Here is a 66,586-nt window from a genome sequence, read left to right on the forward strand (position 1 = left end):
GCTCATTTGTTTGGCTCAACTTCACCTATCTTCCATTTTTTTCATCAAAAGAACATGAAACAACAACCATTTCCTTCATTTTAATTCATGACTAAATGCTCACAACACAACGAAAAACCAAAATACGCTTCAAGAGTTAAGGTAGAATCAAGAAGAACTCATGAACATCAAGATAGAAGCCAACTACCATGAACTTACCTTCAATTTTCTTCCCCAAGTGACCGAACACTCAAGAGCTTTCTCCTCTCCTTTCTCTTCTCTAACTTTCAGCTATGATGAACAAAGATGGACAAAACTTTGTTCTTTTCACCCCTTTTTCTTTTAATAAAACTTTATATTTCATCCATTTAATTCTTTAATACAAAAGACATGAAATTCTTATCATGAAACATTTACCTAACCCATTATCATGAAACATTTACCTAACCCATTATCATGGAACATTTACCTAACCTATTATCATGGAACATTTACCTAACCTATTATCAATTTGTATCAATTTGTACTACAAATTATGGATATCAAGTGCACATTTTGTCTACAACAACATGATGGCTGGCCACTTCATGTAAAATGGGAGGTTTGTCATGCAAATCCTCCTATTTTGCACTCCTATTTGTTTGGCCACTTCAATTTAGCCTATAGCATTTTCAAATATTTTCACATAGGTCCTATTTCATAATTTCACTCACAAATGACAAAATCAAAGCATGAAATTTTGCCAACATTCACAGGATTCCCGAAAATTGGGGCGTTACACTTGGACCACACGAGCGTGTGAGCCCTTTAACTTAGAAATTTTTTTAATTTATCAAAAAATCCTTAGAGTTTCCAATTAAGTCCCGATACAATTCTAAAGCTCATATTGGGCCTCGATGGTCCATTTAAGGGACGTTATGAATAAATCTTAAGAAATAAATAGTAATTGTTATGAATTATTTGAAAATGTTCTGAACGTTCTGATAATACTCTGTAACTCTTGTTCAGCAACGAATATGGGTTAGGGGTGTTACACCCATCAAATGAGAACTTCATTCCAAACCATCTAAAAGGCCACTAAAGCATTCATTTTTAACTTTCTTGCTTGTTTCTTTTGTCCTTTGATTCTTTTTTGCAATGGCAAGTTCAAGCAAGAAAATTAGGGGAAAATAAAAAATTGAGATTAAGATAATTGAAAATGAGGATGATAGGCTCATCTCATTTTCAAAACTATGTTTTGAAATTTGTAAGAAAATCTTTGAGCTCTCCACATTATGTGGCCGTGAGATTCTCTTTATTATTTTCTCACCAAAAGGTAAGCCTTATTCGTTTGCTCATCATTCTATTGAATCTGTCACTAAACGCTGTCTAAACCCAAACCAACCTCTTCATGAAACCATCGACGCTCCTGTTGAGGCTTACTATAAGGTAAGAATCAAGTTGCTAGTCCAAGATTACAATGAGGTCCACGACCAACTAGATGCATCGAAAGAAAAACAAAAGGCGTTTTCTTTAGTCCAACAATCATGTGAAAGCAAATCTCATCATTGGTGGAAAACTCCCATTGATCAGCTTAACCCGAGGGAGCTCCATGAACGAGACAAACGTTTCGCAGAGTTCATCAACTTGTTCTCTGTCGCAAGGAACAAGAAGATTGCATCCATTTGCTCAATGCATGCTGCAATGGATGAAGATGTCCCTTTTGTCGTTCCTCCTAGATATGGCCTTAGTTTGCAGTAGCTTTTTACCTCAAAGTCCACAATGTCAAATGTTGTTTTTATTGTTTTATTTTTTATGTTAGTTAGGCTTGTCGATCTTGGGAGTCCTCAAGGCATACATGAACATGATCATTTAGCCAACTAACATGTGGTCTATGATATCTATGCGGATGAGACAATATAAATGAAATTGAAAAGTTTGAAATGTGATGAAATGGATTTGATATCCAAATTGAAAAGTCATTGAATGGATTGATTTGTAAGTGTGATAATACTCTAGAACGACATATTTTATGTGCTAATTACATGTTTATTTTGAGTATGTTCCTACTAATTTGGGCTATTTATGGTTTTTTGTCTTGTAGGGACTAAATTAAAAGCAAAAGGAAATTTGTGGGCAAAAAGCGGGAAATTAAAGATGAATTGGGCCAACATGCAAAGTAGGAGAGAAGTGGTGCCGAAAATGCAAAGTATGGAAGACTTTTGGGGAAAAATACAAAAGAAGAGATTTTACAGCACAAGACTCTATTTTAATTCCAATTATATTAGGATAATTATTAAGGATTATTATTTAGATTTAATTTTAGGATTTGTTTTCATTTATCTTTTATTATCTTTAATTATCTTTATTTATTTGTATTTATCTTTTAGAATTTAATTAGGAATAGACTGAGTTTCTTAGTACTATAAATAGGGGATGAAGTGACACAAATTTTGTCCATCTTTAAATTTAGTATTTTTGTTTTTTCCATATTTTCTTTCAATAAAAATTCCCTTTCCATTATTTTTGTTTTTTCCCAAAAATCATGAGCAACTAAATCTAATCTAGCCGAAGGTTGTCAAAATTCCCCAAAAAGGTTCATGAGGCTTAGAATCCACGCTTAGTGTAATGATCCAAAATTTACGGGCACTAGAAAAGTGAGTTATAGGGCCTCCGCCTTAGTGAAATAAGTTCGAAAATAATTATTAAAAATATTTATGAGCCTAGTGGTGTGTCTAATTAGGATTTAATTAGGTGAAATTATCTTAATTTAGAATAATTAGCAAAAAGAACTAAATTGAAAAAGGGGTAAAAGTTTAATTCTAAAGTAATAGAAAATAAAAAGGATCAAAATGGCAATTAAGTCATTTACATAAATTGAGGCGGCAAATGGAAGAAAGATCAAGATTTTTCTTGAATGTATGTATTATATATATTAAAATTATTATTATGGTTTTATAATTATTATGATTATTTAATGAATATTATATTTTAAATAAATTAAATAGTTGATAAATACATGGTAGTAAAATATACATGTGTAAAAAAAATTATATTGGTACATTTGTAATTTAAATACTAAATTACTTATAATTTAAGTAAAAAGATATTTATTAATTAAATAATTAATTTATTAATTTATGAAATTTTTGTTTGACAAGCAAATTGAATAATGACAATTGTAATAAAAATATTGGTACATTTGTAATAAATAGATACATGTACACTTGTAATAAAATAATTAAGTTACTTAATATTAAAGTAAAAGATATTTGTTAATTAAATTATTAAATTATTAAATAATTGTGTGAAAAAATAAATAAATAAATAAAATAAAATAAATGGTGACAAATGTATGGTATTGATGGTGTACACTTGTGTGTATATAATTAAATGCTTAATAGATATTTAAAATAAATATATTATAATATATGTTAATTAAAAAAATAAAGTAAATAAAAGAATAAAAGAATGAAATAAAAAGAAACAAAAAGAATAAGAAACAAAGAGCATTCGAAAAACAGGGGAAGAAAACGGAAAGAAAAGAAAAGGGGAAAATTTGGAGTTTGAAGCTTCAAACTTGTTTGGTAAGCTAAATTTAGTTCTTTTCTTTTAAATTTGATGTTTTAGAAGTCTTAAAACAAGGTTTTGATGAAATTAATTTGATAGTTTGAAAGTTTAAAAGCTTTTAAACAAAGTTCATGTTGAAGAAAAAGAAGAATTAGGGATTTAATTGAATGAATTTTAAGTTAGAAATTGAAAAAGGGATTAAATTGTAAAAGAAGCTATAAGTTTTGTGTTTTAGGAAATTAAATTGAAATAAAATTTAAATTGGGGTTTTATAATGAACATTAGATTGTTAGGGTGAACATGGAAGGAAATTGAGCCTTGTTAATAGGGTAAATAATTGAAATGAAATTTTGAAAATAAGATTATTTGTTTTGGCACTATTGAAAAGTATGAGAAAAAATGTATGAACTAAAATATGAATTGAGTAGGTATGAGAAAAATGATTTATGAATTTAAGATTTATGAAGTAAAATAATTATATATAAATTAGTTTAAATAATTATAAAATTTATGGTTGATGTTTGTAATTTATTAATGTTAAATAGTCTTGATTTATAGTAATACCAATGAGTATGAAGTACTCAGCGTACGGTTGTTTCCGTGTGCAGGTTATTAGAGTTTCGGATCCGGTCTAGCATCCAAAACAAACCCGACTCCAACAAAAAGATTTTGGTGATGTATTTCTTCCTTTGGTTAAGTGGCATGTACTAGGTAGTTACATATAAATTATATGTATACATTAAGTTAAAAAAATCATGTTAATGATATAAATATTAGTTATATGAATGTGAAACATTGGTGTTGGTTGTTTTGGTTTGAATTTGCAGGGGGTTTTAGGTAAAAATAAGCAGAAATGCTGCCGAAATTTTTATAAAAAAAAATTCCCGGAACACTCGAACAAGTCCCGTTTTACTTTTAATACGTGTTTGAACTTCGAGAGTCCAATATAGGGACTTAATTATTATATTATACTATGAAAGTTATATTAATTGTAAATTATTCGTAAGTTGTCTGATATGTCCGGTAATGCCTCATAACCTCGTTCCGGCGACGGTTTGGGGTTAGGGGGTGTTACAGTTGTTGGTATCAGAGCTATCAGGTTTAGCCGATTCTCGGGCTAAATTGGGGTCGGAAGTGAGTTTAGAAGTACATGCCACTGTCGAGTCGAAATTGAGTTGAGATTTTTGGATGCTAATATATTTATTTGATTTTGTTTTATAGATAAAATGTCAGATGAAAGAATGGATAATGTTGAACAGGAAATGTATACTGGAAGTCGGGAATTAGAAGAAACTGAATCTGCTACACCTAGTGTGAATCTGTTAGATAATCAATCTCCTAACGTAGGGAGAGAAAGAAATGCCTCACAACTGTTAAGAGATATAGCTGATGCATTACAGCATATAGTAAGAACTATACCTACTACTACATCTGTACCTACTGTCAGACAGGCCTCGATTAAAGAGTTACGAAACTATGGTGCCACGGAATTTCAGGGATTAAAAGGAGATGATCCGTCCGCTGCTGAAAATTGGATGAAAATAACAAAAAGAGTTTTGCAACAATTAGACTGCACCCCCCGAGAGAGTCTGATATGTGCTGTATCACTGTTACAAGGAGAAGCGTATCTCTGGTGGGAATCTGTGGTTAGACATTTGCCGGATGATCAGGTAACTTGGGACTTGTTTCAAAAAGAATTTCAAAAGAAGTATATTGGGGAATTGTACATCGAAGAGAAAAAACAAGAGTTTTTAGTGTTGAAACAGGGGAATATGTCAGTACTGGATTATGAGCGAGAGTTCTCTAGATTGAGCAGATATGCTTTAGAATATATTCCAACCGAGGCTGATAGTTGTAAACGATTTCTACGGGGACTGCGAGATGAAATCAAGATTCAATTGGTAAGTCTCAGAACTACTGAACTTGTTGATCTGGTTGAACGAGCAAAAATGATAGAACAAGTACTGAGCCTGGATAAAAAATCAGAAATTGGTAAATCAGCTGGGAAACGTATGGGAACTGCTAGTTCTAATCCATTACCGAAGAGATTCAAAGAATCAAAAAGTGACTGGAGATCCAGTTTTAATTCAGACAGAGGTGGTAGAAGCAGAGGTAAACAGATGACAATATCTACTGGTAGTGTGAGAGGTCCATCCCGAAGTATAGAAATTCTAGACTGTGAGCACTGCAGAAAGAAACATTTAGGTGAATGTTGGAGGATAACTCGACGATGTTTTCGATGTAGGTCCACAGATCATTTCATCCGAGATTGTCCGAAAGGTGAAAGTGCCACACCTGCAGCATCTCAAAGATCAGTACCTACTGTTCGTGGCAGAGGATCTAGTAGGGGTGGTTCGAGTTCTGTGTCTAGAGGTGGAGGTGTCAGAAGAAACAGTGATATAGTTATACAACAGTCAGAGGCCAGAGCGCCGGCCAGAGCGTACGTAGTCTAGACCCGTGAGGAGGGCGATGCACATGATGTTGTTACAGGTATATTTCTATTGTATTCTGAGCCTATTTATGCTTTAATTGATCCAGGTTCGTCACACTCATATATAAATTCAAAACTAGTTGAATCGGGGAAGTTAGAATCTGAAATGTCTAGAGTTTCTATAGAAGTATCTAGCCCTTTGGGACAAACGGTGTCAGTAGATAGAGTATGTCGGAGGTGCCCGTTAATAATACATGATAAAATGTTTCTTGTGGACTTGTTAATCATGCCTTTTGGTGATTTTGATATCATTTTGGGTATGGACTGGCTATATGAACATGGGGTAGTTTTGGATTGCTATAAAAAGAGGTTTAGTATTCAGACAGAGAATGGGGATAGAATTAAAGTGAATGGCATCCGTACCAGTGGTTCGACACGTATTATTTCAACAATGAAGGCTAATAAATTACTGCAGCAGGGTTGTCCAGCATACTTGGCATACGTTATTAATTCTGATTCAGTTGGGAGTCAGTGCAGTCAGATTAGGACTGTATGCGAGTTTCTAGATGTATTCCCAAAAGAATTACCGGGCTTACCACCTGACAGAGAGGTTGAATTTGCTATTGAGGTGTATCCAGGTACAACACTAATTTCTATACCTCCGTACCGAATGTCGCCCACTGAGTTGAAAGAATTGAAGGTGCAGTTACAAGATTTACTAGATCGTGGATTTATTAGACCAAGCATTTCACCCTGGGGAGCTCCAGTGTTGCTTGTTAAAAAGAAAGATGGTTCTATGCGGTTATGCATTGATTACCGACAGTTGAACAAGGTGACAATTAAAAATAAGTACCCGTTGCCTCGCATTGATGATTTATTTGATCAGTTGGGAGGAGCTTCTGTGTTTTTGAAGATTGACTTAAGGTCGGGTTACTATCAGTTGAAGGTAAAAGAAAGTGATGTACCGAAAATAGCTTTTCGTACGAGATATGACCATTATGAGTTCTTGGTAATGCCATTTGGGTTAACAAATGCCCCAGCTGTTTTTATGGATCTCATGAATCGTATCTTTCAGCGGTATTTAGATCAGTTTGTGGTGGTTTTTATTGATGATATATTGGTTTATTCAAAGTCAGAGCCAGAACATGATCGGCATCTGAGGATTGTGCTACAGACTTTACGAGAGAAACATCTATATGGAAAGCTCAGTAAATGCGAGTTCTGGTTATCAGAAGTGGTATTTCTAGGACATGTAGTATCTGCAGATGGAATCCGAGTTGATCCGAAAAAGATTGAAGCAATTATTCAATGGAATGCATCGAGGAATGTATCTGAGGTACGTAGTTTTCTTGGTTTAGCTGGGTATTACAGAAGATTGGTAAATGGATTTTCGAAGATAGCTTTGCCGATGACCAAGTTGCTGCAGAAGAATGTTCCTTTTATTTGGGATGATCAGGTCAGAAAAGTTTTGAAACATTGAAGCAAATGTTAACCGATGTGCCAGTTCTGACATTGCCAAAATCGGGTAAAGATTTTGTAGTGTATAGTGATGCTTCTTTGAGTGGTTTGGGTTGTGTATTGATGCAGGATGGGAAGGTAATAACCTATGCATCTCGTCAATTGAAACCACATGAAAGGAATTATCCGACTCATGATCTTGAGTTAGCAGCTGTGATTTTCGCATTGAAGATTTGGAGACATTATCTTTATGGTGAAAAATGCTACATCTATACTGATCATAAGAATTTGAAGTATCTTCTTTCTTAGAAAAAATTAAATTTGAGACAAAGGCGTTGGATCGAGCTTCTGAAAGATTATTATTGTGTTATAGACTATCATCCAGGAAGAGCTAATGTTGTAGCTGATGCATTAAATAGAAAAGCTGTAAGTGAATTAAGAGCAATGTTTGTACGGCTTAGTATCAGTGATGATGGGAGTCTTTTGGCTGAATTGAGAGTAAAACCGGTAATGTTTGATCAGATTAGATCAGCTCAGTTGGAAGATGACAAATTATTGAAGAAAAGAGAAATGGTACAGAATAGCACAGCAGAAAATTTTAGTATTGATAATTGTGGATGCTTGAGGTTTCAAAATCGAATTTGTATTCCAAATACTTCTGAGTTTAAAAAGTTGATTCTACGGGAAGCTCATGATAGTTAATTTGCTATGCATCCTGGAGGCACGAAAATGTATCGAGATTTAAGAGAATTATACTGGTGGCCAGGGATGAAAAGAGACATAGTAGAATTTGTAAGTAAATGTTTGACTTGTCAGCGGGTAAAGGCAGAACATCAGGTTCCTATTGGATTGCTTCAGCCTATTAATATTCCTGAATGGAAATGGGATCTCATCACGATGGATTTTATTACAGGATTACCATTGTCAGCAAGCAAAAAGAATGCTATTTGGGTGATAGTTGATAGACTTACCAAGTCAGCACATTTTATAGCAGTCAGGACTGATTGGTCATTGCAGAAGCTTGCAGACGTGTATATTCGAGAAATTGTTAGATTACATGGCATTCCGATATCAATAATTTCAGATCGAGATCCTAGGTTCAATCGAGATTTTGGAGACAGTTACATGAGTTGTTGGGTACTAGACTTAGTTTCAGTACAGCTTTTCATCCCTAAACTGACGGATAGTCCGAACGGGTAATTCAGGTACTAGAAGATATGCTTCAAGCTTGTATTATTGATTTTGAAGCAGGTTGGGAGCGATATTTGCCACTAGCTGAGTTTGTCTATAATAATAGTTTCCAATCTAGTATTCAGATGGCTCCGTATGAAGCGTTATATGGTCGAAAATGTAGATCACCAGTATGTTGGACGGAGTTGAATGAAAGAAAAGTAATTGGGCCGGAATTAATTCAAGAAACAGAAGAAACAGTCAAAAAGATCAAAGATAGATTAAAGGTAGCTTTTGACAGACAAAAGTCTTATGCCGACTTGAAACGTCGAGACATTGAGTATTCAGTTGGAGACAAAGTATTTCTTAAGGTTTCTCCTTGGAAAAAAGTTTTGAGATTTGGTCGAAAAGGTAAATTGACCCCACATTTTATTGGGCCGTATGAAATAGTGTAAAGAATTGGACCAGTTACATATCGATTGACTTTACCTTCTGAATTACAAAGGATTTATGATGTTTTTCATGTTTCAATGCTATGGAAATATAGATCAGATCCTTCTCATATAATTTCTACAGAAGATATTGAAGTTCGACATGATCTATCATATGAAGAAGAGCCGGTTCAAATTTTAGCATGGGAAGTGAAAGAATTAAGAAATAAAAAGGTTCTTTTAATGAAAGTCCTATGGAGAAATCATAATGTTGAAGAAGCGACTTGGGAACCGGAGGAAACTATGAGAGTACAATATCCTCATCTCTTCTCAGGTAAATTTCGAGGACGAAATTTATTAAGGAGGGAGAAATGTAATGACCCAAAATTCATGGGCACCGGAAAAGTGAGTTATAGGGCATCCGTCTTAGTGAAATAAGTTCGAAAATAATTATTAAAAATATTTATGAGCCTAGTGGTGTGTCTAATTAGGATTTAATTAGGTGAATTTATCTTAATTTAGAATAATTAGCAAAAAGAACTAAATTAAAAAAGGGGTAAAAGTTTAATTCTAAAGTAATAGAAAATAAAAAGGATCAAAATGGCAATTAATCCATTTACAGAAATTGAGGCGGCAAATGGTCTTGAATGTATGTATTATATATATTAAAATTATTATTATGGTTTTATAATTATTATGATTATTTAATGAATATTATATTTTAAATAAATTAAATAGTTGATAAATATATGGTAGTAAAATATACATGTGTAAAAGAAATTATATTGGTACATTTGTAATTTAAATACTAAATTACTTATAATTTAAGTAAAAAGATATTTGTTAATTAAATAATTAATTTGTTAATTTATGAAATTTTTGTTTGACAAACAAATTGAATAATGACAATTGTAATAAAAATATTGGTACATTTGTAATAAATAGATACATGTACACTTGTAATAAAATAATTAAGTTACTTAATATTAAAGTAAAAGATATTTGTTAATTAAATTATTAAATTATTAAATAATTGTGTGAAAAAAATAAATAAATAAAATAAAATAAATGGTGACAAATGTATGGTATTGATGGTGTACACTTGTGTGTATATAATTAAATGCTTAATAGATATTTAAAATAAATATATTATAATATATGTTAATTAAAAAAATAAAGTAAATAAAAGAATAAAAGAATGAAATAAAAAGAAACAAAAAGAATAAGAAACAGAGAGCATTCGAAAAACAGGGGAAGAAAAGTGGAAAGAAAAGAAAAGGGGAAAATTGGAGTTTGGAGCTTCAAACTTGTTTGGTAAGCTAAATTTAGTCCTTTTTTCTTAAATTTGATGTTTTAGAAGTCTTAAAACAAGGTTTTGATGAAATTAATTTGATAGTTTGAACGTTTAAAAGCTTTTAAACAAAGTTCATGTTGAAGAAAAAGAAGAATTAGGGATTTAATTGAATGAATTTTAAGTTAGAAATTGAAAAAGGGATTAAATTGTAAAAGAAGCTATAAGTTTTGTGTTTTAGGAAATTAAATTGAAATAAAATTTAAATTGGGGTTTTATAATGAACATTAGATTGTTAGGGTGAACATGGAAGGAAATTGAGTAGAAATGAAGTATAAATTAAGTTAAACAAATAAAAGAGTTAATTAGGATTAAATGAGAATTAGGGAATAAATTGAATAAAAATTCAATTAATTATTAAATTAATGCTGTAATTAATAATGTAAATTGTTATTATTATTTTTTTCGTAGCTAACAAGGAAAACAAGGCATCGTCATCCAAAGGAAAAGAAAAGATCGTTGAGGAGTAAACTCGTGTTTCGGGTTTGTATTACTATAACTCAAACTATTTATTAAATGTATATTGAATTTATAGTTATGGAATAATTAAGATAAATTAAGTATTATATTTAAATTTAAATATAAGTATGTGTGAAAATTAATTTGTATACGAATTAAGATAATAGATTTTTGAATTGATTGAGTATTGAAAATTTTTGTGTAAATGAAATTGAAATTAGAAAAAGTAAAATAATACCCTATTAACTTGTCGGACTAGATTTGATACAAATGGCATGCCATTGGATTTGTGATGTGATGAGGAGATTGTAGTTCGGCCGAGAAGATGTTTCTGTTATTATATACTTCGGTTTATCCGAAGAGGCACTTAATGCCTTACTGGTGTGTTATGGAGGATTTATAATATTCTGAGTGTGTTTGGGTTGGACATTCTGGTGTGTTTGGGTGGAATCCGCGTATCTGTCAGAGTCCGAGCCTTTTTAATAGGGTAAATAATTGAAATGAAATTTTGAAAATAAGATTATTTGTTTTGGCACTATTGAAAAGTATGAGAAAGAATGTATGAACTAAAATATGAATTGAGTTGGTATGAGAAAAATGAATTATGAATTTAAGATTTATGAAGTAAAATAATTATATATAAATTAGTTTAAATAATTATAAAATTTATGGTTGATGTTTGTAATTTATTAATGTTAAATAGTCTTGATTTATAGTAATACCACTGAGTATGAAATACTCAGCGTACGGTTGTTTCCGTGCGCAGGTTATTAGAGTTTCGGATCCGGTCTAGCATCCAAAACAAACCCGACTCCAACAAAAAGATTTTGGTGATGTATTTCTTCCTTTGGTTAAGTGGCATGTACTAGGTAGTTACATATAAATTTTATGTATACATTAAGTTAAAAAAATCATGTTAATGATATAAATATTAGTTATATGAATGTGAAACATTGGTGTTGGTTGTTTTGGTTTGAATTTGCAGGGGGTTTTAGGTAAAAATAAGCAGAAATGCTGCCGAAATTTTTATAAAAAAAATTTTCGGAACACTCGAACAAGTCCCGTTTTACTTTTAATACCTGTTTGAACTTCGAGAGTCCAATATAGGGACTTAATTATTATATTATACTATGAAAGTTATATTAATTGTAAATTATTTGTAAGTTGTCTGATATGTCCGGTAATGCCTTATAACCTCGTTCCGGCGACGGTTTGGGGTTAGGGGGTGTTACACTTAGCCTTCTCAACAGGGTATTCATCGCTTCTCCACATTACGGGGCTGACGCTTCCGTCCATGTCGCTTAATAGCTGATCTTTTCAACTTCTGCAAAGAACAGCTGCATTATACGTTTTGGGAAGGTTGCACAGTCAGTTCGTTGGCTTTCTGAGTCAGAGGTTGGCGAGTCCAAAAGACAAAACGGCGTGGTATTCGCCATTGGGAAGTGATGATCTAGCAGAAGATAGTCCCACAAAAGCATTTATTGGCTAGGGTCAGGTTCCGCCAAATCTTAAGTCTAAATTCTTGGAGCTGGTGGTCGTAGGTGTCCTCTTCCACTATAACTGATTTACTCTGCTTGAGAAGGATCACTTAAAAGCCAAGGGTTGAACCCAAGGCGAATCAAGATAATCGGAGGCTGGAAATCCACCATAAGAAATCTTTTTCTCATCTTTATTTTTACTTTTAATTTCTGAAATTTCAATTCGACTATTAGTTTTGTTTTTATTTAATTTCACTCCCAGATCAAAAACTTTTAAATTTTGTTTTTTATTTTTTTCAGGAACGCAAGTTTTCTTGGGCATGATTCTGCCCAGGATTTCGAGAAACAAGCATTCGTGCAATCCGGTCCCTGAGGATTCGACCCTACTTCCCCTTTACTGTTCTTTTTCATTATTTTGTAGGAATATGATATTTTTTGTGCTCTCAAAGACCGCATCAAAGTGATATATCTTTATGATTGTTGATAACAAAGGTGATTGAATTGAATTATGTATACTTGTTATAATATTATGATTTGTTGATTGATATACCATGTTGATAAGTTATATGGAAGTAACATGAGTTGGTATGTTAAGTTACTTGTAACATCGATTATGTAACACCCCTAACCCGTATCCGCTGCCAGAGCAGGGTTTCGGAGCAATACTACCATTTGCAGATCACTTAAAAAAATTAAAATACTTACCGATTCAATGCATCATATAAAATAAATATATTACCATTTAATCAATAGTTTGACACTTGTATAAGCATCAAACAACAACATTGTTAGTATACTTGCACATATCTCATATAAATTCAACATTGATATATCTATTTTCTCGACATGTCGCACTTGAGTTTAATAATAGTCTCAATTACATAATTTCCTTGTATCAACATATCAAATATAATCATATATTTACATGTCATGAAACATATCATGCTCTTACCGTTTCTTCACAAGCATATATCATTCATTTCATTATATCAATATTTTATGCTTCATCATTTCCATATATTTTATGTATATTTATTCTGGTAATAGCTTATATCAAACTTAACATAAATTATATTCCATGTACTTATACTTATTTTGTTTATCCATTTTCATAATTATTTCATACAACGCTTTTGTACATATATTTCCATATGACCAGTTCTTGTAAACATTTCACACAACCATTTCATATAACCATTCGTCATCTGATATATTTTACCTGAATATCAATTGTTCAACAGATGTTATAGCGTCTCCCATCCACGGTCTTATTTATCTTTGACGTGATGCCATAGTGTCTTTCAACTATGGTCTTACTCATTTTCTGTCATGTTGCCATGGTATCTTTCAACCATGGTCTTATTCTTTTCATGTCACGTTGCCATGGTATCTTTCAACCATGGTCTTACACATCTCATATCAGGTTGCCATGGTATCTTTCAACCATGGTCTTACACATAGGTTGCTATGGTATCTTTCAACCATGGTCTTACACATTTCATATCAGGTTGCCATGGTATCTTTCAACCATGGTCTTACACATTTCATATCAGAGAGCACACTCCCGCGAACCTCATCCTTACAGTGGGATTACCAGTCAGGCTAAATCCCTTGTAATATAAACTCATAGAGTATTGTCGGGATTACCAGTTCAGGCTAAATCCCCTGCAACGACAATTACTCTAATGAGCTTGGATCTGAATTACCAGTCCAGGCTAAATTCAGACCCTAATTCGGATTACCCGTCCGGGCTAAATCCATTTTACACATATTCTTCGGGAGGGCTATATCAGGATAGGATCACCCGTCCGGGCTAGATCCTTTTTACCGTCAATTCCTTTTCAGAGATCTATCGAATTTTCCTTTCATTCAACCGGGATTTCTTCTCCTTTTATCAAATTTATCAATGTTTCATAAATTTTCATACAATGAACATTCAAATCATATTCACATAAAAAACATACAATCTCAAGCATTTAAGAATATAATTCAAGTTACACGAACTTACCTCATTGCTTGTTTGTGTTTATAATTTCATTAATCTGATATATTTTCTTTTCCACGATCAAGTCTCATATTTGAGTTGTCCGGATCTTTATAAATAAATTTGATCATCATTTTCATTCATTTCATATTCTAATGTATTTAATTAATGCTCTAGGAAAAATTACCATTTTGCCCCTAAACTTTTAATTAATGACGACTTCATCCTTAGGGTTAGGAAAATAAAATTCTTGCAATTCAATCCTTATTTCCAGCTATTATTCTCATATATATTGATAACAATCCGTGAATTCTATAAAATATCAGAATTTTTCATAATTTCAACACTTTTCAATTTAATCCCTAAAACATGTTTTCCCCCGATCTTGAACTAAATTAATAATTTCATTCAATTTTGTAATTTAAATAATAAAATAATCCATTTCATGCAATTTGGTCATTTCTGACATGTTTACAAAATTGCCCATAAAGTTTTACTTTTATTCAATTTAGTCCCTGAGCCTAAAATATGCAAATTAGCCATGCTAGATGAATATTCATACATATTTTTCCTCCTCCTCTCCATTCCACATCCTTAATGTAGATAACACACTTGTAAGTAACATTATCCATAATTTTTATTATTTACTTTTATGAATATTCAAGCTGTCTATCTGCATCATAGTCACTAAATTATTTATATATAGATCTATAGAACTTAAAATTAATATCTGATAATTTTCCCTGAATCTAGACTCATATATATTCTTACCATAAAAATTTCAGAATTTTTGGTTTAGCCAATAAGTACATTTTATTCTTTAAAGTTACCCCTGTTCTACTGTCTGACAGTTCTGACCCCTCTTCACCAAAAATTAATTATATCCTCATACAGGATTCAAATGATGTTATTGTTTGCTTCTATTAAAAATAGACTCATTCAGGATTTTAGAAATATAAATTTAAGCCCATAATTATTTTTATTCAATTTTTTATGATTTTTCAAAGTCAGAATAGGGGAACCCGAATTCATTCTAACCTTGTCTCACAAAATTCATTATATCTCAAAATTTAAAAATCCATTGCTTACACTATTTCTTCTATGAGAAACTGTACTAAATAATCTTTAATTTCATATCTTTTTCATCTTCTAATTCGATTTCTACAATTTATGGTGATTTTTCAAAGTTAGTCTACTGCTGCTGTCCAAACTGTTTTTGTGCAAGCTATTAATTAGCATGTTATAACACCCTTATTTTCTTTTTCTACACCATTTCTCATCACTTTCTCTTATTTTCTCTTCACTAACATATCAAAAACATAGGACCTTATGTAAGAAAACTCTACTATAACATTATTTCCATGCTTTGTCAATAATAACAAACTTAAAAACATATTAAAATCTTGATATACTTACCTTGTTCTATTGATACTAATCTTTAACTTGATTTTCTCTCTCCTCCAGCTTCTATTTCTTGAATCCAACTTGATATTCTAGCTCCCCATGCTCTCCTTAACAATTTTGTCTCTTGGTAGCTATGGAAATTCATTTGATTTTTGGGTGAAAATGGTGAATTTTTGGTAAAAGGACCAAATTGTAAAGAAAGCAAAACTTTCTTTCTTCCTCTCTTTCTCTCACGTTAGTGCATGGGAAAATATGGATGAGAATTTCCCATCTTTCTTTCTTTATATACTAATAAAATAATAATAAAATATCTTATTAAAATATTAATAAAATAATATTTATCTAATTAAATAACTATAAAATATCAAAATATCTCTAGTATCATTATTACTTTCTAGATTTCTCTCTCTTCCAATTGACCATTTTGTCCTTCATTATCTTTTAAAATTCCATCATTGAGTCATCATTTAATTTGGTAAAATTATAATTTAGTCCCTCATAGTTCTTCATCTATTCAATTTGGTCCTAATTCATCCATTTTCCTTAGTTTCTAGATCATTCCACTCTTAAATTATTTACACTATTGGTCCTTCAACTTTTTCATATTTACTCTTGTGCAACAAAACTTTTCTCACTTTTACAATTTAGTCCTTTCTTGAATTAATATATCATAATATACTTCTCAATATTGACATAACTCAAAATTTCCCTTTTTGTCACTTTATTTCCTTATTTTACTATATCAAGGATAATATCTTATTGTAAAAATTTTCAGGGTATTACAGACTATAGTTATAGATATATGCTCATTTTACACGATTGGTTCTCCAACATGAGTGATACAATTAACTAATGAATTTAAAAAATGGATGTAGGTGATTTCTTCAATTAAGCCCACCACCAACTTCATTTTTTATTTTAGGTTTTATTTCAGGGATAAATCAAAAATGATTCAAGGTTTGTTATTACTCACCCAATCCAAATTTGATCAAACATTGGTTTTGATAATGAATCCAACCCAAATCAACATTATTTTTATCATTGATACGAGCCGGAATACATAAGAAGGAACAATATTTTCATTTTTTTTGTAACAACCCGATTTTGGGCCTAGTCGGAACAGTGGTTAAGAACCACTATTTCGAGGTCGGAGAAAATTATTTTGATATTATTTTATGTTATAGAGCATGTTTATAAAGGTGCATTAAAATTTTGGTATATTAATTTTAGCGATTTCTAGTCCAATTTCGAAAAAGGACTAAATCGCGTATTAAAATTGGGGGCCTTTAAAGTGAAATTAGACCCATTTAAGTGTAGTGGCTGGCCATGAGACAAGATTTTTCAAAGACGTTTCAATCTGTTGACTTCGCTCCGCTTATGCTTCCTTCAAACATACTTTTTTCGATTTATAAAAGACATATAATAGAGTGATGTCATATTAGGTGATAAAATGGTACCTTAAGGACTTAGCTTCATCTTTTTCATTTTCTTCCTTTCTATTTGACCGAAAATACCAGCAATGAAAGGGCTTTGAGAGCTTTAAACTTTTAGCCACTTAGTCTCTCTTCTAGTAAGTGATTTTAATGCTTTTTCTTGAAGATTTTTACATTTTTGGAACCCCTAAAGCATGAGCTTTCATAAGAAGGGACTATTTTGCAAAATGATTAAGAGTCTAGGGTTTTTCCATGAAATTATTTGTGTTGTTTTCTGAGTTTTTATGGAAGAAAATGAGACTTGGTAGTGTTATAAACAACTTTTGTGAAAGAAGTTTGCATGAAAACTCCATAAACGGATATTTTGCAAAGTAGTATAACAAGTTGTAAATGTGTGAAATAGTTGATATTATGAGTTGCTATAGTTATGAAAATGGTTCATCTAGGCTTAAGGAGTAAGAAAATGTGATAAAAATCATTTTACGAGCCTAGGGGTATTTTGGTAATTTTGGAAAAAATATAGGAGCAAAATTGTAAAAATTTCCCAAGTGTGTCAATAGACTAATTTGATTTGTGCATTGTTTTAATAAATTGAATATGATGTTATAGATGATGAAAATCGAGATTTGGACTTAGAACGGAAAGAAATCAATTAAGGGACGATTAGGTCTTTTCCACCTTTGTGGTATCGAGGTAAGTTCATATGTAAATGATGCCATGCTATACATGTATTTAAATGTTTTATTATTACATGAATTGTGCAAATATTATTGTGTATGTGATTAATAAAGATGTGATAAGACAAAGTCTTAATAAGTGAGGAAAATCCCGTTTGAACCTTAGGAATAGAGTATGATACGAGTGACATGTCACTAGGAATTATGAGTACACATGATTAGCTCGAGAGCGAGCATTTAAATGTCATGAGATATGAGGTAACTTTGGCTACATATATAGCATTTATGTGCAAGAGTTGTTCCGAGTATCCGATTAGTATTCCAAGCGTTCAACGGGTATGGCAATGATATGAATGGAAAGGATTATGTTACAAATTGGTACAGGTATGTCCATCAAACTCATAAGTGATGAGCTCGATATATGATGATTGTTTTATAAGAATGAGATTGAGTATGTATTGCCTTTGAGACATGAAAGTCATTGCGATGGTGATGATTCAATGTCTTCATGGTATAAGTGTATTCATGTTGCTTATTATTTACTTATGGACTTACTAAGCATAAAGCTTACCCCCCTTCCTTTCCCATGTTCTCTAGTGTTGCCAAGTTAGCTCGGGTTGGAGTCCGTCGGAGATATCATCACACTGTCAAGCTATCGCTATTAGTGTAAGTGATTTCTAGTACTTTGAGTCTATGACATGTATAGGGAATTAAATATTTGAGATATGATGATAGTTATGGCATGAATGTGGTAAAGAGATGAATGAAATCTATGATATCTATTGCATGAGGTAGTGACATGATTGTCGAAACCATTTTTTTAAAGGGATATTTGAAAAACGGGGATCGACTTTTTGAAAAACAAAAAGGGGAATCGCCACCAACCTTTTTAGGTGTGATTGGATCACCTTATAAAATGTTTTGGTTTACGAAAATTAAGAAAATAGGTTCGGGAGTCGGTTACGTACGAGGAAGGATTAGCACCCTCGCAACGCCCAAAATTGGTACCAAATTGAATAATTTTGTCTTAATGTCAGAATTTTGAAAGAATTTAGAAATAAGATTTCTTTTAAAACCGTAATCTTTTGAGTTAAAAAAATAATCAAGGTTCCTTCACTTCAAAAGAGTACAAATATCACATCCAGCATAATTGGACATGATATCTTTAAACTTTCGTAGCTGAAATCATTTTATGATTTGTAAAACTCGTTTAAAAGGATATTTTAGATATTCAGACAAACGAGAAATCGTAACCCAGCATGTTAGGGAACTACTTTTCGAATTCCTAAATATCAAAAACATTGCCTCATTTTAGAAAAACTCTTGGATAAAATATGAAAATTAAATAAAATATATTTTTTTAAATAATGATTTGAGTAAAATTTTAAAAAATAATTTACTAAGAGTAATACTAAAAAAAATTATTAAAAAATGAAAGAGTTTGATATGGTACTAAAATTGTTAAAAAATTAAAATATATAAAAAATAGGGAAACATGGATTAAATCAAAATAAAAAGGGTTGAAAAACGAAGATGAACAAAGAATAAAATAAGAACAAACCGTAGAAAATAAGAACGTAAGAGGGAGAGAAATTTGAGTGAAAGCTCTCAAAAATTTTTATTGTTTCCCAAAACTCCAGTGTGTTTACAATGAAGTGATAGGCCTCTATTTATAGTTGAACCTCCTCAAATCCAACGGTACAGATCAATTACATCAACAGTTAAGATTAAAAGGTATCTACAAATTAAATCTCTAAGATTGCATATCCTATCTAAGATTGCAATCATATCTAAGATTGCATATCATTGAAGATTATATTTCCATGTGAGTCAAGCTTATAGATAGACCTTAAATCTTTTCAAGTAATGGGCCATTCCGATCGGGCCAAATTATATTTGTAATTCTGGACTGAACTTGGACTCCGTTTTTTTTTGGGTTTATTATTTTTATTTTTGGACTTATTTCTGGGCCCGGGCAAAATTGAGTGTCTACAATGATCATAACATGTGTACGAATGTTTAAGTGCTCATTTATGCCATGATGTATGCCATTGATTATGTATGTGTGTATGTGTAGTGAGGGTGACAAAATTGGCTAGGAAAATAGCCTTGAAATTGTCCACACGAGTAGGCACACGGGCGTGTGCCTTAGCCGTGTGACATTTTGGGTACGCTGACGTCGAAACAGAATACCCAGATTTTTGCACACGGGTTCAGACACGGGAGTGTCATGGCCACGGGGAGTGTCATGGCCATGTTTTAAAGTTAGTGTTGCACACGGGCTAAAGGCACGGGCGTATCCCAAGCCACACGGGCATGTGTGACCACACGGTCTATACCCACACGGGCGTGTGGAGCTTTAAAGCATGAATTTTTTCAAGTAGTTTTTAAGTTCTCAGTTTAGTCCCGAACCATTTCTAATACATGGTTTGTGCCTTGTGAGCCCGTTTAAGGGACAGTATGCATGTGAAATGAAAAGTTTTAAATTCGAACGAAATTACATGGTCGGTTTAGTATGAAATTGCTTAAGTTAAATCTGGTAGCACCTCGAACCCTGACCCGGTGTCGGATACGTGCGAGGGGTGTTACATTTTTATTTCCTTCTACTAAATTTCTATTCCTTCTTCCAATTTTAGGAGAATGAAAAAGATAAATCCCCAAATACTAATATTCAAACCCAACTAAAACTAGTCAATTTTAATTTAATTATTTTAGAAAAGCAGTTGTGTAAGGTGATTCTTATGGTGAAGGGACAACGTAGTAAAGAGCTTGGAGATGAGGGAGCAGGGGATAGTTGATAATGAGAATTGGCAGTTCTTATGTTACAAATAAACAAAAAAATGTTTTGTACTAATTATAGAGAAACCCCTAGCTTAAATCAAAAGTAAAAAAAAAATGTCACGTCAATAATCCGTTAATAGATTAATGGAATTTTTAACAGTAGTGACCAATTTGAGTAATTATTTTAATTACAGTAATTAAATTGACAAAAAAATTAACATGGCGAAAATGAGAACAATGTTATTTTAGAGTGACTCACGGTGTAGTTTGCCTTAAAAAAATTCAACTTAAAGTTTTAGTACAACTTATTATCAAACACTTTTTTTTGTTAAAAAGTTTGTAGTAATTAAAAATATAATATTATTATCAAACACAATTAAAATGTGCAAAAAAATTCAACACATTAAAAAAATTAAACCATATTTTATTCTTTTTAATGGAGTAAAATTTTTTAAAAACTTATCAAACAAATGTTTAGAAAAATATACTTAGGCCTCGATCTTCATTGCATTAGGAGTTCTAAAAGTGCTTTTTCACTGTAAAAACAATGAAGAGCACCTAGCTTTTGGAGTCAAAATGCAGTGAAAAAAATACTTTTCACTCATACACAAGAGTTGAGATTTAGATGTTTTTGACTTTCAGCTAGTGAAAATTTTCAAAATACCTTTATTTATATTAACTATTAAAAAAGTATATAATTTTTTATATATTATTATATTAAATTATTTAAAACTTATTATATAATATATTTAATTATATCGTCATCTGTACCGCTTTTAAAACATTACTCCTCCTTTTTCAACGATTCAGATTCAATATATTTTAAAATCTAACGATTCTTCTTTGTGTTTTAAAGGGGATGTTTTTAGAATTTTCCGTTAATGACAGCACTCAGGGCATACATTAGCAATGTATAGTGCAATTTTTAGGCTAAATAAGATTGACCAAATTTGTCGGTTTCTATTGTGTAGGAGGTGTAGTGTTTTAGGGTTTCATACATTTTCATATTTCAGTAGGCATCCTATTATCAAACAGAACCTTTGGCAGAATGGGAGTCAGCAATATATTCAACCCTGCTTCACTTTGCTTGCTCAAATCCAACGTTCGACAAACTCAAAGGCGCATTCGCTCTTTTGAGGGAAATCAAAAGGGGCTCATCATGGCTACTTTCTCTTCATCGCCTTCCACGGTTCCGGTTGAGCATGTCAATCAGAAGTTGAGTGGTGACTCTTTTATTCGACCCCATTTGAGAAAATTGTCTCCTTATCAGCCCATTTTACCTTTTGAGGTAATTGGAAGAAACCCCATATCAGTCTTCTCCTTATTTAGTCCCCCATCTCTCTCGCTGCAGTGTTTGATTAAGTAACTATTTTAATATCTTGACGTGATTGATACATTATGGTTATTTCTTGCTGATTCATGTGGTCTGGCAACATACATGATTGATACACTATTTTAATATCATTAGCTTCCTATATGCCTCTCATGTTAATTAATTTGTTGGTTTTTATTTCTTATTTATTGAGTCGGGTCTTTGTTTTCTAGGTTTTGTCAGCAAAACTGGGAAGAAAGCCTGAGGATATCATCAAATTAGATGCGAATGAAAATCCTTATGGCCCACCTCCGGAGGTCATTGGACTAATTACTTCCTTTTCTGTAGCCATAATGCAAGCATGAAAGAAGTTCAAAGAAAATTTATTTCGGTTGAATTTGATTTGTGCCTTTGTTCTGTACCAATTGCAGGCACCATTCTTGCAATTGAGTAATCCATTATCCCCTGATTACAAATTTCAGATTGTTTGTAGGTTCTTGAAGCTTTGGGGTCACTGAAATTCCCATACATCTACCCTGATCCTGAATCTCGTCAATTGCGTGCTGCCCTTGCTGAAGATTCGGGGATTGAATCTGATTATATTCTTGTTGGTTGTGGCTGTGATGAACTTATTGATCTGATAATGCGGTTAGAACCAGGAAACTTAGTTATCCAACCTAGCACATAGCTTCTACTCTCTGTGGCTTCAAGCATTATGAATTTCCAACTAGTTTCTCTTCTATTTTGGATTAATATTTTGTTGCAGATGCGTGCTTGATCCTGGGGACAAGATTGTTGACTGTCCTCCAACCTTCACAATGTATGAATTTGATGCTGGTGTTAACGGGGCACAAGTTATCAAAGGTAGAGAAATATCCTTTATACTAGTTTCACTGTCATAGACATCTTCTCTTGGAACTTCATAATTATCTTTGTTTGCGTCTTCGGCGTGGATTGTTGTTACAGCTCTGAGTTATGGATTGAGTCACCGGGCAATTCATAAGAAAATTGTTTAAGTTAGCAGGGCTTTTCCCCTTGTTTCTATTTATTCAATGCGAATGCCCTATGGTGAATGTGTGGGACACTTCAAAGGGAGCCTCATACCTTAGATTTGTTAGAGAGAGTCTTAAACCTCTTAAAATTGAATTAATCTGACTTAATTTTAATGCTGCCTATCAGCCTCTTAAATAGAGGTTACATAGGTTTACTTGTTTTAACAGAGGACTTATAAGCCAAGGAAAATGAGGATTCTAAATAAGAATGATCCCTAAACCCTAATAACATAAAGGGACTTTTGAGTAAAGATCTCCTAAAGCTAATATCATTCTAAAAATAATAATTAACAAATAATCATTGACGTCTAGCCTTACTTCCCTCCTGGAAGTAGTACCAAATTAATCCATGAGTATTTAGAATTTATGCGCTAAATTATTTAATTATTTTCCATTCTGCTATAATACCCATAATCATGAACATATTAATATTCTGTGCAGTTCCAAGGAAGCCAGACTTCAGCTTGAACATAGAAGCAATTGCTGAGGCTGTTGAGCATGAAAAGCCAAAATGCATATTTCTTACTTCTCCAAATAATCCTGATGGAAGGTAAGTGTTTCCAACAGCTTTCCTTTTTTTAAATCTGAGGGACATGATCATTGTGTTGCATTCTATAAGAATGTTGTCTGATTGGCATTCATTTCTAGATGAAATATACTCTAAAAGGCACAAAGGGGGTGCCATCCTAAACCCTAAATTTTACTGATCAAGAGTGACTGAAAATTGTTGGATGGAATCAATCTCTCTCATCCCTTTGAATTTGTTATACATGACTAGACCTGTCCATGGGTCAGGGCCGTCTGGCCGTCTGGCCCGCCCGAGAAGTGGGAGGGTTTGGATAAAAATATAGGCCCGAAAAATAGGTTTGGGAAAAAGGGGCCCATTTAGAAAATGGGCCGGGCCTTGGATAAGGCTTTTTTGGCCTGAACCCGGCCCAAATATGCCAAAAAAAATGCTTCTTTTTTTTTTTTAAACTGTTTTCTTGCTATTTTCTTCTTGTTTCTTTTCACCATTTTGCTACCATTTTACTATTATGTTGCTATTGTTTTGTTGTTATTGTTTGGATATTGTATAACTCTTGTTATATTGTTAATTTTGTTACTATTTTAAAGGCATCTGCTTGTGAAGTATACATATTTTTTTTAACATTTATTTTATTTTTTTTAGTATTTTTGATGTATTATATTTTTTTTAAAAATAATATAAAAAATTAATATGGGCGGAATGGTCTTGGGTAAAATTTTAAGCCCATTTTTCAGGCTGGGCCTAACTTTTGGTTGGGCCCGGCCTATGGACACCTCTACACATGACTGCCTTCCTTTTCCTGGTGACTTGCTACTATAATTTAGTTGCTTCATTCTGAAACTCTTTAAGGTGGGTCTTCTGAAATCGTTATGATGATTTCATGAGCTTGTGGACTATTTTAAATCTGCAATGTTGAAACTGTAACTATACATTGCTCTGATATGTTCTTCCACATATTGTTTTGATACCTCCATTTCTTTGTTAATTGGAATTTTGCAGTATAATTAGTGATGAAGTTCTCTTGAAGATCCTTGACATGCCCATTTTGGTGGTTCTAGATGAAGCTTACATTGAGTTTTCAGGAAACGAATCTAGGATGCAGTGGGTGAAGAAGCATGATAATTTAATTGTTCTTCGAACATTTAGTAAAAGAGCTGGTATGCTTGTGATTCTCTTCTTCAATTCTTAAAGTCAAGTTTTTCATGAATTTAAATGTTTTCCTTCTATTCTCTTTGGTGGTGTGGTTTTGATAGGGTTTCTAAATCTTGGAAGCTGAGGGCTTGTTATCTCTAGTCTACTTTCTGAAATATGTATGATGAATAATGGAAGAGATTCTGATTATCGTTTTCCTTGATGTTGATATGCAAGCTGCTAACTAGAACTTCCAACATCATATGCTCTCAGTTGCATTGATCAGAGTAATAATAGCATTATGTTTTGAGACAAATGTAGAAAAATTTAGAAACAAGTCTCGCATATTTTGGTTTGCCTGAAATCGTGATTTGGCTGGATTATTATTTTCTTTCGGTAGTTTTATAGTGAACATCTGTAACCACTCTGCTAATTGGTTTTCAGTAATGATTCTTGCATTACTGAAGGAACAATTATTTTCTATGTTGCTTTTGTATGGATTTTCTGCTTAAGGAATGATGTTTGATGTAGAATATAAATAATTCAAGCTTTCTGGTGCTACTCAGTTATTTGTGGTTTAAAAGTTAAGAATTCATTGGGGGTGGAGGGTGGATATAAGCTATGTCACTTGGACTCGGTTGTGTCCCACATGACTATGTGCCTAAGAAGGGTATGTTCAATTTTTGCCAAGATTTTCATGTATTTTGAGAGTCCTTAGATGATCCTATTGCCATACCTGAGTCTGTTAAATGTCAAAATAGGTACTTTAAGAAAAATGAAGAGCTGGAGCAACATAGGATATAAGGGAAGAATATAATTAGTATCTTATTCTGAATAGAATGCATTGTTGTTTTGATTTTTCCTCTTCTATGTCCAGGAAATTATTTCAAGTATAACCTTTTTATATAAAAAAAGAATAAAACATCTTATATTCGTGTGACCTCGGATTAAGCAACATTTGAGATTGTAGCTTCTGCATTTTAATAGTTATATGGATTGTTTCAGACTTCTGAAACCTTGGAGAGTGTCTGAAACTTGTATCCTCTGTAAGATAGTGAGGTTCTAATATTCTTTGGAGATGGAAATTCAGTATGTTTTTAATTTAATCTTCAGTTGATGTCAATCTGAATAGAAGATATATGCTTTGCTGGTTCATCAGGGACTTTTGTGGCATTTACATGTTTTTCAATGAATCATTCTACTTATTTCTGTGTGTGGATGTGGGTGAATGTCTAGCCCTCACTTGTCCAAGAAAAGGGAAATAAATTAGAACTTGCTATTGAAAATTAATAATAATTTCAGGTTTAGCCGGGCTCCGTGTTGGATATGGCTCATTCCCTTTGAGCATAATTGAGTATTTGTGGAGAGCAAAGCAACCATACAATGTTTCTGTTGCTGCTGAAGTTGCTGCATGTGCTGCATTGCAGAACCCAAAGTATCTAGAGGTTCTTATTGTTTCTTTTTCCCTTTTCAGTTCTTAACGTGATTGTGGTCTTTGTTGCAAGCTTCTTTAAAAACTGTTCCCTCAAAAAATGGGATATATTTTGGCATCTTCATTCCCTTATGCTTGAAACTCATTCCTAATACTGCTCTGCAAATCTTTACCAGTTGGTGAAAGACGCTTTGATACAAGAACGGGATAGGCTTTTCAAACTTCTCAAGGAAATACCATTTCTGAATCCATATCCAAGCTATTCTAATTTCATTCTATGTGAGGTGACATCTGGAATGGATGCTAAGAAATTGAAGGTGACATTTCTGAATCCATATCCAAGATATTCTAATCTCCCCTGCTCCCGTTTGCCACTGCTTTGCTCTCTTTGTTATTTTGTTTCTTGCAATAGTATTTATGCATGATTGCCATCCATCTCTTTCCATTTGATGCTGTTCAAGATAATTTGTGATTCGTCATGTTTGCGTGCCTTTGTTCTTCAATTTTCAATTTTCATATATTATGCAACATGTTTGAAATTGTATGCTATTTCTGCCAAGTGTAAATATCAAATATTCCTCTGTTAACACTTTTACTGCATCTTGCAACTATTTTGGACTGAGAGCTATTATGGGTATCATCTAATGTGGATGCTTCAAACCTTTTATTAGAGTAGGTTTACTTGAACAATTAAGTATTACAAACTTGCTTGAGAAAATTCATCTGCTCTATTTTGCAACCATGTTTGAACAGTGATGTAGAAGAATAAAAGCTTCTAATAATGTGACTTGGTCTATTTTGAGCCATAGAATTCTGGTTGTTCTTAAGAAGCAAACCAAATGTGTATGGTTCATGAAAATTGCAACTTCACCTTTTGACCGCAGTAACTAGGATTATGACTACTTGGTCTACCCCGTCTTTACTTTGTCCATTGCCTTTGAAATAATTGATACAGGATGACCTTTCAAAAATGGGTGTAATGGTCCGTCACTATAACAACAAAGAGTTGAAGGGCTACATCCGTGTGACTGCTGGGAAGCCTGAACAAACAGATGCTTTAATGGAGGGCTTGAGTCGGCTATCTTGATTTCATTCCTTTGCTAAATGTTCCAGGAAATTAAATCTATTTTCTAATGACAAATGAAATTGTGTTTTATTACTTCAAATTCAGACCTTTGATTTTCAATTTTTATTTTAAAAAATAAAAGCTACGATCTTAATCATATTTATAAGCATAAAGCTAAGCTCCATTGAACGATAGCTGAACGATAGCCCATTGTTTATCGAATTCTTTAGTCCCCAAAGATTTTTTCCATATCCTTGGCGAATTGATAAGTTCAGAAATACTTCTACTAGAATGGCAGAAAATGAAACTATTTATGTTGTTCCAAATAAACCAACAGATAATAGAATAGAAAATAGGCTACTCTCCATCAGAAGACAACAAATTACCTTCATTCTTAATATCCCATGGTATCCACCTCGAAAAAAACTTTATTATAGTAAAGATGTCAACTAGTAATATAACGATTCATGTAAAATTAATAAAATTTCCATCTTAAGCTTTTAGGATATTTAATATTTAAAAAGAACTCAAATTAACATTTTCATTTAATTAATTAATTAATTTATTTATTTTTATGTAAGGATTAAGAAAGGCCAAAACCTAAATATAATTGGGAGAATTTAACATATAGAAATACAACTTGATGTTGGAGCTTGCGGGAATGGTTTATTGGGATTCCACTGCAGGGGAGCATCCACCCCTTAATCTTTGCTGAAGAATTATGAATACCTTTTTAATCATTTTATTGTTTTTTTTTATCGTTATAATTTTATCTTATTTGTTTTCCCATTCTCGGTTAACTCATTACACTAGTTATAGGAATAACAAATTTTATAAAAATATTATATAATAAAAAGTAATTGAAGATAAATAACTAAATAAAAAACATTATTTTATAAATGTATTAAAAAAATACTTTTATATCTCATCAATGGCAAACTAATTGATCATTAATTCAAATCCAAGGAATTGTTTCATTTCAAATTGAAAAGAAGTATAAGATATACCTTTTGAGCAAGCTAGAGCTAAAGTTTGAAACTTTGGAATTAGAATAATAATAAGACGACTAAATTATGAGTGTTGGGTGTGGGGTTCATCCCCAAAATTCAGTTTCCACTAGTATTCAGCTACAACAAAAATCTATAATTTCAATCTGAACCATATCATCATACATCAAAATGAAAAATAAAGATAAAAGGCAGATGGAGTGGACTGCCCCAGCTGGCACAATTGAGGACAATAATAAAACTAAGCTGGCACAATTGAGGACAATATTAAAACTAACTTCGAATGCTGTCTAACGAGGGCTGAGCAGAGCCAATCTTGCCGGCTTCCACCTGTCTAACCCAAATTTGCAGTGGGTTGAGGAAGCTGTACAGATTGTCAGCCATGCCCATGCTGTACCAAAACACCTAAACAAATAAGGCAGGAGACATAGGACATGTGATATGTTCTTCACATTCAATAATCTTTACTCAGTGTGTTACATATGCTGAAAAGTTCAGTTTTTGCATACTAATACAAAATAGAGAGCCCAAATGGAGAGAGCCCCCTGCACCTCATACTAAGCAAACTAGCGTTCCATCACAACCTCTTCAAAGTTCCAGTCTCTCACAAGATCCCTCCTAACAGCACGACTACGCACCAGACGTGGCGGACCTGCCATTCCAACGCTGTTTTGAAAATTTGGTTGTGGGGCCACTTTGGAGGTCGTTGTTATAGCTGGTCTTGCAGATGGTAGAGATGTCTTCCTTGCTAAGCAGTTAGCAACAGCTGAACATCTTCCCTCGTTATCTGAGCTTGAAACAGAGTAACTCCGGAAAGAGTGTGACGGACTTTCCACACTGTGGCACACCAGGCATGCAAGACTCATCTTTTGGTCTTGGAGACCCTCAAACCAGAGGTTAACCTTCAATCACCGCGATACTGCAGCCACATATAAGAAGATAAGATGTAAATGTCCGATAACTTAAACGGGACAGTTCTCCATCACAGGTTGTTGAAAACCAAATCCAGGAATGAAGGAGCTACTGTCAAATTTGAGCTATTTTATATGAAAAATAAAGAAATGCAACTCTCAAATTAAATAAATAATTCACAAAAGTGCAGCAACAGAGACATAATTTCATATAGCTTCCTCAGAAAGCTACTAGCCCATTATGGTATAATTTAAAAAGTGTATGTATAACAAGCAACACAAACATCAATCAATCAAAGAGGAACATCAAACCTGACTACCATTCTATATTAACAGTTATCGGCGAGAACAGATCATTGAATTTTGACTCAGTTTCCTCAGAATTTCTATCAAGTTGATACTACCACTTGCTGACAGTTGCAGACGGATGCAGGGGAGAGGGGGGTGGGGAACTAATTCGGTCCCAACATGGAGTCTCCGAATCTTGATTAAGCAGCATATAAATAAAATGATAAAATCATGAAAGGGCACATATGATAGTAAACCATGCAACTTAAAAAAATAAAAATAAAACCATCTTAAGTGCATTGTGCATTCTAAAGTCAAAGCAGGGTGTGTAACACATTCAGAGGTAACGTTTCTTTCGAGTAATTTAACAAGTAAATAACAGATATGTCTCATTATTTTCTCAGACTAACACTGAAGAAAATGAGAAGACCCTTAATTTCTTCAGCCATTAGTTGAAGTTACAGGCAAGGGAAAGAACGCAGCTTGCTATACCTTAACTGTTAAAGGAATAAAGAAATAAATAAAAAGATAAATATGTAAAGGAGCATCTGGTAATAGTATAACAGGAAAATAAACAGTGATCCCACTGAGACTTCTTGTACACGTTTCTAAGCCTATGGTACATTAACTGAATGAAGCAAAATGCATAATGCATAATGCTTATCATAGTGTGCCTTGATGACATGCCTGCAATTTCTATCAACAATTAGACAACAGAGAAAGCAAGAGGAGTTTGCCTAGAATATAAGATGTAACATTATCAAATTAGCAAATAGCAAGCTAAACCAGTGAACAGTTTTTTAGGATAAGAAATTCTAGGCAAAATAAAACATTTCTCAGTTCACCAACAGTGATTTGACTACTCATTAAGCTAGATCTTTCCAGAATATAACACTATAATTCTAATATTAGTGCCCTGTCTGCTATACCAGAATCCCTCTCTTTGACTTTCTCTGCCACTGGTTACTGGTGACTTTTAATTTTACCTGTGATGAACAACAGCTCTCAAGACAACAAAATAACATCGTCTGCAAATAGGTTTTCTGTTGACAAACTTGTACTGCTTAACAAGCAGATTACCAAGCATCAACAAATTTCTGAGGACAATCAACAGAAGAACCCTAACTCCTTATTTTTCTATACATGCATGCGTGTGAACCATCATCATTATATATTCTAGTTCCCTAACTTCCCCTTCCTTTCTAGATCTCTCTTAAGTTGTGAAATACATAAATGGTTATGCTAAATGTTATGAAGTATCTTCAATGTGATTCTCTATGAACAAACAACAAAAACATCAAACTCACAGATGTATCCAACAATGTACATACCTAAAGATGTTGGGGTATGGAGAGACTTTCTTCCTGTATGCAAATCATTGCAATCGATGATCTCCCATGTCCCCACCAACATTAAAAGAACCAAGGCACAACAATGCCAAACAAATAAGCTCACTTTCTTAGTTTCCACTAAAATTGGTATGTAGTAATTCCCAGCTTTATTGATGATGCATGAGAATGAATTCATACTATACTAAAGATTGGGTATATAAAACGAAACTTGTTTTCTTAGTTACAGGAATGGCAATCTTTGTGTCGACCACATAACTAGGAAATTTTTCTTGTTTACATGTTCATGAACACGCTTGTTATAAATTATACTAATTGTAAGAAGACCTATTCAACAGATTCAGAAAAGAAATAGAAATGACTGATGATGCTAGAATCACAAGCATACTGAATGCATGAATGGAGATTTGTGCACTTTGATTTTCCAACAACCCCAAATAGTTCAACACACCATCCCTTGTAAAATATGCCCTATTTTCTTCTTTCCTTTTTGAAAAGTTTATGGTAATTGAATCTCAAGCGAAACTTATAAGCAAAACACACAGCTGCAATTTGTGTATGACATACAATGCCGCCCAAACGAAAACAAACAGACAAATAAATAAAAGATAAAACCAAGAACAGTTGTTTCCATTAACAACCAATTGACAATCAAACTGTGCTTAATTTACCTCACGATCCAAGACAGGACCAATTCATTTCCTGGGAAGCTAAAAAAAAACCTTTGTTCATTGCTCAACATGCAAATCACATATATCTAACATTCCATAAACGACCCAAAACACTTAAAATAAGAACAAGACATCGAAACAATTCAATTATTCCCTCCCTTGTTCCATTTTTAGAGTTAGGAAAAGAGACAAAACTAGAAACCCATCTTAAAACACTCCCAATTTGGAGTTCCCATCAATTAAAAACCATATTCCATAAAACGCACACGGAAACCGAAACCTAACGACCCAAAAAAAAAATAACGAAAAGGAACAAAAGCAAAATAAAAATAGTAAAGACAAGAATTGAAAGAAAAAGTGACACCAAAAAAAAAGAACGAAAAAAAACAGAAGGTCAGATCTGAAGAAAGAAAAATTACCTGTAAACTGTTTATTTGAGGTTTGGTAAGTTTGGGTAAGCGTTGTAGTAGCTAAGTGGGTTGCGTTGTGCTTTGCTTGGCTTGGTTGATTCCTGGCGTGGGAGACTTTAAAAGAAGGGTCCGTGCAAGTGCAAGTTCAAGTGCAAGTGGGTTAACATTAAAAATATAAGTGGGAGTGCGTAATGGAGAGACACTCTAGTGGGCATCGAGTAATAAGATTCTTTCTGTTAGAACGAGCGTGGACGAAGAGAGACTATGTCATACTCTCTGTCAATTTGTTACTCTTCACAACCCAATCATGTTTCTCCATGTATGCCTTTCCCGGTTTTCCTACTTCCCTCACCCGCAATTTTACACCTTTATACTTGTCCAAGTATTTAAATTATTTTTTTATCGATTGATACTTGCCTACTAAAGAAGATGTCACTCAATGAAATTTCATTATATTTTAATAATTATATTAATATTAAATAAAAAAACCTTTTTCTATTATAAAAACATCAAAAACAAAACCCTATTCATAATTGCGGGTTTGCTAGTTGCTTAAAGTTAAACAAATCCAGCTACTGAGTTTGATAATCATTTATCCTTGTATCCTTTAAGATCTTCCGCCCATATGAAATATCTGCAAATCCTTTGCTGGGAACATAACTGACAGTGCAGTCAAAACCAGAGGATGGATCATCCCCATCAATACATTCATAATTGCAAGTACAATCTTCAACATAAAACTTCAACTTTAAATTGCTTTAAAATTATCAGTCTTCCTATTACCCCGGCTATCTACAATTCCTCTCTTCACTGTACAAAGATATGGACATTAATATGGATATGGTAGACCTATAGCAATGAAACTACCCCCGAACTTTGCTAAAAACTGCACGATAACGGATTGGATATGTACACAATAATTTCTCAAAAATGATGGCTAATTCCAGGGAAAAAAAGAAAAGAGAAACAAGGAATACAAGATCTAGCCAGAAATACCATTACTTGGATTGAGAGGACATATCAATATCATCATCTCTAATGCCACCACCAAGTTCACAAGGGTCACAGGATTCCTGTGAGCCCCAGTCATCAGGGACGCTGAAAAAGTAAGTTGACATGAACTTTCTGAACCTTTTCTTGTATTCCTTGGGAGAGATAACTGTTGGCAACACGTTCTTGGGAACAACTAGAGAAGACTTAACCCATGTCTCTAGTTGTTTGTCCCAGGTATACTGCCTCAGATAATCAATAATCCCGCAAACAAGCTCCCGCCGCTGCGTATCCACACCAAGAAGTAAAGAGTAATCCATTACGTTGATCGACTGCAAATAATCAAGCCCTTTCAGTCAGTACCTTATTCCCAGTGAGAGAAGTTTAACCTAAAAAGGGAGACAAAATCCAATTGAAAGAATTAAAAGCTCACATTGAGGAACGTTGTGTCATTCCATATAGCACGCTGCAAGAGACGCTTGTCTTTATTACTAAGGTATAACGGAGAAGAATTCATGTCATTGACAAAGTTCTGATCCAAAAGAACATCTCCAGAACCATCAGCAGCTGAACTGAATCGAGCATGCAAGGCACCTTTAAGATCATACTGGCGAGTAATGTTTCTTCCAAAGGTAAGATTCTCCATTACCATAAGATCATGTCTTGTCTCTTTCCCAGTTTTTGACTGTCTTACTATCACCTACAAAATGTTCAAATGTTCGAAGAAAAAAAAAACAAAGAATAAAGTAATCAAGATGTCAAAACAAATAAAAGCTGACCTGATAAATTCCAAGAACCTTCGCAAGACAGGTTTGGCTACCAGACTCAAACGCCTGGTTCATGTATTTGAAATAATGTAAAGCAAACTTCTCAAATGAATCATACTCCGTCTTCTTAATTTCCTTTATAATAAATCTGTCATCAAGTGTTTTGGCAAAAAAGGACTTGCTCTTCCCTCCTTTGGCATCCCAGTTTCTGCAACGGCTAAGCGAAGCAATATAATCAAGCTCTGAAGGGCAGCACCGTTCCCGAAGATCACGGAACTGGTTAGCATATAAACATACTACTGTGTATTTACCCTTCCCAAGTGATTTTGAAACCCCTAGAGGAACTTCTATGTTAAGAGCATCAGGAGGAACTAAAGAATCCATCAAGTTTAACCCATCAAAACTGGAAAACTGTGACTCGTCTGAAGAAATGCTCAGACTAGAGACAGAGTCTGAATCAGATGAACCACTAGGAGACCAATGGGGGGATGTTATTGTAGGAACTTGAATGTGGCGACGTAAACTTTCAGTTAGTTTATCTCTCCTCCCATCCTCATTAGACATTTCTGCTACAGCATGAAGATCTTTCAGCGACAATAATGCACAAGCAATTATACTTGATAGTTCACTCTCATAGTCTGACAATATATAATCATTCATTCCTAGAGGTATGTGTAGCCTCATCCCTTCCTCCCTGATTAATTGATTGCCTGTGGGTATTTTCTCAGGAGTATAACTACTGATAGATTCGAACTTGGGGGCCTTTCCTCTTAGAAGATCCTTCATGTATATCTGTCTGATTTCAGATAAAGGCATCCAAAACCATCCGTTTAAGTTTTCTAAGCTGGATAGTAATGAACGTGGAGATCCACCCCTACTAGATCCATTTGAGTCAACTATCGATTCATCGGAAGAAAGCTCTGTAGAAATTGGAATTGTTCTATCCACTTGCAAATGATCTGACAGCAGTTCATCCTCTGCTTGATAATTCTCATCACCAAGATGAGGAAGAACAGAAATATTAGATGTCACAACAAACTCTAGGCTGGATGATTTCACAGGGCATGTACCGTTCACTGTTGGCTTTCCAATATTCTCAACCATAGTGGAATTGTGTATGCTGTCACATTCCTCGAATTTTTTAACAGGAACATTTGAAGAGAATTTATCACCTGAAAATTCATTTCTTTCAACAGATGAACCTGTCTCATCTTTCAGATTACCAGTATTATAAGAACACTGATCACCATTTCCAGATTTAGCTTCTGTCCTATTGTCCTCTCCATCAGCACTACTCATATCCGACTCCAATTGCTCCAGAACCGCTTTGTTATTGGCACCAACAACTACTACAGTAGGATCAGGCAAGAGGAGAGAATGCAGGCGTCTATCCCAAAGGCATGATTCCAGAAGAAGATCCCACCTTAGTTGGGTCAAGCTGAGGAGTGGGTGAAAACCCAAGTTTGCATTTCCATTCTCTGCAACAGCATTCTGAAAGTTTACCTGCAGTTTTTTGCCCAATAATACACATGAATCAGAGAAACATACACTCAAATACTGTGGCAAAAAAAATCATTTAAATAGTGATTTCAAGAGCATAGCAGAGCAACAATAGTCTTAATTTTACTGTGTTGATAAGATATCATGCATATAAAAAATTGTACATACAATCTAGTTTCACTTAGAATAACAGCTTATTCAAACAAGGAGAAACAGAAATAAGCATCACACACCCAACAATAGATCAGAAAGAACAAGAGAAAACCAACCTCAAAATCAGAAGCTTCCAGTTTCAACATCTCTTCAACATCAGAAAATTCCTTTAAGGAGCCTTTAAGGTTTAGAGTCAAGCCCTCAAATTGAGATCTTATCTGCACCAAAAAGCTTGCAACCTCTCTGAACATTAGCAACCCTTTCATATAAACCTAGAGGAAATATCAATATCAATTCAAATATATTATCATGAGTGAATGTCAATGGCGAGAAGACAAATATGTTTCATCACAGAATAAACATTATATCAGAAGATAAAGCACAGTGAAAATGGAATATAAACATACATTTTCAAACTCTTCCTTCAGCCAATCTGATCTAATTGACTTACTAAACTCCAGCTGTTGTGGAGGCATTGACATGGTATAAGTAGTAACTGAGGAGCAACTAAACATTGCAACCATAGGACCTGACCTGCAATTACATTAACATGACAAGAAATGTGAGGAAATCAAATTTCTAAGGCAGCTCTTTGTAGAGTTTCTAGACTTTTTCTTAAAAAAGTAGATTGGAAAGCAAGCAGATGTTAGCTATTATTAGACAACTCCATAGGAAAAGCATGCATTTTGCTAATTGTTCTGTATTCTAAGATGGAAAACCACCCTAAACCTATTGAATAAATCCCTGAGCATAAGAACTGTATAAACCTCCACAAGTTCTAGGCAGTAAGTTACTTACAAGCATTTAAAAGTCAGAAGGCGTTAACAGAAAAACACCAAGCATAATTCTCAAACAAAAGGGAAAGCTTTTCCCATTTGACTAGTGCATATGAATGTACTGTGAGTTTATTGTTAAATGACAAGAGAAGCAGCAATCGATACCCAAAGAAATATAGGAAGTCCTTATGCAGAGAATGCCCACAGCTGGATGATTGGCCGGATGAAGAGTGTTCAGAAAAGCTGAGTTCCAAGAACTTTCCAAATGAAAGACTACGGGCAGCAGTTGACATTAGCACTCTTTTGTAGTTTTTGAAATTCCATTCCCAGTTTTACACTTGCCACAGCGACTCCACATCCAGAGTTTTCCCTGTGCTTCCCCAGATAAATGCTTAGGAAGCTGTTTAACCTGTATTGTTAATTGCTTACTACGATGTGCATAATGGTAAAAGTGAACTTTTGGCGGTTCACCACATACAGCACACTGACTTCCCTGCAAAAGCAGAAGTTGCTGTCAGTGGAAAACCCAACAGCATCAGACAGCTACAAAAAGTTAGGTATTCAAATGTAGTCCATTATCATACAACTTCAGGTTACCTAAGTTTCTAGTGAGAATAAAGGAAAACTAAAATTAGCAATAATTGTAGGTGACATAATTTCAAAACATTACAAGATAAAGATCATGTCTCCAATACTTCAGAGAAGTTGGCAATCTAATCAACCTCGTTTCATCAAAATAATGGAGAAAAATTAACAAGAAGAGAAAAAGCTACTAATAAGAGGGGATTCCAGACCTGATTGAGTAGATTATCTTGAAGGAACTTTCCAAGAGGAACATCAAAATTCCTGTAGAACATTATATGGCTAAAATGGCTTTGCTTACATATAGTCTCCCGTAAGGCATTCCGGCTTGCAATAAGAACCAAAATACTCTGTGAATTCAACATTGTGTTGATGTCCTTATTTTTAAGTTCTTCGTTATCATGTCCATTAACTTTCAAGTCAAGTGGGGCTTCAAAGAAAGCATGAGAAAATTGGGGTTGTCTGTCCTCAAGAGGTTTCTTTTCATCAGGATCACCTTTATATTCCACATAAAATTGATCTGTGACCTCAAAATATTTCACTGTCGGAACTGCTTCTATTAGCTTGGATTGCATCCCATTTAACCCAAAATATGCAGACAATGACCGATAAGGGGCAGTGGATGCAAGAGGGAAATTATTTCCTATAACTTTCTTCAGAGAAGCAGAAATAGACGACAACCCAGAGAGAATTGCCGGATTATATGGCTCCAAAGATAATGCTGAATTGTAGTCTAATCCTGAATTCATGATTTGATCACCATTTTTTTCCCCATTTATGTGGTAACCTTCTTCATTGAATGCATTGGAAATCGGAATGTCAACTTCATGAGATCGAGTTTCAGCAGTAGACCCATCGAGACAAGGAACACTTAGGTTACCAATTTCTGAAGCATGGGATTCCCGACCTGGTAGCAAAACATTTGCTATTCCAGTGAAAAGGATTCTAGATAACATTGCCTTCTGATCAATAAGGAAAGAAGTTTCTAGGATTAAATGATATGCCATGACAACGGCATTCTGCACAACACACTTAATCTTTTTGAGTTCTTCAGAATGACTTCCTTTCAACAAAATCTGCAGCATTATGATATCAAATTAACAAGGCAATTCATACACAGGAATATGCCTACATATCTAACCAGAAAAGAAACAAGGGAAGAGAGAGCTTGTTTTCAGACAGATGGCATCAGGTCAAACATCTTAAGTCCAGATATCAAACACGATTTGTTCTTGAGAAACCAAAGGTATAAAAATGGATGATGCAAAAGAAACTCAAGTGGAAGACACGACACTGAAGCCTCAAAAGTCTAATCAACAAGGAAAGACAACCCAGAGCAACAATCTATACAAACTGGTCAAATGTAAATTAACTAAAGGCTTAAAATAAGAAAAGCACATTTTTAATACGGGAAGACCATATGCTATACGGAGTAAGTATTTCTATGAGAAAGATCAAAGACTACAACAAGCTGCCTTTTTCTCAACGTTTCAACAAAACAGGCTTAAGTGTTAAGATAATTCTGAATTTCAAGCTTACAAGTTACAACAAATCATCATATATAAAAACCTAAGAAATTACAGGTCTAATTAGTACTTTAATGCGAATTATAATTGAATATTTAATGGCCTTTGATAAATGAAGTTTGAATTGATGGCCTTATCCAATTTCATTAATTGCAGAGAACAGGCACAAGAATGTTTGACGTCTTCCCATCAAGAAGTTATAGGGCAGGAAATTATGGATAAGCTGTCAAAGGAATAATCTTTTGATTAGAACTGCTTACTATATTTTCCCCATAAACACTGCTCCGACCATATAAATAGTACCCACATCCAACTAGATATCTTGCTTCCCGCACCTAAGAAAGTGTTTTTTGCATGTGCATCCTGATTAAAGGGGAAAATAATTAATAGAAAGAAAAAGTTGTCAACTTACAGTGCAACCGAGATGTTTAGGACAGCCCTCAAGGAACATCAATGTTTTACTTGGTCGTTTCCCCCCTTCACCACAGCAAGCATGTTCCTCAATGAACTTTTCTATGTGAAAGGAGTCGCACTGCTTAAAGGAGTCATTCTGCTTCAGCTTTTGATTCAGCAAAGTATCAGATGGTATAACTGGTAAGCCAGTACAAAGTGCAACTCTCTCTAGACGATGTAGCTTCATGTCAAACACCAGTGTAATTCCTTTCTCAAGGATACACTCTTGAAAATCACGTGAAACAGTTTTCTCCACTAATATCACATTTGGATGGCACATATCTATCATCTCACTTAGACATTTCAGATGACATTTTTCCTGTATTTATAGGTCAATAATCAGAAACATATAGCATACCTCTGCAGTACAAAAACAAAGTTGGTTATTGCCAAGTTACCTCATCTAGTGAACTGAATGAAGACAACCCACTAGACGACTGACCAAGGACTCCCTGAATTAGTAACAGCCTTGGATTCTTGTACCTCGTTTGCATGTGCTTATGAGCAGCATGCTTTTTGAAGACCAATCCCTTGATCAATTGGCTGCAAAATAAACATTAATTTATAAGTTGAAGAGAAAATTCCTATAACAGCATGAGCATTAAATTGCTCGGTTATATTTTCAAATAAAGCAAGCAGAACGAGGATTTTCATGTGTGCTCTATGCTCATTTAACTAAAAGGCGATTAAAATTTACAAAAGAGGATGTCCTTTCACATGCTACAGACTGAAGGAGAGAAAAACAGTAATCTGTTCCTCAATTATTATAGAGACAACAGATGTTTATAAGAACTATATTCTGCTTCAGAAAAAGCACATTACATCCATCTTTCAATCTTAAAAAGGAAACATCAAAGGTAACAAAAACATTTGAGTCTATTTAATGTAAAATCTGAATTACTTAATGAATAAATATCCATAAAGAGAACTGTAATTTTAAGAAACAGTATATTTAACTCCTATCACCTTTGACTGCGAGAACCAGTTGCAATGCATTTTACTTTCACGTATCTATCTGGACCATTTGCTTTGCCATCAATAGCATTGGGCTTCAAAAACAGAGCAGCTTCCCAAGATAAAGAAATAACTATATCCACCCAATTATGGCTGTCATTAACAGAACAGGCAACGCCCACAGATTTAAGAAGTTGACTGATGATAGCTTTGAACTTCCCATTTATTACCTCTTCCATTGCTCTTTTTTTTTCCTCTTTAAACCTGTATCTTCCATTGTCATCATCTATAATATGACTCAAGGAACTTGGTTTTCCCCATTCTGTGCCATCTCCACATTCATCATCATCATCATCATAAGCCACGGTTCCCTCCAAGTCATCCACTGGATATTCTGGTTCTGGAGGTTCCCAAATTTGACTATCCATTTCAACATTAATGGACTGAGAAGCCCCATTTTCTTTGCCTATGGTTGTAGGAGAATTTTCAACAATGCTCTCTTTTGCTTCTTGTTGATTACTAGCTTCTGTTATCTCAATATCTCTCACTATGTCCATATCATAGCTATTTTTCTTATCCCTCAAGTTGCTTTCTATCATCATATTCAAGCTATCAACTCTCTTCCTAGGGCCTTCTGAGCTCAGGTGTTGCAATCGGCCATTTGGCAAAATATTTTTTGAAACAACCTCTTGGCCATCCTCGCCCCTGAAAAATAATAAATAAATGCCCGCTCACACCATGATTTAATTTCAAGACTCCAGTTAATATAACAGCATCGTAACTGAGAATAAGGAAACCCACCGATCATATGAGTTTATATCAACTGAAAAATCACCTGATAGAACAGAATACAAAATGTAAAGGTTTGGATTAAAAGGAAATTGAAACAAATTAACTAATAAAAAAGTAGAGGTGCTTACTGCAGCTAGAATATGAGCGGTCACTACAAGACAATGAGAAAATTGGACTGATCATTGGTGTTGCATATGGAGTAATACCATCCTGCTTTACGAAGTCTCTTCCTTTCCTCTCACAGCATAATTTACAATACCAAATGGGGTCTCCAGTACTTGAAATTACAGCATTACCATTATCCTGTTCACTCTTTTCTTCAATAGACTTCACAAGTTCAGCACCACAGTAATGACACATGCTACACATCCAATGCAATATTAACTCCAGCAAAATTTAATCACCTATTTGGATAAGAACAGGAAAATAGATAAGTTTGATAAGCAAAATAAGATAGTGTTGTAAGATCACTCCAGCATTTGATATTTAGATCCCATATTGAGTAAACAAAAACTTTTGGAAGGCACTCATAAGCTTCAAATTGACTAGAAACTGCTAAAATGGTTTCTCTTAGTAAGTTATCTTAATAAAGTTCATTTTTTCAAAATATAAGATAGTCAGCATAAAAGAAACTAAAAAGTAGATAGTCAGCATAAAAGAAACTAAAAAGTAGAATGTTTATACAAACTTAACAAACCAATTTCTTCACTATCCCCCTACCTGTATTCACAAATAAATCTGCAATTCTGCATACATTTCTGAAGTGTTCCAAATGAAGCAGGAATTTTAAAGATTATTGCTTCTATTTGGTAGTATTTATGGTAAGAACAAAAGTATCCCTTTGTTACAGAGATCAAAAGGAACATAAAGCATAGGGAGAACTTCTTAGAATTGCAATGATCATATATACTAATCGGTATTTAAAACCAGATCCAAAAAAAAAAAAAAAAACTCCCAGTCTTATGTCCCAAAGGAAAAAGATTCCAAAGCCTGAAAAAATGATTGCCGCCCGTACATATGACATCAAATCAATTGACATAAAAAGATATAGATTAAACAGAGAACACAGCATCAGATCAAACAGTGTTCATCAAAAACAGCGATAATGAACTGGAAAATAATATTGACATGCAATATACCAGGAAGAGTAAAAAAATCCAGTGAGATAAATGAACAAAAAGATGAAATAAAGGGCGACACCAACATTCAAGGCTGAACTGAGATCTCTGAGCAAAGGGGAGAGAGAGAGAGATAAAAAAGATTAATTCATCAAATCAAATGCACTCAAATGAAAGATCGGATAAGCAAAACTTCATAAAGTCAATTAATCTAATATATATATAAAAGCTCCAAAGCATCAATCGTTGGATTTCCAAAATGGCAACTGTTCTAAGTTTTTCCCGAGAAAACGATGTTGACATATTCCAGCTCTGAATTACACAGTTTAAACGGGAAACAAAAATAATTCAAAGTAGAAAAATTCACTGAAGGCAACAAAAAAGGAAACAAAGAAGCAAAAGCAATAAAGCATTATTACTTATAGTTAAAGCAATCCAAAGAACCAAGATTGGGGTATAATATAGTCTCTAATCCAATCTCAAGCATAACAGAAACCTTTTTGTTGGGCTTTCTTTCTGCTCTTTCCATTTCTGTAACCAGAAGCAAACATTTTTTTCTCTTCCTTGAAAAACCGAAAGAAAGAAGCAGTGAAGAGACTGAGAAGTTATAAAATGAAAAAGGCAAGAAATTTGAACAAAGGTATTTAAGTGGGATCCATTCTGTGTTTTTTAAGCTTTTATAAAATATGAAATGAAAGGGTATATTTTTTTGTGTCTGAACAAAGGGAGTAGAAAATACATTTATTCAATTGCTTAAATAAAATATTTATTTTGCAATCTTGTCCCTCCCTCATTCATTTTCTTGTGGAAACGAAAAGCACACATGCATCAACTTAAAGCTATGATAGAAAACTCTAATTAATTAATTACTTGTATTGATTAAGCAAGACTAAATCAAGGGTTAATTCAACTAATATTATACATTTGATTAAATATTATTTAAATAATTTAATATAATAAATATTTATTATAGGCAAATCTATTACATTATTAATGTGTCTTCCTTTCTCATCATTTTCACTCTCCTAAAACAAATGGCCGAGCACAAATCTCATTACCAATACATTTATGCCACTTGGCAGCCCAGTAATAATTCTAGGAGCACCTGATTTGTTTGGACATCTGCATGATTGGGGATGAATTAGAGTGTCCTCTTAAGATTTAGAGACGTGGAATAATAAGGGTGTTCGTGTCATTTTTGCTCCATTTAATTACTAGACTACCCTCGTTTCGGGGAGTAAGGGGCAACCCTAGTACAGTATGGGCAGCCAGTGATTGGCTGGATAAAGACAAGTCAATAGCTGGGTCCGTATATTAGACGACAAGCAATAATTGCCTACTCATCAAAGCAGAACAGTGATTCTTAGTAACTATTTTCAAATAAAAGAACCGCCAAATCTATATCTTTTTAATTTTAAATTTTCAATATTTTTAATTTTAGATATTAAAGACACCTTAATTTAGTTTCAAGATTGATCTTACACAATTATATAAGTAGGTCTCCAAATCTCATAACGTTTTATTATCGTAGGTAAGTTTTAGTCCAATTAATTTATTAGTTTTAGTCTAAATTGTATCACTTGTTATTTTATTTTAGATGTAATTATTTAATTATATAATATGACTATTCAGACAATTCGTTTATAATAGTTTTATACTTACGACTACCTCAACTTGTATTTATATTTTAATTATATTCTACTTGTTACAATTCAAAAATAAATAAAAAAATTAACAACTTTAAACTTATTTTCTCTTTGCCAGATTAGTTAGGTGTTTGTGTTCTTTAAAAAATATTAAACATATCATAATATTGCAAAAAATTAACTATAAATTATATATATATATATTATACTTGTCAATTATTATCTATACTATTATTTAAGCCCTTGACTGAATTAGTGTTACAAGTCAATCGAGCACCAACTCGACTAGAAAATTACAAAAATGTTCATTCGTAACTAAAATAAGTTATATTATTCAAGAGTATTTTAATCTTTTCATTTAAAAAAAATTAAAATTTTGCATGTGGTTGAATTTGTACCAATGCCATATAGATCAATAGAATATTAACTTCACCACTAAACAAAAACTTGATTTTCGTATAATATTTACATTTTATTGTATTATGACTTTATTAACTCCATCAATTGTCCTTAATTGAATCGGTGTCACAATTCAGCTGGACACTAACTTGGTTAGGAAAATAACAAAAATGTTCTTTCTTATTTAAAATAAGTTATATTATTCGATGATACTTTAGTCTTTTTAATTTTTTAAAAAAAGTATGCAGATAATGAGATTTGAACTTATGTCAATTACATTGAGAAAACCTTAAAATTACCACTCAACCAAAATTTTATTTAACTTTATTTGTTCATTTTAATTTTATTATGCACACTTCATTATCACCGTCAATTGTATAGCTATACTATTAATAAAATCCTTAATTGAGTTGGTGTCACGATTCAACTCGACACAAACTTAAGATTGATGACAATACAATGATCAACAATTGTAGTGCATTTATATGTTTAAATTTTATTTTACTCACAATTTAATCTAGTATTAGTAAGCTTGTTGATTAAGTTGGTGTCGTAAGTTATTTCGACACTAACTCAAGATTGATGACAACACCATGATAAACAATTGTATTACATTTAGTATTCTCAATATTATGGATTTATATGTTTAAATTTTATTTTACTCACAACCTAATCTACTTTTTTCATTTATTGTCGTATATGTTTTATGAGTCATAATTATTTAATTTTATATTATACGTTGCATTATTTATTGTATGTGTTTTTTTAAATATCCTTATATATATATTCTAAATACGCATATAATAAAATTTTTAATTTAAGTCGCAATTTTAATATAGTAAATAAATGACTCTATCTCACGTAAGAAACTAAAATAATAAATACTATTTGAACAAAATATAAAATTATAGTATGTTCCATGAAAAAGAAAGTTATAATGTGATGTATTTCGTTTTTCTGCTTTCAACTTTCAAAATTGGCACATTTTAAAATATGGGTTTTAATATCCGATGTGCGTATATATATAAAATATAAAAATTAAATTCATGGTTGAAGTTGTGCCATGTTTACGAAGCTACTCACATCAAATGCCCCATAATTGTATCATAATTTGACTAATGCCTAATTATTGTCATTGCAAACCTTTCCCAATTTCCTTTCTTTCCACTTCATGGCCGCATATTTATTTATTTATATCACCATAACTACGTATATAATCTGTTTACTCATTAAATAATATGAAACCTTGATGAGATTTCAACTCAAATTATTGTAATTATTAATGCCTTTATCATTTTAATTAAAATTTTGTTTAATCCTTAAATTATTGTTTTTATAAATTTATTTGTTATATCATTTTTTCACTCGCATAATATAATATAACTAGTTTTATTCCCATCGGATACACAAATTTACTATATTTAATAGTTAAAATATATTAAATTAATTCATAATGTTTTTTTTAAATTTAATGGATTTTCAAATAATATAAGAATTAAAAATAAAGTATTTGATAATACATTAAAAATATAGGTGATAACAAATAATTTTAAAATATATAAATTTATGTATTTTTTTTAAATTTTTAATATTATTTTGAAAAATATTACTACAAAAAAATATCATCATATTTATTAAATTACGCATTAATTTGGTTCTTTTTTCTTATATTGTTTATTTTCCAATTTTAAAGTTATTCATTTATATAGATTTTTTATTTATGTTTTTAAAAAATAAAGCTTTAAACAAATATCATTTCAAAAAAAATTTAAAAACAATATTTTATTTTTTATTTTTTAAATTATATATAAGATACAGTTAATTTAATAAAATATTTTTTAAAATGTTGTAAAATCTTTTTCATAGATTATTTATTATTTAACACACTTGCTAAAACACTTTATTTTTATTATTATTTGACACAGATAATTTTTTGTTATTATTGAAAACAATTATACAAATATTTCTTTTTGTTATTATTATTGAAAACGGGTATTAATATTATTAAATATTTTTAATGTTATTTTAATTATTTTTAAATTCTATTAATTATGTTTTTAATCCTTTGTAATTAGGTTTTAAACAATTTATAATTTGTTGGTAGGAAACTGTAGTTGTAAAAAGTTAATAATTTTTTTAAACAATTTTGATTAAAAATTTTAATATTTTAAAACATTTTTACAACTGATTTAAAAAAAATTTACGAATTTTCAAAAATTTTAATTTAATTGTGACTTAAAATTATTTTTTAAAACATTTTTTTAGGCAAAATATTCTTTAATATTTAAGTCTGCATATTTTGTTAGGATTAAGATTTGGTACATTAATAAGTTATTTTTTTTATTCCACGCAGTTTTGAAATAATTATGTGTCTCCTTTCTAAAAATATATATTTTTAATATTTTACTATATTCTTTTAGGATACTTGTTAACCCTCTGACTCTATTTATAATGTTTAAAATTTCCACTAATAATGTACCAAATATTTTTTTATTTTATTAATAAATGAGGATGTTTCAATCAAATAAATTATCCACTTGTCAAAATTTTATGCTTCCACTTAGTGTTATTTCTTAATTTACTAGTCTATCATGCTTTATATAATATATATATGATTACATAAATTAATATAAAAAATATTGAGATTCATTCATTTCTGCACGCATAAGTCAATTATTCATGAATCAATCACAAGGCATTATCTAGAGTTCATGTTTTTTTTTTGGATATATATAGTTAATTTTAGTATATAATAGATGTTTACCTACAATAATTAGGATGGTTGAGGTGTTTTTTTTTTAATAAAGATCTAGAATGAAAGGATGAGCAATATAGTTAATCTTTTGTTTTTAGTCGATATTCATCCTATTAAACAAAGATTTCTAACTCATCAGGTGAAATATATAGAATTCAGTTGGGTGGACAGATTTCAATTATTAATATTTTAGCAACCTAATCAACTATCTTATTTACTTCTTTGAAGATGTGACTAAATTAAATGTTGAAGCTTGAAGACAGTTGTTGTATATCACAAATGATCATATGAGTGTTACTTTTACCATTGACCACATTAATTATGAATGATATTTTTTTTCTTGAGAGTATCTGAAAATGTACCACTCCTTACCCAGGCTGACAATAATTTTAAATAAATAATGCTACATCCAACGTTCGAAGGCATTTATTGATCTTCCAATCTAAAATATTATCATAATATCGCGATATAATGTTGCTAACACAATTGTAAACTTTAAAATGATTATTAGGTCTCATACTAATCTAAGAGAACTTCCATATATACTTAATAGAATAAGGGTATCAATATCTTAGAGATAAGTATTCTAGAGAAATTTTCATTTTTCTATTAACTTCAATAAGTATTGATGCTTACTAGTCAGTATTGATATTTATGCTTGAGGTATCAATACCCAAATGCTAGTACGGATACCTAACTCATCCAAAAAGCTCAAATGGTTATCAACTTTCTTAAGCATCGATAACCCTAATTGGGTATCACTACCTGGCTGCAGAACAACCCATAATTTGACTCTTAAGCAACCCATAACAAAACCGATCTACTAACAAGCATAGTTATCAATTACGCTCCAAATGATACAACTCTAATTAACCTAGGTACATGCAATTATGAAACCAACTTAAAAGCATGGCATTTCACTTGTTGGATTGTGATCCTAATGATGCAGGAATTGACAGTAGCATTCCTTATCACTCCAAACTTATGCAAGCATTTGAAAATGTTTAGTGATGCTCCGTTGAATCATGATTTAGGCCATTTACACACCAACGTATGATTACTATCTCTTCTTACCCTTATTTAATTGACTAGCTCATTTCTTTTTAGATTTTAACTGTGTTGCAAATTCAGATATAGTGTTGGGTATGTTATGCCCTCTACCTTATCAATCAACAAGTTTCTACACCAGTACTTTTCGCTTTTGAATTTACTAATTTATACCAAGTTTCCATATCTTCTCATTTACCAAATCTATCCTATTCATTACTATACCTTATACTCATTAAGTTAACAATGTACCAACTCTCATTACTGATTGCCTTACCTACTCTTTAATTTACAAATTCCCGATCTCATTTACTAAGCTATTTTTATTACTCTTTTACTCCATGCAATTTACAAACCTAGCTCATATTGCAATTTCAAATGTGACTTTTCACTTACATGTTAAATTTACCATGCATCTATTTCCAAGTGCTCGTTCATTACATTCTAGTTTTTTGTCTCTTAAAAATTATATAAATTCTTTTTCAACATCATTCATCACATACCAATATTTCATCCCTTAAAAATTATATATACTCTTTAAATTCATTATGGTAATTCATTTAAATATGATTATACCATATCACAATTTGATCAATAGTCAATACTACGGTTTCATTCATAGTCCTTACTAATAGAGATGGAATATAACCAGGATTCGTGAAATATAATAATTTGAAACACTCCAAATACACCTATGGTGGAATCTAACCAAAACACTCCATAACAATCATATAAGCACTTAAATGCACCCTCCCGAACACTCCAAGTACAAATATGTATAACATTAAAATAATATACAAATTTGGAGCTATATGAAAGTAACATAAATATTTATATTAAATTAATCATCACTTAAAATAATTGTTGAAATCTGATTTTTTTTTCAAAAACAAATTTATAGAACATTTTTCACCTCCACCAAACAAATAATGGATAAATAAACAATGAATTTAAGATTGCTTGCTTCGAATAGTATAAACAACTTATAAAAGAAATTTAAAAAATAATATCATAATATTATATTACCTCATCATCAATTAAAATAATATTTTTATGTCTTTTTAGTGTTATTGTTGTTTGAATATGATTCGATATTACTTCTTCAAATAACCATAGCTTGAAGGCTTCATTCTTTTTGAAATAATTCTAATTATTATTGCTAACAATATTCATTTTTTATCAACAATTTTTCTTAGATGCTACTTAGTTGCATATAGCTAATTGTTAAATGCTATCTATAAAGCTAAGGTTAAATTTTAGTGGGCATATAATTCTAATACTAATTAAGTGGTAATCAAGATGCTTACATTTTTATTCCGTTAATAACTCTATTTTTATATAAATAAAGTTAGCACAACTTTTTTATAAAAAAAAATCATTTTTAATTATAATAATGTTAAAATTAAATTATAACTATTTTTAACTAATAATTATAAATTATATTATAATTATAATTATCACAATTTTTATTATATTTTATTCTTAGAAGAATTTTGAAGTAATACTTCTATTTTAGAATTAGCAAAATTTTATTTACATCAAACTTTTTAAAATAACAATTATTTTTAAATGTGTAACTATCACAATTTTTTTTTGTGAGAAATAGGAATTACATCAACTGCTTAAACCACCCATTGTCTTTTTCTTCTTGTGGCAAAACACTTATTTCCTCTAGAGCCTCATTAAGGATTTCCAGGATTGTTTTCCAACTCAAACTGAGTTTAGCTAGACGATCTACAACCAAGTTTTGAGATCTTGGAATGTGTTTAATCTTCCAATTTCCTTCCGCCTTCATGATGTGCTAAGTCCTTCTGAGTACACCAATCCCAGAATCTTCTAAACTCAAATCCGTCAAGTTTTGGGCAACTTCAAGATTATCAGTTTGAATAATAACTCGTCTGTACCCTTTATTAAGCAAAATAAGAAGTCCATCAAGAATGCTCCAAACTTCAGCCTCAAACGGATAACAAACTTCTAAGAAGCAACTATATCCTACTATCCAATTTCCGTCTTGATCCCTGACCACCCCTCCGGTAGCAGCGTATCCTGAACCTCTGTCCACAGTCCCATTAGTGGATAAAAAGATCCAAGTATCATCCGAGTTGTTAATTGAAGTCGAATTGGGGCCATTCCTTTTGCTGCTATGAACATTTAAATCATATTGGTGAGCCCAGCAACTAGAGACCTCGATCACTTCAATAGCTGTCCAAGAGATATTCTGAAAAATAAAAAGATTTATATTCTTCCATATGCGCCAAGCAATTAGTCCAAATAAAGATGACCAAATGAGACCCCTATCATGCATTCTTTCATGAAAATGAAGGTTAAGTAAAGCCAATTTGAAAAAGAGGTAGAGAAGAACATTTGTTTAAGATGTTGTGGAAGCACAAGCAACCACACATCCTTTGCAGAAGAATAGTCTCAAAGAACATGAGCCAAGTCCTCAAACTCGTATCTATACAAGGTACAAGAACTACTGTGTCCAATTCCTCTCCTTGTACGCTCTGCATTAGTAAGAAGCCTATTCTTGAAAGCCTACCAGAGAAAGACCCTTACTCTCTGTGGTCCCGAATATTTCCAAATAAGCTTTCAATGCTCATCTATTGGATTCCAAGTGTCTTCTTTTAAAGTCCGATAAGCACTACGAGCAGAGAAAGTTCTAGAAGAAGACCGAGTCCATATCACCCTATCCTGACCTGAGTCTGGATGCGGAGGAGGGATACTAGTAATCTTACAAATCACGTCTTTTGATAACCAGACACAGAAAAGATCCAAAGTCTAACTTCTATTTGAATTGAAAAACTCCTTAACACAATAGTCCAAGTCAAGGTTAGAAAAAGATGGATTTTTTTAGATTAAAGAACCCATACCTGGAACCCAAGAATCTTTCCAATAGCGAGCAGAAGCGCCATCTCCAATGGACCAAATTAGATTCTCCCGGAGTGTAGGCCATATTTTAAAAAGATACATCCATAAGTGTGGGCAATGATTCCTACTAATAGAGTCTGAAAGATTATCTTTCTATACATACTTAGAGCGAAGAACACGAATGCAGAGCGTATTACTTTTAGAAGCAAGGTTAAACCCGATCTTCATAAGAAAGGAAGTGTTCTGATCACTTAAATGTCTAAAGCCTAGGCCATCCTGAGCCATTGGTTGACAGATATAATCCCATCCAACTAAGGACATTTTAGTGTGGTCTTCTATGCTGCCCCAAATAAATTGTCTAACCAACTTCTCAATATCAGAGCAAACACCTTTCGGGATTATCAAGGATTGCATAAAATAATTAGGATGGATAAGAGTACTGATTGAACGAAGGTAATCCTCCCTGCGATAGATAACTTCCTCACATCCCAATTTTGTAGTTTTCGCCTTACCTTTTCCACAATAAAGCTCAACGTACTACTAATAACCTTATCATGTAGGAGAGTGACTCCTAAATAAGTGTCAAGATTTTAAACTTCCTGAAATCCGAATATTTGGGAAATTTGATTACTGACACCACCTTCAGTAAACTTGGAAAAATAGATTGCTCTTCCTAACACTTATTATATGTCCGGAATTTACACAAAATTGTTTAAGAATGGACTTTAACAGACTAGCTTGCTCCAGTTGCGTTTTGCAAAAGATCACAAGTAATCAGAAAAAAATAAATGTAACATCACTAGGCCCGAGCGGGATAACCAAATTGATTTCCACTTACCATTATCCCTATTAGCCCGAATGCTGTGGCCCAAACACTCTATACAAAGGACAAAGAGATGAGGTGATAAAGGACATCCTTGACGAATTCCTCTAACCGGCTTAAACTTCCGAGTTGGTACTCCATTCCAAAGAATTTGCATAGAAGAGGATGTTATGGCTAACATAATAACTCTTCGTAAAAAAATGGGAATCTCCACAGCAGTCAAAGCATCATTAATATAGTCCCAACTTACTATGTCGTAAGCTTTCTCCAGGTCCAACCTAATGGCCATCCAATTTCTCCTCATTTGCTTGCAACGCATAGAATGGATGACTTCTTGCGCGAGAATAATATTGTCTGAAATGTTTCAGCCCACTATAAAACTAGCTTGTTCTTGTGAAATCAATTTAGGAAAAATCACCTTAATGCGATTAGCGATTACTTTCATCACCAACTTATAAAGGACAGAATACAAACTTATGGGCCAAAATTGGCTGAAATCCTCTGGTCTTCTTTTTTTGGGAATTAGAACAATCAGTATGTTATTTAACTCTTGCTGGATCAAACGCCCATCAAAGACACCTTTAACGCACTGACACACATTTTCCCCAAGGGTATCCTACTGACTTTGGAAGAAATATGCATGAAAACCATCACTTTCAGGCGCTTTGAAAGGCATAATGTCAAATAACGCTTTTTGGATTTCCTCATTTGTGATTGTCACCTCCAAAAAATTAAACTCCGAAAGAGTAAAGCTAGGAAAATCAAAATTAGAACTACTACTCAAGATAGGGGGATTCACCATAAAGCCTTTCAAAAAATTCTACCGCATTTGATTGTAATATATCTTGGTCAGAGCACCAATCCTCATTATCAAGACATAAAGAGGTAATACGATTGAATTTCCTTCTCTTGATTGTTTGACTGTGACAAAACTTTGTGTTGCAATCCCCTAATTGAAACCAGTCGCACCAAGCTTTTTGCTTCAAAAGCAAATCTTCATGTTTCAGTACATTTTCCAACTCATCTCGAACATCCATATCTTTTTTAGCTAAATGACTAGAGGGAAAGTGATCAAAGGCATTTTGAATATTGTTCAGAGCTCTCTTGAGATGCTGCTTGCGAGTACCCAGAAAACCATACACATTCATGTTCCAAACTTTAACTGAAGAAGTAAAATTACTCAAAGAATCAGCCATATTACCTGAAAAATTCCACTTCTCTTTAACAAAGGTGGGAAAAGTGTTATGTAGCATCCACCCTGCTAGGAATTTGAAAGGTCTGCTAATAGCCATTCCAAGATTCAGTTTAGTAGACAATAAGAGAGGTCGATAATCAGACTTAATGCGGGTAAGATGGTGGACTAAACACTGTGGAAATGATGACATCCGTTCATCATTAGCTAAAGCCATCTAACAAAAGTATCACCTCGTTGCCAGTGAAAGAGGGTCCACAATACCCTAAGTCCTGCAAATCACAAGAGTCAATAAAATTTCCAAAAAAATCACATCGTTTACCTATAGTATATGGGCTCATCTTATCCTCAGGTGACAAGATGGCATTGAGATCTCCCATAATTAGCCAAAGAATAGGTTGAGTTGAAGAAGTAGCTTTTAACCCTTCCCAAAGAAGTTTCCGTTTTGATCTGTCTGGACTTCCATACACAAAGGATATCAAAAAGGGTTAATTAGGAATAAAATTATCAACGCTTAGAGAAATAAATTACGGGTGATTTCTAATAATCTGAATTCTAATCGAATCCTTCCAAACAACCTAGATACCACCTGAAAAACCAACAGATTCCACTCGATGAGAATAATTAAAATCCAACTGTTCAATAATAAAATTAGTTTTTTTACCGCTCACTCTAGGTTCAACCAAACAAACTATATCTGAATTATGCTCGGTATTATACTCCTGAAAAACTCGAATGAAATTCCTGCTCGCACATCCTTGACAGTTCCATGAGAAAATTTTAAGGTTCAAATCCATAAAATAATTAAAAGACATGAAAATTATAAAAAAAAAAAGAAAAACCAAATAAATCCAAAAGCAACGTAAATAGAAACAAAGAACCTCCTTACTATTCGGGGTTACTAACGCCCCCAAGGTTATTACCAGTTCTGGTATTGTAATGGCCTAAATTGAAAGTTATTGGAACAGTGGTTTCGTAACCACAAATCCGATTTAAAGAGAAATTTATTTCAATATTTTTGCATGAAAATTGATATGATAGGAAAATCGCATGAAAATATTGATAGAAAAATTTTACCGATTTAGTGGTTAGTTAGAAAAAGAAATTATTGAAGAAATTGGGCAAAAACAAGGTATCGGGACCTCTATCTCGTAAAACCGAATCAAAAATAATTTTATAAATATTTATGAAATGTTAGTAATGTGGTATTAAAATTTCGTTAGGAAATTTTAATGTTTGGGTAGTCAATTAAATGAAAAGGACTAAATTGTAATAGGTGTAAAAGTTCCTAGAATAATTAAATAGCTTAAGAGTCTAATGAGAAAGGATTTAAAAGGTAATTAGACCTAAAATTTATTATGGCTGGACGGAAAGGGCATGAAATCAACAGGAAAATTAATAAATTAAGGGAAAATTGGAATATTGCAAAATTAACTAAATAAAGCTAGGACTAAATAGGAAATATCTAGATTTCTCTTCATTTCTCTTCAATTCCAGCAGCTAAAAACGCCATAGGAGGGTTCTATAAGCTTTTATTTCATAATTTTTGCACCAAGTGAGTTAATCCTTGCCTTTTTCTTGTAATTTTTGTGTTTCTAAGACTTTTACAACTAGGTCCTACTATTAAATTCATTAGTTTTTGATTTCATGGATGAAATTGAAAGTCACCATGGTTGAATGCTGTAATTTTATGATGAAATAGAATGAAATTAAAGCTTTAATTTGTTTATGAAATGATTTTATTAGGTAATTTCAATAGAAATTGATTTTTAGGACCTAATTGTGAAAATGCTTGGCATTAAAGTCTATTGCTGAAATTCTAATTCCTAAAGGTTTTAAACTAGTTTAAGGTGATAGAATAAAATGTTAATTGAGAAAAATCAGCTTAATTGGGAAGCTAATTGAGTAGGGACGAAATTATCATTTATTAAAAGCTTAGGGGAAAAATGGTAAAAAATAGCTTGCACAAAAACAGTTTGGATAGCAGCAGTAGACTAACTTTGAAAAATCACCATAAATTTTAGAAATCGAATTAGAAGATGAAAAAAATATGAAATTAAATCTCATTGAGTCTAATTTCTCATAGAAGAAATAGTATAAGCAATGGATTTGTAAATTTTGAGATATAATGAATTTTGTGAGACAAGGTCAGAATGAATTCGGGTTCCCCTGTTCTGAATTTGAAAAATCATAAAAAATTGAAGAAAAATAATTAGGGGCTTAAATTTATATGTCTAGAATTATGAATGAGTCTATTTATAATAGAAACAAACTAGAACATCATTTTAATCCTGTATGAAGAGATAATTAATTTTTAGTGAATAAGGGTCAGAACTGTGAGACAGCAGAACATGGGTGATTTTAAAGAATAAACTGTACTCATTGGCTAAACCAAAAATTCTGAAAATTTTATGGTAAGAATATATATGAGTCTAGTTTCAGGTAAAATTAACGGATCTTAGTTTGGAGTTCCGTAGCTTAATTTATAAATAATTTAGTGACTATGACTCAAATAGACAACTTTGAATAAACTATAAATAATAATAATGAAATTATAGAAATTGTTGCATATGAACATGAAATGTATTAAATTGATAATTAAATTTATTTATTTAGATCCAGAAGATTCAAATACGAAGCTAGATCGAGGAAAGAAAAAAGTTCAGGATTAGTAGATATTTATACACGAACAAGTATCAAGGTAAGTTCGTGTAACTTGAATTATATTCTTAAATTGCTTGAGATTGTATGTTATTGATGTGAATATGATTTGAATGTTCATTGTATAAAAATTAATGAAACATTGATATATTTGATAAAATGGGAAGAAATCTCGTTTGAATGAAAGGAAAATTCGATGGATCTCTGAAAAGGAATTGACGGTAAAAAGGATCTAGCCCGGACGGGTAATCCTATTCTGATATAGCCCTCCTGAAGATTATGTGTAAAATGGATTTAGCCCGGACGGGTAATCCAAATTAGGGTCTGAATTTAGCCTGGACTGGTAATTCAGATCCAATCTCATTAGAGTAATTGTCGTTGCAGGGGATTTAGCTTGGACTGGTAATCCCGACAATACTCTATGAGTTTATATTACAGGAGATTTAGCCTGGACTGGTAATCCCGCTGTAAGGATGAGGTTCGCGGGAGTATGCTCCCTCTGAAATGGAAATGTGCGCACATGAATATTGTAATGAACCGAAAGTTACGGTATCGGAAATTGAGTCTTGAGTACTGTTTCCGTGAAATTTATTCATGAATATTTATTAGAAATATTTATGAATTATAGTTGAATGGTTATTTAGTGTTTAATTAAGTGAAGTAGCTTGAATTTAGTTTAAAGGATTAAATTGCATAAGGAATAAAAGTTTAATTATAGATTAAAGAAGTAAAAGGGACTAATCTAGCAATTAGACCTTAAGTGCCATGTGTGTGAATGTATGATATAACATGTGTAATAGTTGGTATATATGTGTAATAGCTATAAGATATTTTATGTTATAGCTATTACACATGTTAATTTTATATTTATTATAGGTTAATAATAATATAATATAGTATAATGAATAAAGAATAATGAGTAAAGAAACATAGAAAGAGTTACAAAGAGCAAACGTGAGAAAGAAAGAAAGAAAGAAATAGAAAAGGGAAATTTGAGGATTAAGGCCCTAAAGCTTGATTGGTAAGTTGTTTTAGCTCATTTTCTTATGATTTTTATGTTTATGGATGCCTAATTCAAAGTTCTACATGTATGAGGTTAAAATGAAGAAAAATAGAAAATTTTTAGATATTGATTTAGTTGAATAAATTGAGGTTTTATGGGTTAAATTGATAGGAAATGAAGTTAGAAGTGAAAATTGAGTGATTTATTAAAAGAATTCTAAGTTAGGTTTAAATAGGGATTAAGTTGAATAGAGCTCAAAATTTATGTTTTATAATGAATTTTATGAGTTAGAAATTGTTAATGAGTTGATTAAAAGAGAATATGAAGCTTAAGTTAAAGAAAAAAACATTAGTAATGGAAAAAGGACGAAATTGGAATTATTGTAAAAGTTTGATAGAAAGTGAAAAATGTGTTTTATGAATTAGTATATTGATGATTTTTAATTGTATGATTGTTAGTAGCAAACGTAGCACCGGATACGTCATCAAAGAAGGGAAAAGAGAAAGTGAACGAAGATATCGATTAAATTCGATAAATAGTGGTTTGTATTTCTATAAACTGAGCTTAATCGTTATTGCTATATTTGATATTTATATTGTATGAAAATGGGAATGAGGTAAGTATTTTTACCATATTGAAATGAATGTGATTTTGAATACCCTATTAACAGTGTCGGGCTAGTCGGATATAGTTGACATGTCATAAGAATTGGAAGTATTGGGATATTCCGACATTGAGTCGATGAGACACTATGTGTCGACTACTGTTAAAGTTCCGGATTTGTTCCGATGAAGTACTTTGTGTACTATAATGTTAAAGTTCCGGATTTATTCCGATGAAGCACTATGTGCTTATCCCGGAGTGTGGGTTGGATCCGTGTATCCGTCAGTGTCCGAGTTATGTTAATAAGGGTAAATAAAATAAAGGTTGTTAAAGTACTGATTGATATTGAATAATAGCAATAATGTGTTTGAATTACCATGTTTTAAAGTTGATTAAGCTATTGTTTATAGAAATACCACTGAGAGTATTCTCAGCGTACGGTTTGTTTCCGTGCGCAGGCTAGGTACGAAAGTATAAGGACTCAGCATACAAGCCGATCCCCGAACTCAAATTGGTGAAGTTTCTATCTTTTTGGAAAATGGCATTGTACCTAGGATGTCTTTTGGTCATTTTGAAAGTATCTAAGTTGTTAAGTGATATTTTGGTATGTTTTGTAAATGTTACCAAAACCTTAAGTATGGTATGTTTTGATATGTTAGTGGAGAGTAATAAGAGGAATTGTTGGTAAATATTGTAGAGAGAAGAAATGAATATGTTATAAACTTAGTTATCAACATTTTATACTAAAACAGATTTGGACAGTAACAGTAGTCCAACTTTGAAAATATATCAAAAATAGTATAAAGTGAATTAGATGATGAATAAAATATGTAATTGAAGCTTAATGAACCTATTTTTATATGGAATAAACAAAATAGGTAAAAGAGTTGTATTTTATGAGATATTTACGTTTTGGTGAAACAGGGTTAGAACAATTTCTGGATTCCCTGTTCTGACTTTGGAAATTCACCATAAATTGTGTATTAAGAATTAGGACTCAAACTTTATTTGTATGGATTACATATTGAGTCTATTTTTAATTGAAACAAATGGCATATTCATTGGATTTCTGTACAGGAAGAAATTTGATTCGTAGTGTACAAGGGTCAGAGTAGCCGAACCCTGAAATAGGGGATACTTCTTCTAATAAACTGTACTAATTGGATTGACTAAAAATTATAGAAAAAATTAGTAAGTAGATATATGAGTCTAGTTTCATGGAAAATTTACGGAATTGGATTTCAAGTTTTGTAACTCGAGATATGATTTTTTTAGCGACCGTGACGCAGATGGATAGTTTACTACGAAAACTGTTTAAGTGCTAAGATAAGTTTTGTAATGTCTCCTGCTTGACTCCGGAAACGGTCTCGGGTAGGGGACGTTACAAATATGAATTAACGGACCCGAAATTGTACACTAAAAGTGTACCTCTGAAAATCCATCGAAATTTCGATAAATTCAACAGGATAAATATGGAAAAATAACAAGGAAATGGAAATTATGATATTGATGAGCTCATCAATCATGGTATATATTATTGGTACATGGAAATTATTGTACTAACTTGAATGTTGAGTTTGTGCATGTTAGGGTAATAATGCATTGAATGGATATATGAATGTTTATTGTATTGTATTGAAAATATTAGGTAAGTATAATTCTTGTTACATGAGCTTACTAAGCACAAATTGCTTACCCCGTTTCCTTTTTCCCTGTTTTGTAGTGTTAAGAGCTTGGAGGTCGGATTTGGTCGGAGACACATCACACTATCAACCTCAGCATTTCGGTATATAAAGAAACTTTATTTTGGAAATCAATGGCATGTATAAGCTAATAAAGTAAATGTTAACGTGAAATGAATGTAAAGTTAGCCATTAGTATAGTTAACAAACTTAGTTTTGGGTATGTGATGACGTTATTTTATAAATATGCATGAATTTATCTTGAAAATATGTTGAATTGGATTGGTTGATGTGGATTGTTTTTTGTTTAAAATTTCAGAGAAGGTTAGATATCTATAAAGGGGTTATATTGAGTTAAAAAAAATTAATTCGTAAACTTCGGTAATACTTCGTACCCTATTCCGGCAATGAATACGGGTAGGGGTATTACATTTATTGGTATCAGAGCTATGGTTTAGCCGATTTTAGGACCGATGTAGCAAATACGGGATTAGCTATACATGCCATTTAAATTATTGATAGTGTGATATCTCCTGACCATTTAAAATGTGTTTTTCTTATAGTAATGTTATCCGACCGAGCTCAATCTGAGGAAGCTGAGAGTTATGGTCCGGCTTTAGTACAAAGAGAAGAAACTAACAGTAGAAGGCCCGAGACAGAGGGTCGAGGGGAGGAGGCAAAAACAGCCTTCTTTCAAATGATGAATGAATGGTTTAGTCAATACTTAAGAACTAACCCTGTAGTGCAGCAAGTTCAAGCTCCCTCTCCTGCTCCTCCACCGATTTTCGAGATCCTACAAGGTACAGGTACTGAATCTGTCAGAAAAAGGAAAGCTCCAGTAGATAAAATTTGAAAATATGGGATCGAAGAATTTTGAGCAGCAGTTGATGATGATTCCGAACGGGCTGAATTTTGGTTAGAAAACACTACTCGGGTTTTGGAGGAATTATCTTGTACACCAGAAGAATGTCTGAAATATGCTGTTTCACTGCTAAAAGACACAGCTTATCATTGGTGAAATACTAAAGCTTCAGTTGTTCCGAAAGAAGAAATTACATGGGAGTTCTTTCAGAATAAATTTAAAAAGAAATATATCAGCCAGAGGTTCCTTGACCAGAAAAGAAAAGAATTTCTTGAGCTGAAACAGGGTAATAGATCGGTATCTGAGTATGAAAGAAAATTTGTTCGATTAAGTAAATATGCTCGAGAATAGGTACAGTCAGAAGCTGAAATGTGCAAACAATTCGAAGAAGGGTTGAATGAAGACATTAAGCTATTAATCGAAATTCTTGAAATTCGAGAGTTTGCTACATTGGCAGAGAGAGCTTATAAAGCAAAAGAATTGAGCAAAGAAAAGAAACAAGCTGAGAGGGAAGCTCGAATTTTTAGTAAAAGACCAATGGGAAAATCCCAGTTTTCTGCTTCAAAGAAATTGAAGAATTATCAGGATCGTTTTACCTCAGCCACTGGGTATTTGGGCAGAGAGCGAGGTTTTCAACGCACTAATCCAAGACCTTCTACTCCATCAGTGACCAGTGTTGGCAGTGTTGACACTCCTAAGCCGAGATGCCAGTACTGTAATAAAGCTCATTTTGGTGAATGTCGATTAAAGAGCGGGGCTTGTTACCGATGTAGTTCTTTTGACCATTTCCTCAGAGATTGTCCAGAAAGAGGTGAAAAAGAAGCTGAATAGGTATTGAAGCCGAGTAATCCAGTTTCGAGAGGTAGACCACCTCGACCATCTGGTAATGTCAGTGGTAGCCGATGAGCTACGAAAGATATTGCAGGCAGGTCTGAAGCACGAGCACCTGCTAGGACATATGCCATCTGTACCAGAGAAGATGTCTCAGCACCTGATATTATTACTGGTACATTTTCTTTACTTGATACTAATATTACTGCATTGATTGATCTTGGTTCTACGCATTCATATATATGTGTTAAACTTGCAATTGTTAAAAATTTATCTGTTAAACCTACTAAATTGGTTGTTAAAGTCTCGAACCCCCTGGGCCAGTCTGTGTTGGTGGATAAAATTTGTAAAAAATTGTCCACTGATGGTAAGAGGTTATTGTTTCCCGGCTGATTTGATGTTACTGCCATTCGATGAATTTGACGTGATATTGGGCATGGATTGGTTAACCCAGCATGATGCAGTAGTAAATTGTAGACAAAAATATATTGTACTAAAATATCATAATGGTGAGTTGCTCCGAGTTAAATCTGGTTGGACAGATGGGTTATCTGATATGATTTCAGTAATGGCAGCACAGAGGTATGTCAAAAAGGGGTATGATGCTTACTTGACTTATGTACTCGACACCAAAGTATCTGAGTCAAAAATATAGGCAGTTCCAGTGGTATGTGAATTTTCCGATGTGTTTCCAGAGGAATTACCAGGATTGCCACCAGAAAGAGAAGTGGAATTTTCTATAGATTTGATTCCGGGAACTACTCCGATTTCTATAGCTCCGTACCGGATGGCTCTTACAGAATTAAAAGAGTTAAAGACACAGTTGCAGGAGCTTGTTGATAGGGGTTTTATTCGACCGAGTCATTCACCTTGGGGTGCTCTGGTTCTATTTGTGAAAAAGAAAGACAGGTCTTTGAGATTGTATATCGACTAGCGACAGCTTAATAAAGTAACCATAAAGAATAAGTACTCGTTACCCCGGATTGATAATTTATTTAATCAGCTGAAAGGTGCTACTGTGTTTTCAAAGATTGATCTTCGATCGGGTTATTATCAGTTACGGGTAAAGGAGTCAGATGTGCCAAAAACAGCCTTTAGAACCAGGTATTTCTGGTTATGCCGTTTGGGCTAACTAATGCACCTGTAGTATTTATGGATTTGATGAACTGGATATTCAGACCGTACTTAGATAGATTTGTAGTAGTATTCATTGATGATATTTTGGTTTATTCTCGGGATGAAGAAGAACATGCAAAACATTTGAGAATTGTGTTGCAAATTCTGCGAGAGAAGTAGTTATATGCTAAATTCAGTAAATGTGAATTTTGGCTCCGAGAAGTGGGTTTTCTTGGACACATTGTATCTACCAAAGGCATCAGGGTAAATCCAAGTAAAATCTCAGCTATTGTCAATTGGAATCCACCAAAGAATGTATCTGAAGTTAGAAGTTTCTTGGGTTTAGTTGGTTATTATCGGAGATTTGTACAGGGATTCTCTATGATAGCTTTTCCGATGACTCGATTATTGCAGAAAGATGTAAAGTTTGAGTGGACTGATGAATGTAAGTAGAGTTTCAACCGATTGAAAGATCTACTAACGAAAGCACATGTATTAGTGCAGCCTGAACTGGGTAAGGAATTTGTTATTTATAGTGATGCCTCATTAAATGGTTTAGGTTGTGTCTTAATGCAAGCAGGGGCGAAGCCAGAAAAAAAATTTTGGGGGGGCCGAAGGAAATTTTAATTTTTTATAGTCTATATATTTATAATTTTTAAAGGATTAAATTGAATTTTTATAATTTTAGGGGGGGCAAAGTGTAATTTTACCTTTACTAATTTAAAATTTTAAAAAATTTAAAGGGCCTAAATGAAAATTTCCCATTTTAGGGGGGTCGGGGCCCATGCCTGCCCCCCTGGTTTCGCCCCTGAATGCAAGAAGGTAAAGTAATAGCCTATGCTTCAAGACAACTTAAACTACATGAAAGAAATTACCTAGTACATGATCTTGAATTAGCTGCTATTGTATTTGCACTGAAGATATGGCGGCATTACTTGTACGGTGAGAAATGTCATAATTATACTGATCATAAAAGCTTGAAATATTTGATAACACAGAAATATTTGAATTTGAGATAGCGCAGGTGGCTTGAACTGATAAAGGACTATGATTTAATTATTGATTACCATCCGAGTAAGGCTAATGTTGTAGCTGATGCTTTGAGCCGTAAATCTCTGTTTGCTTTACGAGCTATGGATATCTGGTTATTATTGACTGATGATGGTTCAATCTTAGCAGTATTAAGAGCTAAACCGACATTTTTACAGCAAATATGTGAAGCTTAGAAGAATGATGAGAAGTTACAAGTTAAATGGGCACAGTGTGAGTCAGGTAATGATTCTGAATTTCAGATTGGTTCTGATGGTTGTTTATTATTCAGAGGTAGGGTATGTGCACCTCAAAATTCAGAGCTCATACAGAAGATTCTACGCAAGGCTCATAGCGGTACTATGTTTGTACATCCGGGGAGTAATAAAATGTATAATGATCTGAAAAAGATGTACTGGTGGTCAGGAATGAAACGTGATATCTCTGAGTTTGTATCAAGGTGTTTAATATGTCAGCAAGTTAAAGCTGAACATCAGGTACCTTCGGGGTTACTTCAGCCAATTACTATACCAGAATGGAAATAGGAAAGAATCACTATGGATTTTGTATCCGGGTTTTCTTTGTCTCTGAGAAAAAGAGATGCTATTTGGGTGATTGTTGACCGATTGACAAAGTCAGCTCACTTTATTCCGGTATGTATGGATTATTCTTTAGATAAACTAGCTGAACTATACATATCTGAGATTGTCAGGCTACATGGAGTGTCTGTCTCCATTATATCAGATAGAGATCCCCGATTTACGTCTCGTTTCTGGGACAAATTGCAAGAAGCCTTGGGTACTCAGTTGTATTTCAGCACTGCATTTCATCCTCAGACAGATGGACAATCTGAGCGTGTAATTCAAGTATTGGAAGATATGCTCCGATGTTGTATACTAGAGTTTGAAGGTAATTGGGAGAGGTATCTACCTTTGATTGAATTTGCTTACAATAATAGTTATCAGTCGAGTATTAAAATGGCTCCGTATGAAGCTTTGTATGGTAGAAAATGTAAAAAACACCGTTATATTGGACATAGCTCAGTGAAAGGAAGATACATGGGGTTGATTTGATCTGGGAAACGGAAGAAAAAGTAAAGGTTATTCGAGATAGTCTAAAAGCAGCTTCCGATCGTCAAACATCATATGCCGACCTTAAATGAAAAGAGATTGAATTTCAAGTTAGTGACAAGGTATTCCTGAAAGTGTCTCCTTGGAAGAAAGTCCTCTGATTCGGTCGAAAGGGTAAACTGAGTCCAAGATTTATCGGGCCATATGAAATCATAGAAAGAATTGGACCGGTCGCTTATTGATTGGCATTACCACCGGAACTTGATAGAATCCATAATGTTTTCATGTATCTATGTTACGATGATATCGATCAGATCCTTCACATGTTATTTCTCTGACAGAAGTGGAGATTCAACCGGATATAACTTACAGTGAAGAACCGGTCAAGATATTGGCACGAGAGACAAAAGAGCTTAGAAATAAAAATATAAATTTGGTGAAAGTATTGTGGCAAAAGCACGGGATTGAGGAAGCGACATGGGAACCGGAAGAGGCAATGAGGAAACAATACCCAAATCTCTTTACTGGTAAGATTTTCGAGGACGAAAATCCTTAAAGGGGTGAGAGTTGTAATGACCTAAATTCAAAGTTATCGAAACAGTGGTTTCGTAACCAAAAATCCGATTTAAAGAGAAATTTATTTCAATATTTTTGCATGAAAATTGATATGATAGGAAAATCGTATGAAAATATTGATAGAAAAATTTTACCGATTTAGTGGTTAGTTAGAAAAAGAAATTATTGAAGAAATTGGGTGAAAACAAGGTATCGGGACCTCTATCTCGTAAAAACGAGTCAAAAATAATTTTATAAATATTTACGAAATGTTAGTAATGTGGTATTAAAATTTCGTTAGGAAATTTTAATGTTTGGGTAGTCAATTAAATGAAAAGGACTAAATTGTAATAGGTGTAAAAGTTGCTAGAATGATTAAATAGCATAAGAGTCTAATGAGAAAGGATTTAAAAGGAAATTAGACCTAAAATTTATTATGGTTGGACGGAAATGGCATGAAATCAGCAGGAAAATTGATAAATTAAGGGCAAAATTGGAATATTGTAAAATTAACTAAATAAAGCTAGGACTAAATAGGAAATATCTAGATTTCTCTTCATTTCTCTTCAATTCCAGCAGCTAAAAACGCCATAGGAGGGTTCTCTAAGCTGGTATTTCATAATTTTTGCACCAAGTGAGTTAATCATTGCCTTTTTCTTGTAATTTTTGTGTTTCTAAAACTTTTACAACTAGGTCCTACTATTAAATTCATTAGTTTTTGATTTCATGGATGAAATTGAAAGTCACCATGGTTGAGTTCTGTAATTTTATGATGAAATAGAATGAAATTAAAGCTTTAATTTGTTTATGAGATGATTTTGTTAGGTAATTTCAATAGAAATTGATTTTTAGGACTTAATTGTGAAAATGCTTGGAATTAAAGTCTATTGAAGAAATTCTAATTCCTAAAGGTTTTAAACTAGTTTAAAGTGATAGAATAAAATGTTAATTAAGAAAAATCAGCTCAATTGAGAGGCTAATTGAGTAGGGACGAAATTATCATTTATTAAAAGCTTAGGGGAAAATGGTAATAAACAGCTTGCACAAAAACAATTTGGACAGCAGCAGTAGACAAACTTTGAAAAATCACCATAAATTTTAGAAATCGAATTAGAAGATGAGCAAAATATTTAATTAAATCTTATTGAGTCTAATTTCTCATAGAGAAATAGTGTAAGCAATGGATTTGTAAATTTTGAGATATAATGAATTTTGTGAGACAAGGTCAGAATGAATTCAGGTTCCTTTGTTCTGACTTTGAAAAATCATACAAAATTTAATAAAAATAATTAGGGGCTTAAATTTATATTTCTAGAATCCTGAATGAGTCTATTTATAAGAGAAACAAACGAGAACATCATTTGAATCCTGTATGAAGAGATAATTATTTTTAGTGAATAAGGGTCAGAACTGTCAGGCAGCAGAATAGGGGTGACTTTAAAGAATAAACAGTACTTATTAGCTAAACCAAAAATTCTGAAAATTTTATGGTAAGAAGATATATGAGTCTAGTTTCAGTTAAAATTAATGGATCTTAGTTTGGAATTCCGTAGCTCAATTTATAAATAATTTAGTAACTATGACTCAAATAGACAACTTTGAATAAACTATAAATAATAATAATGAAATTATAGAAATTGTTGCATATGAACATGAAATGTATTAAATTGATAATTAAATTTATTTATTTAGATCCAGAAGATTCAAATACGAAGTTAGATCGAGGAAAGGAAAAAGTTCAGGATTAGTAGATATTTGTACACGAACAAGTATCAAGGTAAGTTCGTGTAACTTGAATTATATTATTAAATTGCTTGAGATTGTATGTTATTGATGTGAATATGATTTGAATGTTCTTTGTATGAAAGTTAATGAAACATTGATATATTTGATAAAATGGGAAGAAATCCCGTTTGAATGAAAGGAAAATTCGATGGATCTCTGAAAAGGAATTGACAGTAAAAAGGATCTAGCCCGGACGGGTGATCCTATCCTGATATAGCCCTCCCGAAAAATATGTGTAAAATGGATTTAGCCCGGACCAATAATCTGAATTAGGGTCTGAATTTAGCCTGGACTGGTAATTCAGATCCAAGCACATTAGAGTAATTGTCGTTGCATGGGATTTAGCCTGGACTGGTAATCCCAACAATACTTTATGAGTTTATATTACAGGGGATTTAGCCTGGACTAGTAATCCCGCTGTAAGGATGAGGTTCGCGGGAGTGTGCTCTCTGAAATGGAAATGTGCGCACATGAATATGAATTGACGGACCCGGAATTGTACACTAAAAGTGTACCTCTAAAAATTCATCAAAATTTCGATAAATTCAACGGGATATATGGAAAAATAACAAGGAAATGGAAATTATGATATTGATGAGCTCATCAATCATGGTATATATTATTGGTACGTGAAAATTATTGTACTAACTTGAATGTTGAGTTTGTGCATGTTAGGGTAATAATGCATTGAATGGATGTATGAATGTTTATTGTATTGTATTGAAAATATTAGGTAAGTATAATTCTTGTTACATGAGCTTACTAAGCACAAAGTGCTTACCCCGTTTCCTTTTTCCCTGTTTTGTAGTGTTAAGAGCTGGGAGGCCGGATTTGGTCGGAGACACATCACACTATCAACCTTAGCATTTCGCTATATAAAGAAACTTTATTTTGGAAATCAATGGCATGTATAAGCTAATAAAGTAAATGTTAACGTGAAATGAATGTAAAGTTAGTCATTAGTATGGTTAACAAACCTGGTTTTGGGTATGTGATTACGTTATTTTATAAATATGCATGAATTTATCTTGAAAATATGTTGAATTGGATTGGTTGATGTGGATTGTTTTTGGTTTAAAATTTCAGGGAAGGTTAGATATCTATAAAGGGGTTATATTGAGTTAAAAAAAAATTTAATTCGTAAACTCCGGTAATACTTTGTACCCTATTCCGACAATGAATACGGGTAGGGGTATTAGATGTATAAACCCCAAAATCTAAATTTTCTTGTGAGAACGTTAAAATATTTTCCATTAGCTGCTCCATGGACTTTTTCAACGACACCTTTTGAGAATCGAAGTTCTTGAA

At 32.8% G+C, this 66,586-nt stretch overlaps 2 protein-coding genes across 2 annotated transcripts; one reads left to right on the forward strand and one right to left on the reverse strand.

Moving 5' to 3' along the window:
* The first annotated feature begins 21,398 nt into the window (after window positions 1-21,398).
* On the forward strand, window positions 21,399-27,261 carry LOC107889370 (histidinol-phosphate aminotransferase, chloroplastic). The gene is made up of 9 exons (XM_016813766.2): window positions 21,399-21,873; window positions 22,131-22,214; window positions 22,391-22,545; window positions 22,664-22,761; window positions 23,391-23,499; window positions 24,475-24,632; window positions 25,909-26,051; window positions 26,215-26,355; window positions 26,994-27,261. The coding sequence occupies exons 1-9, from the start codon at window positions 21,634-21,636 to the stop codon at window positions 27,123-27,125; spliced, it is 1,260 nt and encodes a 419-aa protein (XP_016669255.1). The 5' UTR covers window positions 21,399-21,633; the 3' UTR covers window positions 27,126-27,261.
* An 889-nt stretch (window positions 27,262-28,150) lies between these two features.
* On the reverse strand, window positions 28,151-42,062 carry LOC107889371 (putative 1-phosphatidylinositol-3-phosphate 5-kinase FAB1D). The gene is given in 15 exon segments (XM_041076566.1): window positions 28,151-29,030; window positions 31,750-33,062; window positions 33,164-33,430; window positions 33,510-35,000; window positions 35,267-35,422; window positions 35,558-35,684; window positions 36,092-36,233; window positions 36,236-36,419; window positions 36,721-37,584; window positions 38,447-38,806; window positions 38,886-39,030; window positions 39,454-40,146; window positions 40,243-40,276; window positions 40,362-40,637; window positions 41,848-42,062. Coding segments are annotated over 13 exon segments (5,028 nt in total). The 5' UTR covers window positions 40,603-40,637; window positions 41,848-42,062; the 3' UTR covers window positions 28,151-29,030; window positions 31,750-32,738.
* Window positions 42,063-66,586: the final 24,524 nt, after the last annotated feature.

The sequence above is a fragment of the Gossypium hirsutum genome, chromosome A09 (assembly GCF_007990345.1).
Source record: "Gossypium hirsutum isolate 1008001.06 chromosome A09, Gossypium_hirsutum_v2.1, whole genome shotgun sequence".
Classification (NCBI taxonomy): Eukaryota; Viridiplantae; Streptophyta; class Magnoliopsida; order Malvales; family Malvaceae; genus Gossypium; species Gossypium hirsutum.

Excerpts from the sequence above, each read along its gene's own strand:
- LOC107889370 (XM_016813766.2), top strand. The coding sequence starts at position 21,634 with ATGGGAGTCAGCAATATATTCAACCCTGCTTCACTTTGCTTGCTCAAA. Across the intron at positions 24,633-25,908 it reads AACATTTAGTAAAAGAGCTG|GTTTAGCCGGGCTCCGTGTT; the intron begins GTATGCTTGTGA and ends TAATAATTTCAG. Across the intron at positions 26,356-26,993 it reads TGGATGCTAAGAAATTGAAG|GATGACCTTTCAAAAATGGG; the intron begins GTGACATTTCTG and ends TAATTGATACAG.